This window comes from Equus asinus, chromosome 7, assembly GCF_041296235.1.
Source record: "Equus asinus isolate D_3611 breed Donkey chromosome 7, EquAss-T2T_v2, whole genome shotgun sequence".
Lineage (NCBI taxonomy): Eukaryota > Metazoa > Chordata > Mammalia > Perissodactyla > Equidae > Equus > Equus asinus.
Window position 1 is genome coordinate 24,943,182 of NC_091796.1, and position 72,089 is coordinate 25,015,270.

Sequence of the window (72,089 nt, forward strand, 5' to 3'; positions counted from 1 at the left end):
GGAAAGTTCAGTCTGGCTACAGGGAGAGAGAAGGGAGGGCTATGGCAATCTTCTGGTTGAAAGTTAAGCACAGCTTGGGCTTGGGGGCCAGTAGAGATGGGGAGAAGTGGACAGATATGGGAAATGTATAGAAGGGAGAAACTATAGGGCCTGGTGATTGGCTATTGGCAGTGAGGGTGAGGTAGAAAGAACCTCATAGGAGAAGCTGCTTTTACAAGAAGGTAGAGGAACAATGGTAGAGAAGTCCTGGGATGTTGGGTGGGGGCAGTGGTATGTGGTCAGGCAGCAGGAATGGGCCATTAGGGAGTCCAGTGGTGGCTGTGGCTATGACCATTGTGATGGAGCAGCCTGGAGACCAGTAGCTGGGAGGTTGGAGATACTGCTCTGTGTGCCTCGCCACTTGTCTTACCTCATGTCTGGACTATCTTTTACTGGAGTGTTGGGGAAGATTTTTGAGGGAAAGTGTCTGGCCTGAGTATTAAAGGAAGAGTAGGGTTAGCTCAGACGGGTATGGAGGAGAAAGGTTTTCCAGGCAGAGGGAACAGAATGTGAGAAATAGCATAGTCAGACAATTCAGAGTTGCTGGAGCAGCGGACAGGATAGGGAGGGGCAAGAGATGATACTGGAGAAGAGGCAGGGCCAAATGAGGGAAGGATGACAGGGAGCCACTGAAGGGTTTTAAGCAAAGAAGAGACATGGCCATTTTTGGATTTTGAAGAGATCACTTGGGCAGCTATGTAACTTTAAGGGGGGCAAGAAAAAAAATCCCAGTGGAACACGGGCGTGTGAAAGCACCCAGGTGTATAACTAGAAATATAAGTGCTCAATAGAAATCAGTGGAATCTGAATATGATTCTTCCTTCATCCCCTATAATGAATTTATCACCAAGACCCAATTCCTGCTCTTTTTGTCACCTTCCCCAGCCCTTATGAATTACCACACCTCCTACAGGTCGTATTTCTGTCTGCCTGCTCTCTTGGTACCTGTCCATCTTACAGATGACTGTTTTTCGAAAATAACTCTTTTTTCATATCATGCCCCCGTGTCAGGGTAGTGGAAACAAGCAGTGAACTTCAAGTCAGAGGTCTAGCAAACATTTTATTTCTATCATTTTAGGTTCTTCATCTTTCTGGCATCTGGGGAGGCACAGTGCAAGCTCGGCACTAGTGAGAAGCCGGTACAAATGACAGGAGCCTGATAGTCCAGAAGGGGTCCTGGAATCTATCCTTTAAGATTTGTAGCCCATGTCATTGTTGAGGGTCCTGAAATATTTTATTCACCTGCAGATGAACCTGTTCATTGTCCCCATATCTCACACAACTCTTCGGGTGCTGTGAGGCCCAGATGAGATAAGGGAGGTTTTACAGATGTCTGAAGTCCAGCGTTCTCTGCCCTCTTCCCCTCTCCTCTTACCCCTCTCCTATATCGAGGTCAGATTTCACAGCCCAACTCTCCACGAGGTGGCCTCATTTTATTCCTTCCCTCTTCTATTCCCCACTTAGTTCATTTTTTTTTCAGGTGTGTTAGTTTTGCTCTCCCCAGTTGGGCTCTAGACTCTTCTGTACTTCCCAGGGGTGCAACAAAGATGCTCACTGAGAATGTCTACTGATGGAATTATTGCCTCCAGATCACAGCGTTAGAGCTTGAAGGGGGGCCTTACCATTCCCCAAGTCCCATGTCATTGTCATGCTCTGAATGTGCAGTGAAGCTTCCCCAGGTGACTGAGTAACTCCCCTGAGGACCCGGCTAAAACCCAGCTCCCCTGACTGCCTGGGGAGTCTCATTGTTTATTAATCTGCACCATGATTGATGAGTGGTCAACTGCTCAGAGAACCAGCTCCCCAGGAATCTCAGCACAAAACCGCGCCTCGATCTCACAACTTCAAAATCTAATCTCTGCCCTCATTTGCTGGGGACCTTGAATATATTCCTTCCCTATCTGGTTTCCTTTCCTCCCCTGACTCAAGGGAATACAAAAAGTTGGCTCTTGTGTCAAGTGCCAGGTAAGCACTGCTCAGTTATCTGGAATAGAACTCATGGATTTATAACCAAAGCTCATCCTTGTATAGATTGGCCTCTGGACTGAGAGTACGATTATATGAGAAATGATTAACATAATTTCCTGGCAAAATGTACCCAAATTCGAAAAGTTTGTAGGTTGGAGTTGAAGCTATTTACCTATAAACAAAAATTGTTGACTAGGGACTGGCCCGGTGGCATAATGGTTAAGTTTGCAAGCTCCGCTTCTGCCACCCAGGGATCTCAGGTTTGGACCCCAGGTGCAGACCAAGCATCACTTGTCAAGCCACACTGTGTCAGCATCCCACATAAAATGGAGGAAGATAGGTATAGATGTTAGCTCAGAGCCAATCTTCCTCACCAAAAAAAAAAAAAAAAAAACCTTGACTAAACTCACCACTAGTGTAGTAATAGATTTAACAGATATTTTATTAAGTAATTTTAGGTAAGGGAATGTGCTAGGCATCGAAAGTTTATAAAAGTCAATGATACTTTCCTTGACATTATGGAGTTTGCAGTCTGGAAGAGGAACTAGGATGTGTACACAAGTCACTGTAATACCAAGTGTCAATGTAGGTTTATCAATTGTAACAAATGTACCACACTGGTGGGGGATGTTGATAATGGGGGAGGCTCTGCCTGTGTAGGGACAGAGTATAAGGGAACTTGCTGTATCTTCCTCTCAATTTTGCTGTGAATCTAAAGCTTCTCTAAAAAATAGTCTATTTAAAAGAACAAAACAAAAACCCTAGCTATCCTTCAAGGCTCAGATAAAATGACACCTGCTCCAAAAGCCTTCCTTGATTTCCCCAACCTGAAATGACTTCTCCCTCCTCTGGGTGTTTGTGGCACCTCCTCTGGAGCACCAAAATTGAGAGGAGGATGCAGAGAGTTCCCATACATCATCACCACTCAAGGTCACGGTTTACCTTAGAGTTGTGGAAATTAATAAACAGAAACCTCTTTAGACTGAGGTGGGGAAGACGAAAGGGGGAGCTCTCATGCCCTACCTGGATAGCAGAGCCCAACAGGGAGAAGAAAGACCTCCTCTTCTTGACAGCAAGAAGCTCAGCCACTGACAGACTGTCACAATTCAGACAATGAAAAGCCACTACACCTCAAATTCTCAATTCCTCCGATGGACTCTTTGGTTTACAATAGCCCTCCCAACTTCCTTTTCCCCTCAATAAAAGAAATTTTCCCCTTTTGCCGCAGGAGGACTTGCAGGTGACTCCCCATGGTTGCAGAACCCAAATTGCAGTTCTTTGCTGATCCTGAATAAACCCATTTTTGCTGGAGAAATAACTGGCTATTTGTTTAAGGTCAACAGGGGTCTCTCTCGGTGTTGTACATTCTATGGGTTTGGACAAACGTATAACGTGTATCCACCATTATGGTGCCATACAGAGTAGTTTCGCTGCCCTGGAAATCCTCTGTGCTCTGCCCATGCATCCCTCACTGCCCCAGCCTCTGGGAACAACTGATCTCTTTACAGTTTCCATAGTTTCACCCTTTCCAGGATGTCATATAGTTGGAATTGTACAGCATGTAGCCTTTTCAGACTGGCTTCTTTCACTTAATAATATGCACTTAAGTTTCTTCCATGTCTTTTCATGGCTTGATAGCTCATTTCTTTTTAGCGCTGAATAATATTCCCTTGTCTGGATGGACCACAATTTATTTATCCATTCACCTACTGAAGGACATCTCGGTTGCTTCCAAGTTTTTGGCAATTATGAATAAAACTGCTGTCAACATCCGTGTGCAGGTTTTTGTGTGGATAACAGTTAGGGTTGTGACAGGTAGAAATTCATTCCAGATAGAGGTGGATGTGAAATCTTAGAGCTTGCTTCTTTAGCAGGAATTTCAAGTATGAGAATGTAAGACTAGACTGGCAGGTTGGGCCCTTGACTCTCATGCTGAGCAATCTCGTCCTTGTTCTGCAAGCAATGGAGACTTACTTAAAGTTTTTCGGGAGTCATAAGGGGGTGGGGTGACAATAGGGACATGATCAAACTGTGCTTTAGAAGTCTCCTTCTTTAAACCTATCCAGTGCTCTATGTCAATTATATCTCAATAGAACAGAGGGAAATAAAAAGTATTATTCTGGAGTCATATCAGAAATCAGGTGACCAGCTAGGACAGCAGACCAATAGCCTGTACTAGTCAAACCATTAAGGGTGTCTCAACCGGAACAATGGAGCTGGGAATGGAAAGGAAGGGACAAAGGATAGACCCCAGCAGTTTTGAGAGAAAGAGGGAGAGTTACTCTAAAGTTTTAAGACTAGTTCATTAAAAGAAAAAAAAGATGGAAAAGTGAAAGAATGGAAAGTGACCATTTTTTAGGCAGAGCCCCAGAAACAGCAGTCAGAAATGTACACCACCCACTCGATAGAGGGCAGCTCAGCAGCTGAGCCAGCACCGCACACTCCTGGGCTGCAGGTCAGGCCGGAAGGAGGGGAGTGTGAGGTTTGGTGAGCTTTGCCATAGGAAGCAGAGGCTGGAAGCCCCTCAGACTTTGAGAATTTGAACGCTATAAATGATGTGTTGTTTATTTATAGTAAACTGATGTTTCCCATGCCATGGGAGTGACTGTAAAACCCTTCCTGGGAAAGTGACTAAGTCTTCTTTGACTTAATTTCGGCTTTGGTGGCAACCCTTGGATGAGGAGGGGAACTCTGGCTTCATCCCTGGAGTTTGCAGCAAAGATGGGAGGAGATCCGGGCATCTGAGTTGGCCCAGGAAAGAACGAGCCTTTGGGGGTAGGTAGTAGAAAAGTCTCTGAGGTCCTGACCTGGGAGATAGATATGTTTATCAAGGATTAAGAAACCAGAAAGAAAGAAAGAAAAGCTTTTTCGGAAAGAAAAGCAAGCTTGGTGTGTGGAAAGTGAAGGGTTCTGTTTTGAACAACTTGAGTTTGAGGTGCTGGCTCCATGAAGACAGTCTAGTCTTGGGAAGCCAGACCTCAGCTGATGGGGCTCAATGGTTGAAACCAACCTAGTATCAAATGAAAATAAGATCTAATTTGGGAAGGATGTCTTTATAGGCAGTATGTGGGTGATATGACCTTTCATCCAATCAGAGACAGAGGGTTTCCCCAATGCCTCTGCTGACTCAGGCTAAGTTGATTTGTCAAGACAGTGTCCTGGGTCAGGGAAGAACGGCCTGGCATCATGAGCACTGGCACAGGTTTCCTTGAATAAGAAATAATTTGGCTGAACAAGATGTTCCAGCGATTTAGTTGTAGGAACAAATCTGCTCATTTGCAGTAGAGAAAAGTTTCTAACTGAGACAGCCAGCTGATTGCTTTTGGAGAGATAGTGCTTACATTCCAGTGAAGGATTAACTTGGCTTCTTAGAGTTTAAGCTGGCCTGTGGTAATTGCATGACCAGCTCTGACTTCTTTAAGGGTAGCAAGGAAACCCACGCAGCAAGTGGATTTGAAAAAGCAACAGATGAGAGAGGAAGGAAAGTCAGCCTATGAAGTGAAATATCACCCATAAAGAGAACGTGTTTGCATGCCCATGCTCTGCCTCCTCTCTCTGCTCCTTACTCGTTTCGGCATAATCCCTTAATCGGTCGGCTTTTAACCCAGCTCACTTTTTTTTTTTTTTTTTTTGAGGAAGATTAGCCCTGGGCTAACTACTACCAATCCTCTTCTTTTTGATGAGGAAGCCTGGCCCTGAGCTAACATCCATGCCCATTTTCCTCTGCTTCATACGTGGGATGCCTAACACAGTATAGCTTTTGCCAAGTGGTGCCATATCCTCACCCGGGATCCGAACCGGCAAACGCTGGGCCGCCAAGAAGCGCAACGTGTGAACTTAACCGCTGTGCCACCAGGCCAGCCTAACCCAGCTCACTTTTCTCTTCTGCTTCCTCACTTTCTCTTGACTACTCCCTTACAGGACTTTTCCAGGTAGGAAGGGCTCTCCTTTATGTAACAAACTTCTTTCTTCTTCTTTTCTGTCTTCATTCTTCCCTCAATTTACTGAGAATCTATTTTCTGTAGGGTACTCTGCTAATTGTGTCTGGCTATGCATGATGTCCAAAGACATAATTCCTGACACCAAGGACTTTAGAATCGAGTAGAGGAAATAAGATTTTTACATATTTTACCATAACACAAAGGTGGAAGAAACTGGAGGGGCCAGCCAAGTGGTGTAGTGGTTAAGTTTGCATGGTCCACTTCAGAGGCCCAGGGTTTGTGGGTTCAGATCCCAGGCATGGATGTACGCACAACTCATCAAGCCATGCTGTGGTAGGTGTACCACAGATAAAGTAGAGGAAGACTGGCATGGATGTTAGCTCAGGGCCAATCTTCCTCACCAAAAAAGAAAGAAAGAAAGAAAAAGAAAAAAAAGGTGCCATATGATAGTGCCATATGATAGATTCAAGCAATATCTAAGGAAACACTATCTAAGGAAAGTTCAGAAGAGGACACATTGCTTCTAGCTGGAGAGGTGAAGACTTCCTGGAGGAGAGGACATTTGCATTGAGCCTTCAATAATGGAAACAATTTAAACATGTAGAAATGGAGCATTTTGTCTATGTTACATTAGATGTATACACTTAACCACGTTGGTGTTTCAGTCTCATTTCGGAGTACACAAGTCACTGACATGTGATTTATAAAAGGGAAGCTAGTGGTAAAAGGGCATTTTTAAGCATAGCCAGCAACCCCACCTTCAGAATCAGAGAACTTCCCAATGGTCGGTTGTCAGTTCAGATAACTGTCTGGTGGTGGTGTAGTAGAAAAAACGCAAACATCTTTCTGATGGGTGCATGGACGCAATTACCCTTACTTCTATTTAATATACCTTCCAAAGCTGAAATTTTAGATTTTACAATATTTATGGATGATAAAATGGTGGATTTACTCATATCCCTATGCTGCACATGGGGAAGCTGGATTTTCTACATCCTTGGTCACACACAGAGAAAAAAGTGATAAGTCAGTATGATGACAGACAGCTGTCAGTCTGTGACAAAGTTTTCACTAGTCTGGGGTGGAATGAGAAAAATAAGGAGACTGCAATGAATTCCTCTTTTTTTTTTTTTGAAGATTGGCGCCTGAGCTAACATCTGTTGCCAATCTTTTTCTTCTTCTTCTTCTTTTTCTTTTCCTGAAAACCCCCAGTATATAGTTGTATATTCTAGTTGTAGGTCCTTCTGATTGTGCTGTGTGGGATGCTGCCTCAGCATGGCTTGATGAGCAGTGCTAGGTCCAAGCCCAGGATCCGAAACGGTGAAACCCTGGGAAGCTGAAATGGAGTGCACAAACTTAACCACTCGGCCATCGGGCCAGCCCCTGCAATGAATTTCTTTTTAAATAAACTAAATGTGTTAAACACAAGGATTAAGTTTTATCCAGAGATTATATTTCTGATCTTAACATGGCTTGTTTAAATGACATGATGGGAATGGTTGGTAGAACGGTGGATTTAAAAATAAAAAACCTCTTTCTTTACAAAATAAAAAGCTTATAACCTTATGAAGAGCCTACAGAAAAACACTGGAAGAAAGGGAAATTAACTGGCCTATGAAACTCAAACTAATAAACCCGCTGATTTAAGGAGCAGAGGGTGGTTTTTTGCGTATAGAATAAAATAATGTCAGAATCGAGGGGAACACAGAGATCACCTGGTTTTTGCAACCTCCTCATTTTACAGATGAGAGATCTGAGGCCCAGAAATGTCAAGTGACTTGCCAAAAGTCACTTGCCATTTTATTTATATGTTTTCAAGTGGCCCTATTAATAGTGTTTCTGATTTATGTGTAAGCACACATGATCAAAAAAAAGCTCAATGAGCTCTTATCAAACAGGGTATTTATCATAGCCTCAAATTATGTGTAGTAAACTTTAAGAAATTTTTGACATCACTTCCTCTGAGCCTGTGCTACTATTTATAAGTAGTCACGAAATAATTGTGTTTTATTGTTCTGCACTCAAGAGGGATCTCAAGAGTTTACAAGACCAGGCAAAGCAGTGACCTGTCAATACGCCCTTCCTGTGCTTTCTCACCTGTACTAAAGGGAAACATCCACACCACTCATTAACTACTCTGCTCCAGGAATTATAAACAAATTGGTGACACGACCTGTTCCATGGGCTTCGAGGTTTGCTGGTTCAATTGGTTGGAACTTACTCCCTGTTACGCTGTTACACACTATGCCCAATTAAGACGGGGGATCAGCAAGACTAGCCTTGTTATCCTGGAGGTGAAAGTTTAGTGGGGGAATCTCAGTTATGGAAGGACCTCGAAGACCTGGTAGTGGGTTATAGACCGATGTTGGAGGTGCCAGAGGGCTGCCGTTCTATATGTTTGCGCTGAGGAACGATGCAATGCAGATGGCATTTCAGGGTTATCGGGCAAGGAGGTGCCATGAAGAAGGGAAGGAGAGGAGCCTAGAGTAAGAGTGGTAATAATCAGCATGTGGTTACTGAGGACCTGCCCTGGCTGAGAGCAGGAGGGAGGATCTGAGACTTCTCAAGGAAATAATGCCTGAAAATTGATGGCTAGTGGGATGACGGACAAAAAAGAAGAGTGAGTTAATGATGCTCCAAGTTTTGGAATTTTGAGTGATTGAGACATTGGTGATGGTCTTAGACAAAGCTAAGGGAGCTGAGGAGGAAGCCTCTACCCTAGATCGAGGAGAAGAAACTGTTTGAGTCCTGGTGCTTCTTGCTTTTCCTTGATATGAATCTGTCTGTACTTTCAGAACTCTGTATTTCAATGAGTTCTTCTGAAAGCCAGTTAATGCTGTTAATGGTAGCTTTTAATTTTACTATGAATAGGTAATTGCATCATAGAGAAGCAAAAAAAATAATCTGTATGTAAATTCTGGATTATCCTTTTTGACTGCCTACGTCAGGGATAGACGAGGTCTGCATCTGTTTTGACTGGCAGGAGAGGCATATGACCCAGGCGGAGGCACGTACATTTGTTACATCCCTGTCTTTTTCTAGAATGAGGGTGTTTCACATCTCTGGTTCTATTCTTGGACCTGAAGAGCTAAAAATTTGGGTGTGAACTGGCTTGTCAAGCTAGCCAGGGCATGAATTGCAACAGGTCTCTAACAACAACCTTGACCGTGCTTTGACTTTTGACTCAAGAAGGATTGGACCTGTTCCCAGATTTTAGACCTGAAATATCCTCTCACCACAAAGTAAAGCCAGAGTGTGGCTATACGCCAGTCTCACTGGTGTGTACTTGGCACTGGTAATGAGGCAACACTCAGCCTTCAAACCACAGGGGATTCTGGGTTAACTATGTAATTCTAACCCTTTGATGTGTCTTAAATGTTCTGATACGGTTAAAGAGAGGACAAACAATGCGTTTATAACGATGCAGAATATATTGTTCCCAATTTTTTGAGCCCTTAAATCTAGTAAACTAGGTAGGTTCCACAAATTATACACTAGCCTACTTCAAAGGTGCCCGCTTTCCCTTTCACCAGCATCTACCCACCACCCCAACCTGTGAACAGTGTTTTCCATCTCTCGTAACTTTTGTTCTCCTTCAGTGCTTTCTTTTATGGGAAACCCAACCACCCCAGAAGAATTTTACTCATTTGTTTAATAAAACAGTAGTATACCGGTCGGCATCTTCAAACTACACAGTGACAATGCTTGAAATGTATAGGGCTAGAAGTTTGAGAGTGGCTGCTGAACGCTGTGCTTGAAGTCACTTTAGTAAGTAGAAGTGGCTAAAAGTCAAAAGTAACCAGCAGCTTTGGGACACACGTACCTAGAAAGGAAATCCCCCCACAAGGTGTTTTGTTTTGTTTTTCAACCCAAGAAGTACATAAACCAGGACATAATTTATCCTGGCTTTTCATGCTGTCCTTTCTACATGATGTAAATAAAACCAATTCGTTTGTCTCTTCCAAATGGCGATGTTGTGAAAGTATTTCTGAACAATTAACGTCATGGTTCTTTGCTGACATTCACGTTACAAGCCAGATCTTAGGTGTATGGATAAAAAGCTAATGCATTTGGCTTGGATAGCTCTTCAGACCCTGAGAAGGGTGCTTTGTACCTACTGTTGAGGGGTAATGCACAGGATGCTTCATGATAAGGCTTAACACGCTGATGAACCAGAGCAGAAGCAGCAAATATCTAGCAGCACAAGCATACAGTCGAGATAGCTGTGAAACTTCTTGACAGACGGAAACAGTCCTCGGGGATATTAATTCTTATTTTGACACTTAAAAAACTAGTATAACTGAGCAAGTGACTGTCTAGTAGCGGCTCAAATTCCTCCCTGGAGGAAGCCCTGTGTTTTTTCTCAGCTGGATTCTAGCCCTGGATGAATCTCTGGGCCTCAGTTTCCTCGATTATGAATAGAGATTTAGCAGAGATTTCCCTCTGCTGTGGGGACAGGGAGTGGGGGTTGGGGAGTGACCGTTAATGGGTATGGGATTTCTTTGGGGAAGGATGAAAATGTTCTAAATTTGATTTTTGTGATGGTCGCACAAGTCTGTGAACGTGTTACAGAATGGAATTCGACACTTTAAATGGGTGAACTGCATGGCATGTGTTAAAGGCTGGTTCTTCAAGCCTTTAAGCCGCCCAGCGTGTGGCGCTTTGTTACAGCAGCCTGCAAGGGTTACTTTTATTTTTCAACTTGGCTGGACCACGGTGCCCAGATATTTGGTCAAACATTACTTTGGAGTTTCTGTGAAGTGTTATTTAGATGAGATTAACATTTACCTCTGTGGACTTTGAGTAAAGCAGCTTACACTCCCTGATGTGGGTGGGTTTCGTCCTATGAATGGAAGGCCTGAATAGAACGAACATTGGCCTGCCCTGAGCAAGAAGGATTTCTGCCGGGAGACTGCCTTTGGGCTGCAATTCTTCCCTGGATCTCCAGCCTGCTTGCCTACCCTGCAGATTTTGGACTTGCACCTCCACAGTCCTGTGAGCTAATTACTTAAAATTAATCGATGGGTCTCTCTCTCCTCTCTCTCTCTCTCTCTGTATATACACACACATACCAACACACACACACATGCACACGCACACACACACATCCTGTTGGTTCTGTTTCTCTGGAGAACCCTAACTAATATATTGCCCTAGCAAACTAAGACAATATGTGAATTATATCTTAATAAGGCTGCTAAAAAAAAACAAACAACTAAGAAGGCTGCATCCCAAATATTAGCAATAATTATTTGGTGGTAGGATTTGGAGTGTTTGGGGTTTATTTTTAGTTTAGCTTATGCAGACTTGTGATTTTTTTGTGACCATGTGTTGTTTGTATAATGATAATTTAAGAAAAGTTTTCCATTCAGAGGGATGTGTTGAAGCAAGGTTAGATAACACAGAACACACAGGAATAGGAATATGGTGGCTTGCATTGTGATACCGCTTAGAACAATGATTTGGATGGAACACAAGTCAAATTCCAGCTTCTATAATGAGAAAATCCCAGCATACACCAGTTAGCTTATGATATAGCTGCTAAGGTTGCTCCCTGGAATATGTGTAATTAAGGAATTTCATTTTTCCTACCAACTCTATTTTTCTGCAATTTTCAGTTATTCTTTCAATCTGCTAGCAAGCTTTTTACTGAGCGCCAGCTCTGTCCAAGGACTGCACTAAATACCAGAGATTGAAAGATAAAAAAATACACTGACGTCAACCAAGACGTTTAGACTATAGTGGGGAAGACAACACGCCACAATCAGGTAAGGGCACCCATAGGGTAAGCCAAGATAGTTATTCGGGCACATGGGAGGGGCCAGAGAGGACGAAGGAGAACCAGCCGGCAGCCAAGGGTTTGCTTGGGAACAAGGCTGGGAAATACCTGCAAATCTGCTCTCCTTTAGGGTACTGTAGATCTGGTTCAGGAGAGAGGAAAAGAAGACTGCAGAAGGCTTTGCCTGTTCGCCAGGGCGTTCAGAAAGCTCAGGAGGAACGCAGCTGAGGCAGTCCAGAGCCTAACTGACCAGGTTGGACTTTCACAAGGGTCAGCCGAGCTTGGGAGCTCAGATGATATGAACATGCCCTTCAGGGGCAGGGACGGAGACGTGATAAGCCTCCTCTCCAGGAAGCAATGGCACGCACGCTGTGGCTGAGGCTGTGAACTCTTAGAGCCCTGGTCCCTGATAATGGGGCATGGGCGTGTATTCTTTGGATTAGGGAGGGTGGGAAAAGAGGGGGGCCTCTGAGAGTCTTGCCCAACCCCCTGGTTGCTCACTTATCTGTGGATCACAGATATGTGGATCACATATCTGTGTGCCATACCCTCCACCAGGCTGCGAACAGGTCAGAGGCTGTCTTAGTTGTGATTGCAATCTTTACCTGATGCCCCTGCCACAACTTGGCCCCGCTGTCCAAGGCAGGCAGAGAACTCAGGAATTTGTAGGAGGATTGACCCCTGCAGGCTGAGAGATGGAAGAGCAGATGGTGCAGGCAACTTTGGATTTGGCCCAGATCTCGTAAGCTGTAGTCTCCTGAGATAGCATGGGATGCTCGGGGGCACATCTTGGGCATTGAGAACTCTGATGGCTCTGGACAGTAGGGAACGCTGCCCACTGAGGGACAATGACAGTGTACATAGATCCTGGGAATGGCAAAGCCTCTCTGCTGGCAGTGCTGGTGGGATTGGGGTGTCATTGTAGCAAGAAAAGATTAGTGCTCAGCACCCAAGTCCTGAAAAAGGAACACTAGGGACAGAGACCTGTGACATCATTTATGCTGGAGGCAAGGACACTGTGTAGACCTGCTCTGACTGACTGTGGGGGAGAGGTTTGGACCAGACTAGAACCGATAAGGATCTGAAGGCTCTGTTTGCTGACGACCCACTGTACCTCATGCTTTCCTAAGATCTTTTTCTGGACATTATTTAGAGACCTTAGGGTCTATTTTATACAGCAGGAAGGAGTTAAGCCAGATTAAAGACTATGAAGCAATCCCAGTAAATGGAATGACTTATCCCTAAAAAAAGAGCATTTACTGCATCTGATTAACCTTTGAAAGCTTGCCGGTGTCCTACATTTTCAGAAAATTTAAATGAGGAGTTGCAATGGTTAATGTAGTGTACACAGTTAGATTTAGTAAGTGTTTGTTAAGTAAACCAACAAGCACACATACAAATCAGTTCAATTCAACAAATGTTTGCTAGATGGTTAATAAGTGTCTTTATGGGGATTAGAGTCACGTTCAATGGCTTAACTTTTACTGAGACACAGTGAGAAATATATTTTATGTTGTGACCCAATACACACATACACACTCACACACAACTGCAACAGAAGTTTCACCAAACAATTTTTGTCTTACTAGGTGAAATGCATTCTGATATCTTCTATTCCACGTCTTAACAAAAAAGCTGATTAAGACCCACTGAACTGATTTCATGAGCTGTTAATGAGTCACAAGGCACAATTTGGAAAATAGTAGCTGATACATGAAGTTGTTGAATTTCTAATTTCGTCTTCATTTAGCTTAAAGTTGAAGGAGAGAATTCAAAAGCTGGTGATCACTAGTAGGTGCCTACTCACTTCCTAGTGTCATGAACAAACGTGTGTCAGGGGAGCCGAGTGGCCAAGAGGAAAAAAAGTGAGTGATTTCCCATTGACCCTGAAGGAAGCTGGGAAATCAGTCTTTTCCCTTTGGCTCTCTTCCCACAAGCTAGAGAGCATCATGACAGGCAGTGATAAACAAATCTGTCATCACTGAAGACACAAAGACTTTCCCCTATTAACAAATCTTTAATTAAAGAGTTTATAACATATGCAATTGTTAGCAAAAGGAAAACACCTACGAATGAATTCCTTGAAAATGCAATCAATCCAGAAGATGCTAGTTCTAGAGAAGGTCTCCCAAGTTCATGACTCAGATTCTTAGAGTCCTTGTTACTGAGCAGTCACACAGGTTCGTTCATCCAATACACAGGAGGGCCAATAACTGGAATGCCAGGCTTGCGGCAAGGAAAGAGTTTTATTATCAAAAGGCAGCCAGATTAGGAGATGGGAGTTAAAACTCAAAACCACCTCCTCAAAGGGAGAAAGGTAGGGGTTTTTCTCTGGGGTTTTAGGTAGGGGAGGGGGAGCATGTGGCTTTGCTGGTTGGTGCCTTCCCACCAGCCTGCGTTTGTTCTTGAGGACCGAATTTCTTTTCCCTTGACTTGTCTGGACTTTTCTGGTTAGTTTTCATCTTCAGCCTGCATTTGGCCTTGTAAGGCTGAATCTTGAAGTCTGGACCTTAATTTCCTGGGAAAAACAGCTCACTCCTATACTAAGGAGGGACAGAAAGAGGTGGTTAGTTTTAAACAACAGTTGGTTGTGCTGAGTATGCACAGGGGCAGTTAGCAAAGCTCATCTCAAAGTTTTCGCCCAAGGAAGATTTTAACTTCTTCATTCTCAGTTTCGTTCTGTCTCTACCCCATTAAGAACTGGCCACTCTTGCCTTTCTCTCCCCTTCTCCTTTATTATTTCTCTCATAACACCTATGACAAACTATTCCTTATACATTATTGGCTTACAATCTTTCTCCCAGATTACGAGCTTCTTATAGACAAAAAATGGTTTTGTCTCCATCTTTATATTCCCAGAGTGAGGCACAAAATAAGTGCTTTGAAAATGTTTGTAGAATGATTGAATGATATTGATTCAAACTGGTTAGGAAGATATCAATAGGGAAAAGCAGAGATTTGTTAACTTATTGAGGAAAAATAAGCTGCAAAAAGAAAGAGTAGACTTTCTGAAAAAGATCTTGAAATTCTAACTGATCACGACTTGAATAAGGTGCAGATAAGGGCATAGTAGGAGATATTCTTACACAAGAAGTGCATAGAGTGGGGCTGGCCCAGTGGCGCAGCGGTTAAGTTTGCATGTTCCGCTTCTCGGTGGCCCGGGGTTCGCCGGTTCAGATCCTGGGTGCGGACATGGCACCGCTTGTCAAAAGCCATGCTGTGGTAGGCGTCCCATGTATAAAAGTAGAGGAAGATGGGCATGGATGTTAGCTCAGGGCCAGTCTTCCTCAGCAAAAAGAAGAGGATTGGCAGCAGTTAGCTCAGGGCTAATCTTCCTCAAAAAAAAAGAAAAAAAGAACTGTACACAGTACCCTTATGGTTCTTATATTGAATTTTGAATCATAGATCTCAGATCTGTGAGAAATCTCCTCATCCAGCTTTCTACCTTTAAAGAGTTTTTTTTAATAGATAAAGCAAACATAACAAAATTTGAGATTTATATGAATTTAATCTTAACTGTTGGGTTGTATCTGAGAGTTTTGTAACTGATGAGAGATGTGAGTGACGAAGGGCAGAGAGCAGTGCTTCACAACCCTACAGACTACTTTCATGGGATAGAAGGTCCGTACATGCAGACCCTGTTACCAATGTCGTATCCACCCCCTACACTTCTTTCTTGCTAAAACAGTCTTGATTTTGTTCTGGGTAGTAATGTGACTTAGTCCAGTTGATGAATTGTTATTAGTCTAAGAAAATTATGGAAATCCATCTTTCCTTTGCCAGATACTGGTTTTCTTGCCTCTCTTGCAATTGGAAAGAAGTGTCCACGTGGCTAGTTCTGGTCAAAAATGCGTAAGAGGAAGTATGCTGAGAGACTTCTGGTAAGGATTTTTTATGCTGAGAAAGATGTGGCTGGTGCTATTCTTCCCCATTCATTCCACCTCGAATGTGGAAAGATGCACTGGAGATGTGGTAACAACCTCAGACAAGCAGGAGGGTGAAGCACTGGTGTAATGACAATAGCTAGAGCAAGTAAAAAGATGAAAAGAACTGAGGTCCTTGAAGGCACCGCTGAGCAGGTGAGCCAATGCTAATAGCTCCTATCTCTGGATTTTTGTGTTATGTAATAAAACAAAACAAAATAAAAACAACTCTTTATTTTTCAGACACTATGGATTGGATATTCTGTTACTTGCATCTGAAACTATTCCTGATTGATATGGGGTACATCACTGACTGGATCTTCTCAGTTTTATCAGAAACACTTACTAGCATTACTGCAAAACAATTGGACTATTTTAGTAAAATGCCAATAGGGGGATTTTGGTTTTACAAAAAGAATTAATTCATACCCAAAATAAAAACACAGTACCAAAAGATCAATCTAAAGATATATACAGGCTATCGTTTTTTTTTTTTTTTAAAGATTGGCACCTAAGCTAACAACTGTTGCCAATCTTCTATTTTTTTTTTATTGCTTTTTCTCCCCAAATACCCCTAGTACGTACTTGTATATTTTAGTAATGGGTCCTTCTAGTTGTGGCATGTGGGATGCCGCCTCAACATGGCCTGACGAGAGGTGCCATGTCAGTGCCCAGGATCCGAACCAGAGAAACCCTAGGCCACCTAAGCAGAGCGAGCGAACTTAACCACTGGGCCACGGGCCGGCCCCAAGCCTATCTTTTAAGAATCAGTAAGAAAGAAGGTAAGGAAAAACTGATGTTTATTGAGTGTCTACCACTGGCCTGGCTCTACACCGGATGTCTTCCCAATTAATCCTCACGAATCTCACAAGAGGTTCCATTTTTTCCCGCCTTATATATGACGTACCTGAGCCTTATAGATGTTAAAATGACCTGCCCAAGGTCACACAGTAAACCCTAGAGACAGGAGGTAGGCATAGAGAATTATTTTAATGATCTCCAAACGAATAAAGTTTTCTAATGAATAATGTTTTATTCATTTGCACTAAATTGAAGCAGATCTCAATTAGAGAAAAAGTTAAATTATATAATATGTAAAGGAAATGGATTTTGATTACTTTGAATTGTTACAGCACCCAATTAAGTTAATAAAAATCTTAGTAGATTACCTTATGGATCTTGCTTTAATAAATATATAAGATTTCTTTCTAATTAGTACATCCTTTTTTTTTCTTTTTGGTAAAAGGTGTTTCTAAAATACTTGAAAGTGCTAAAAAAATTTTTATCTTTTACGATATCTAAACCTTCCTCCCATCAAACTTGCTCATATATTAAGTGCTGCTAATTGTCAGTTGTAAAAGTCAAACTTCAAATTAACCCTTGTCTGCATAAGTTCCAAATTATGAGGCTCAATTAAGTTTTACTACACATAAAAGGTTATTATTTGGATAAAGGTGAGCAGCAGATCTAACGTGAAGAAATGGAAGCTAATTAGCTCAGGCCACCAAAAAAGATCTTTCAAATAGGCTTTCATTCTCTAGAACCATCTCTTACATAAAGCCTTTGTTGACTAGTGCCATTGTGGCAATCTTTTATGAGTAGTGACAGGGAGAGTGAACCAAACAAACAATATTGGAGAGACAGGGAGACCCCTCGGCTGCCCGGAGCTGGAGTGGGTCTGGAGATGGAAGGTGTGCAGATAACAGGTGAGGGGAGATAACGTTGGAGAAGTAAAATGGGGCAGAGCCTGGAAAGCTTTGAGAATCAGTATGAGGAGCCTGAACTTGATCTTGAAAAGTTCTTGAAGGTTCTAGAAGATTAGTTGTATGTTATGTTGAGGGATCCTGCAAAGTGCACAGAGAATGAGGTCAGGGAAATTCATTTCGATTCTTTAATTCATCTATAAACTTCTTAAGGGCTGAGGTTTTATCTCTCATCTGTTTGCTGTCCTTGTATGTATAAGCCACATTGTGTCCAAGATATGAATCCAAGAAATACTCCATAAACAATTATGATTGTGTTGACTGAAATAAAGAGTCTAGGTAAAAGTTAAGGGAAGGAGTTTATTCAGTAATCAAAGTGAGGAACTCCGGTCCTGAGAAACAGGCCAACAGAGTGTTCTGAGGAACTGCTCTGAGGTCCACAGACCTGAGTGCAGTTTTTATACCTTTTAACAAAGCAGTGTAGGCGCAGGAAAGGCCTTACATGTCTAATAGTCTCAGCCTTCAAAGAGAGAAAGAACTTTTTGGTTATATGTCAAACGAGGCTTGGACTATTGGTGTTATCTCTGTGTGGAGGGAGGCAAGGACCAGTGTTGTTACTTTTCCCCTCAATCTCTAAGAAATGAGGTGGGAAATGTGAGGGCGAGGTACCCTTTATCTCTTCCTGTTGCTGATTCATCCTGCTGCCGTCTTCAGTCATGAGATGAGGGGTTGCAAGGTCATCTAAACACAAGCTTAGGAGGCCTGCATGGGGCTTCACAGCGCAGCATGGATTTTTATTGTACTGACTTTAAGCCTATGCAGCTTGCTTGCTAGATTCACCTATCAGACCATGGAGAGGGGTCCCAGTTTCATTCACGATTGTTTACCCAACCCCAGACCAATGAAGTGACAATGTTAGCAAGAAACACAAGCTCGAGGTTGAAGTAATGAAACTCTGGAATTTTTGCAAATCTTCTTTCTGGGAGGTCTCTAAGAACGAGTGAGCAACAGTTGGGGTGAGTTACTTGGTGGTAGTTTATTTGTGCCCGGCAGTCAATCAACCTGGTGGTTACAGGAGAACCCTAAATTTGGGTTCTGAATCCACTGAAGCAAAGAGAATGGAACATGTGGTGGCAGAGACAACACCTAAGACAGAGGTCAAGACATTCTTCCTTTCCCTCATTCCCAATTCTATTGAACTGTGTGATCCCAGAGTACTCGGTACTGAGTGACATCTCTGTGGATTGCCCTTCATCACTTTCTCTGCAGTTCAGGTCTGTAGTCATGGACCCTAAGTCTCAAACAACTGGATGGCTACTTTTTATAATTAATTAATTAATTTGTATTCCAATTAAACTTTATTTATGGACACTGAAATTTCAATTTCATGTAATTTCCATGAGTCATGAAATATTTTTCTTCTTTTTTTTTTTTGCTATCTTCCCCCATTTCCCCCACCCCCTACTCCCTCCCTGGGAAATCACCAATCTGTTCTCTGTTTCTTGAGTTCAGTTTTTTTAGATTCCACATGTAAGTGAGATCATACAGTATTTATCTTTCTCTGTCTGACTTATTTTGCTTAGCATAATGGCCTCAAGGGCATCATGTTGTTGCAAATGGCAGGATTTATTTCTTTTTTATGGCTGAATAATATTCTATATATATATTTACAGCATGTCTTCTTTATCCATTCACTTGTTGATGGACACTTAAGTTATTTCCATGTTTTGGCTGCTGGGAGTAATGCTGCAATGAACATGGGGGTTCAGAAACCTCTTTGAGAGAGCGATTTCGTTTCCTTTGAATATGTACCCAGAAGTGGAATTGCTTGATCATCAGGTCGTTCTATTTTTAATTTTTGGAGGAACCTGCGTACTTTTAGAAAGCCCTAAACTCACAACTTGGAAGCAGGTAAAATTGATGAGTCTTCATTCATATTTCCTCTAAAACAACCAACTCCCAATTAACTGATTTTAAAAACTCATTGATTTTACAGCATTTCAGTCTTTATACAGCTTTCTAGAAGCACATCTACTGAACAGTGTGAGCTTCTCTTTATTTACCCCTGGCTGCAACCTTGCTACATTTCAAGGCACATCTCCTGAACGTGCTCCAGGACTTCTGAGTCTGGAAACTTTCCTGGTTGACAATGCATGTTTTGATTGCAGTAGTAAAGTCACTGTGGACTAGAAAAACCTGTTCTGTTCCACATTTAGCATGTAGTGTTCATTTTGACTTTAATTATTACATATTTTAGATGGAAGAGGAGTGGTGTCTGGATGTGGAATGAGGAAGGAGGAAAAACACATCACAAAGGGCTTTGGCTAAGGTCTTCCTAGAAAGATAAGGGTTTTCCATTCAGCGTTTTGAATTTGCTTGCATAAATATGTTACAAAATTGCTATAACTCTAAGCTGTATTATCAAGTTACACCATGAAGACGGACGTCCCATACAGCAGGTCCTTGCAAGGAAAGAGCAAGAAGAGGGGATGGCCACTCCCTAGTTCCAATGATTGGACAAATTCAACCTTTGGCCATTAAGTTAATTCCAGGATGGATTTCACAAATGCTCAGAGTGGGGCTGATATTAGGATAGCTGTGATAGATCAACCCGGTGTGGCATTGTATAGAGCAAATGCCATCAGTAAAATTATGCTAAGAGTCCCAGGCTACTAACTCCTCCAGGACACCATCTTGAGAAGCATCCTAACTGCACACTTAGATGACCATTTGTGGCGAGTATGTGGGAGGAGGGGTTGCAATTTCCCACACTGACGAAGTGGTGTGCCTTAGTAATATATAGGGAATGCTGCTTACTTAAATTGGCTGTATCTAATTCTATCCCACGCCACATTATCATCATCAGTAAAGAGAAGATCCTGTTATTGCTGTGTTGTCCAATTTGAAGAAAGTCACCCGTGTAATTCTTTATTAAAAGTCATTTAATAGTCGTGTTACCCTGAGAAATGGCTGTGGAGACCTTCAGCCAGTGACCATCTTTTATACAACAAAGAGAAAGCCTATCGTCATAAACAATTTACCACCCCCACACACAAATGAAATTAGTGCTAAACAAACGCCCCTTTGCTTAAGCTACTATTGCATTTATTAGCCACTGGGAAATAAGAAAATGCGTTTTTTAGCAAGCTGACTCCTTATAATTCCTGTTATATTTCTGTAGAATTAGAGTGTTGTGACACCTCAAACCAATGTTTGCTTTTGTTGAAGTGAAAAGCAACACTAAAAATGTGCTGAAGATTGTAAAGATTCAGACAAATGGAGCAATCATTTGCTAAAAGTCCACTCCATGGACTGAAGGTTTGTGTCCCCCTAAAATTCTTATGTTGAAACCTAGTCGCCAGTAGGATGGTGGTGTTTGGAGGTGGAGCCTTTGGGAGGTGATTAGGTCATGAGAGAGGAGACCTCAGGAATGGGATTAGCACCCTCACAGGACGAGACAGGAGAGAGCTTGCTTCCTCTATCTGCTCTCTGCCATGTGAGGACACAGCCAGGAGACGGCCATCTGCAAACAGGAAGCCAGCCCTCACCAGACACCACATCTGCTGGCACCTTGATCATGGACTTCCCAGCCTCCGGAACTGGGAGAAATAGCTGTTTGTTGTCAAGCCACCCAGTCTGTGGTACTTTGTTATAGCAGCTGGAGTGGGCTAAGACACCCACCAGGTGTAAGGCACTGTGCTGGGTGATGCAGGTTTGGAGCGAGGTCCCACAAAGACGGGAATACAAGCCTCGCTTCCTACAGGCGCACGACCCAGGATGGGGAGCTGGGTTCCCAGGCAGTAGTTTGAATACACATTGGCTCGTGCTGGCCGCTGCTACAGGAGGGCAGGTGCCTGGGGAGAAACTGAGCAGGCTGTTAGGGCTGGGGAGGACTTGCAGCGTGCGGTTCAAACGAGGCCTGGAAGAAGCGGGTAAATGAGGGCTGGGTGCAGGGAGGGCTGCATACTCCCAGGCATGAAAAATAGACACTGAGTGTAGACGTTTTTGGGGAAGTGAAGGAGCTGAGAGGAGAGTGAGTGTGTCAGTGACTTGGGAGAAGGGCAGCAGAAGGGAAGAGGTGAGGTGGGAGGTCAGGCAGCCAGGTGGCCGGGTTAGGAGACTGGCAGGCCAGGGCAAGGGTGAAGCCAGGAGCCCGGGAGCTCAAAATTTACTGAGACCCTCACTCTCAGGTACCCATCTGCATTTGCACAGCCCTGAGGGCCTGTGTCTCCTAAAATTTTGTCCTAGGTGTCTCTTTCGCTTTCTTCAGTCCCAGCCCTGATTGGATGGGACAAACATCATAATGGACACTGGACGGAAGAACCATGGGCTGCCTGCTTGCGACCTGTCTGAGGGCAGGGATCGTATCGTCTTCATCTGTATATTTTTCATTCCCTATGCGCTAGTGTTGGCACCCAGAGAGCCCGGCACCCAGGAGACTCTCAATGAATGGTTATTTAATGAATAAATATTTGTTTAATGACATAGTCAGGGCAACCAAGGCAAATGCAGTCAGCAAATCGATCCTGGGGCTCTACATACTCAGTCTCCAAACAGAAGCAGCACAGTGTAAAGGCGTAGTTGTTACACTTGTGTCTGAGAAGACCTTGCCCTGGAGTGAGTTCAGCGTTTAAACTCTACCACCCGATGTATAGAAGAACGCAGTGTGTGTGACTTATAAACAAAATGTGTGTAAGTTGTGATCAAAATCAAGGTCTGATGCCCTTGACACTGGAACAAATGATTCAAAATACAAAACCCCAAAGTAGAAAAACGTTCTGTAAAATTCTAACACTCAGAGTGCTTTCCTCCTACATCCGTTCCCAAAGGGAATTTTTAAAAAGAAATACAAATAGTTCTTTTTTTTCTTTTTTTAAGAGATAAATGTCACTCTATTGTTAGATTTGGGGTTGCTATGTTACTTAATTATATTAAACGTCATTTCTGCTCATCCAAGAAAAATCTTTTCCTTTTCATCCTCTTTTTTGGGAACACTGTATGTGTAGCCTAAATAAATATTCATTCGGGGGAGTGAATTCTTAGCATAAAATTTATAATAATGAATTCAACTTTATTTTTATTCTAATAGGGGCTTAAATTCAGGAGCAGATAGAAAGCTAGGCTTCTCTTTTCTCTAGGGACCAAAATCAAAATGAGAAGCCGGCCAACCTCCTTCTTCTACACCCACTTAGCAGTGTAAAATGAGGGAAGCACGCCACCAGTAGCTTTCTCACAGGTTCCCCAGAATTTAAGAGATGGCAACTCTGGAAGCTTTGAGTTCACGCTTGACTAGAACTGAATTAATAAAAGAAAGAGAGATTAATGATATTCTTGTTCTATGATTAAATATGTTAGTTGTTTAATAGAGAAATGAATTTAGTATTTGTTTGTCTTCAGAAGCAAGAACTGAGATGTGAAAATGGCCTAAGAGCAGAGGTACAGAGAGCTGTCTGCCTTCCTGCCTCCCCTCAGCCTCTTCCCACTTCCCCTCCTTGGACCTATTGCTATTAAAAAAAAAACCCTGCAGTTTATTTTTTAATGTAGGCTGTTGGGGGATGTGCACAGCCATTAAAAAATAATGCTTAAAAGTCCAGGGGCCGGCCCTGTGGCCGTGTGGTTGGGTTTGCATGCTCCACTTCAGTGGCCCAGGGTTTCCCCAGTTTGGATCCTGGGTGTGGACATGGCACCACTCATCAGGCCATGCTGAGGTGGCGTCCCACATGCCACAACTGGAAGGACCCACAACTAAAAATACACAGCTTTGTACCGGGGGGCTTTGGGGAGAAGAAGTGCAAGAAAAAAAAAGAGCTGTAACTTTCTATTCTGAGAATCCCTATTGATTTTTTAAATTGAAAGCAATAAATTCTTTGGGTAAAAAAATTCAAACAATACAGAAAAGTACACATTTGAACTAAAAGCTTCCTTCCCTACCCAATTACTCTCCTCCCAGGAGACTCCTGGTAATGATTCTTTGTGTGTCTTTTGAGGAAAAAAGTTGGCCATGTCAGTATACATTTTTTTTTTTTTGAGGAAGATTAGCCCTGAGATAACATCTCCCACCAATCCTCTTCTTTTTGCTGAGGAAGACTGGCCCTGAGCTAACATCCATGCCCATCTTCCTCTACTTTATATGTGGGATGCCTGCCACAGCATGGCTTGACAAGCAGTGCATATGTCCGCATCCAGGATCCGAACCAGCGAACCCCAGGCCGCCAAAGCGGAGTGTGCAAACTTAACGGCCGCGCTGCTGGGCCGGCCCCTCATCCATTGCCTTTTAAAAATTTATGTGCATTGAATTATAATGTATTCTTCTCTGCACCTTGCTTTTTTCACTTAATAATATATCTTGAAAATCTCTTTGTTTCCGCACAACTACAGTATTCCATTGTATAAAGCTACCCTAATTTATTTATTTAACCTGTCTCCTGCTGATGGACATTTGCAAAAATTTTTTGCTATTACAAATAATGTTTCAACGAACACCTTTTCACATGTATCTTGACATCATCTTTCATATGTATTCATAAGGTAACTGGGCCAATGCATACAGTTGCATAGATTGTACACTGCGCAAAGTGCCTCATCTGCGTGGGCACCAGTCACTTGGTAGACAGAATAACTAAATTTAAATACTTATTATGATAATTTTCTGGCAAATAGACATAAAACATCTTGAGGAAGGGGTTCCTTTTTCTAATTTGCAGAAAATCACCACAGCCCTAGGTAAATGATCATTGGCACACTGAGTCAAAGGACACATGTACACAGACTTTTGATAATATTGTCAACTTCCCCTCCAAAATGATTGTACCAAGAGACATTCATTTTGACAGGTAATAGTGGTTGATTCTAAGATCTGAAATTTTCTCTATGTTCAACTGTGGTCAACTTTCATTTACCAGAAGTTACGAGAAAGAGTAAGAACAAGAATACTTAAAGCTACAAAAAAATTCCCAGTGGGTAAAACTGAGTGATCTGCTTGTCTTACTTTCCCTTCCTTTCTGGGGATGATCTCACGTGTAGTCTCTTGAGGGAACAGAGGCCAACAGGAGGGAGAGGAAGCTGCTGCAGGCCCGGGGCACCTACGGCCTGCAGAGTTGATTCCTGAACACATGGGTGTTAATGAAATGGTCTTTTGTTCTTTTCCGGAGGAATTAAATGAATAACATGGGGAAAGGTGCTGTAAGGATGCGATGGAGCTATGGTGGGAGGCTGGCATTATGAGATCAAAGATGGGATTGTTGAAATACATCTGTTGTGGCTGCACAGTCGTGCGTCACTTAACATCGGGGATGCATTCTGAGAAATGCTGCATTAGGCGATTTCATCGTTGTGCAAACATCACAGTGTACTTACACAAACCTAGATGCTCTAGCTTACTACACACCTAGGCTCTATGGTACTGATCTTAAGGGACCACCATCATATACGCGGTCTGTTGTTGACTGAAACATCGTTACCGGCGCATGACCCTTTAAAAGAATATCCTACTACTATAGTCTTCTCCAGTCTCTCAAAGAAGAGTCAGCTGTCCTAATAATAGACTGGATTTTTCATGACGGCAGCACACATTGTAAAATTGTGGACATGGGTCTATTGTTCCGTTGGTCAAATTGTGCCTGACATTGTTCTCTTTGTCATATAAGCCTAGACACTTGTCACTCAGTGGGATTCTACTGCATTCTCCTGTAAACGTAAAACCAAAAGGAAGGTAAACGCAACCCTGAGACTAATGGTTAGATCAAGAGGAAGGAGCATATTGAACAATGTCCACAACAAACTGAAAATGGAGACAAGGAAGGTGGAGGAGAGGGCGGAGAGGAAAACAGGTGGGAAGAGGTGGAAAGGATGGGAGAGAGGAAGGCTGTTGAGAATAAGAACGACCTTCAGAGGTGAGTGACAGGGTCCACACAACTCCGGCTGGTCAAAGCAGGAGAGGAAGCCAGACACATAGACCCCAGTGCCGTCAACAAGCTTTGAGGGGGCTGGCCCCGTGGCCGAGTGGTTAAGTTCGCACGCTCCGCTGCAGGTGGCCCAGTGTTTCGTTGGTTCAAATCCTGGGCGCGGACATGGCACTGCTCATCAGACCACGCTGAGGCAGCGTCCCACATGCCACAACTAGAAGGACCCACAACGAATATACAACTATGAACTGGAGGGCTTTGGGGAGAAAAAGGAAAAATTTAAAAAAAAGTCTTTAAAAAAAAAAAAACAAGCTTTGAGGCTTTGGGCAAGTCCCCCACCCAGTCTGCCTGCCCCTCAGTTTCCCTACTTGTCAACAAGGGATGAGAATGGCCTCCTCCTAGGACTGGAAGGACAGAATGATGACTAGCATGAGGATGCTTTAGAACATTAAGAGCAGGCACGAAATGACACGTGGTCATGTCTGTGGGGTTGATCTGGCCTCTCACAGTGCTGTCTATTGATCCTATTCTCTTCCACAGTAAAGCACGTGTAGCTTTCTCACTGGGCCCTTGCAGAAATAGAAACTAATATGAGAATCTTCAAAGTTTGCCAAACAGCATGGCCTGAAATGTATCTCTAGCAATTATCAGGGGCAGATAGCCTGAAAAGGTCTTATTATGTATTTCTCTCTGGTGGTAAAACTCTAATCTGTTCTATGTTTCATCTTCAAGGACAAAATGTGGCTTACAGTCAGCCCCAAGCTTGCTTAAAGAACAGCGATGTTCCCAGGATTAGTTACGTCTGCCTTTCCTCAGAATGAACTGGAAGCCAGTTGCACATGGTTCCTCATTCCCTTGCTCAGGTAAGACAGCACAGAACATTTTCCGGATTCTACTGGTTCTATTAAACATTGCAGTTCAGCACAGTTTATTGGTTGCTATAGATTGAACCAGTTGGTTATGTAAAAATGTTTCTGTAAGTTTATGATTACTTTTTGGAAGAAGGGGTATTGGTGATTGTGTGGGAGTAATTAATGTCTCAGAAAAGATGTTTAAACTTGAACTGTTTTTTAAAAATTTTATTTGCATTCATCTTATGCTGAATTGATTCCCGAGCCCTAAGTTTTTGTCTCTTCTGCGATATTTTTTCTTCTGTGCAACAATCCTCTCTTTCTCAGTAAAGATCATCTCAGTGTGGCAGGAGGAGCTCACGGAGGGGTTAAGCGGACCAGGAGCTCTGGACATCCAGAGACGCATCCTGGGGGCTTTGTTCTTAAATGAACTCTATGCCCAGAGAGGCAACATCTAAACTGTTAAGTTCAGCATTCCTCTGCATTTTCAAGCACATAAGGCAAAAACTCAGTACTCTTTCGGGGCCCCTGGCCCTGTGTCCAGCCCCACTCTTTGGCCTGGGCACTCCACCATTGTTAGATGGAGTGGCATGCATTGCTTCTGCAAAGTGTCATCTTTCAGAGACTTGGTGGCTTTTCAGATATGTGTACCTTTGATGGTCTGGGCAGTTTCACAGATGTTCTTAACGTGAACATGGAGATACGAAGCTCTTGATTTGCATGATTTTGCAGGGTTTTCTGGGTCAAGTGAATAGTGAACCGTTTTCAGAGATCATCTCCAGTTACCTATGGAAGAACTTGAACTTATGCTTTCATTCCAGTAGTGATAATGACTGCCAAGTAATAAAGTCAGGAAAACAGAAGGCAGGACAGACAGACCAGACAGTGGGTTGGACAAGGAAATGGCTGAGAGCAGCTTTCCGTTCACAGAGTCGGTAGAACTGGAGAGCCTTCGCTTCGCTTCCCGTCTGGGCATCGGGAGGCGGCTGCTTCCCTGGGCCAGAGGGTATGGGAAGCCGAGGGATAAATCTGGTGCTTCTCCCTATGGCATCCACTTTCCTCAAGATTTGGGACAAAAAGACCATTGCTTTTACATTAGAACAAACCAGGTATGTGGCGGAGAGGGAAGCAAATGGGGGCTGAAGTTTGAGAAGAGACTCCCAAGGCTCTGGGCTTGGTGCAAGTGGCTTGTGGAAGAGTTTGGGATGCATGAGGTACCCCGGCTCATGCGGCGGCATCCAGCTGGGCCCCCATGCCTGTGCCACACCTGCCTCCTACAATGCCTTCCTTCTCTGTCTCTCCCTGCTCAACTCTGTTCCTGGGAAGCCCAGGTGCCGACATTCCTTCTTTTATGAAGGATATCCTGGTGGACTGCCCCTGACTCCATGCTCTTCGTCAGCTCCTCTCTATGGCACTTACTGATTCCCATAGACACGTAAGACCATGTCTCAGGTCCTCTCCTGGTCCGTTCTCCTGGAGGGCACAGTCTGAGCATTGTGCCACCTGACGAGCTCTCTGCCTTGTTGAAAGTAGGATCTCAATAAACATTTGAAGAATGAATGAAAGAGAAGTTGGTATTCCCAATTTGTGGCTGAGCAGGCAGCTCATTTTCTTTCTCGAAGTGAAACTCAAGAGAGGGTTTGGCTTGACCTGGGAGTATTTCCAGAAAGAAGATGGAAGAGAGGAAACTAAAAACCATCCCTTTTAGACAAGTTTCCGTATTAGACCATGTACCATCACAGAAAGAGGGTCTTCTGAAAATCCTGACACTAGAGAGAAACCATTTTGATCAGTGACTGTCATTTCTCACCATTTCCCAAGCCTAAATCAAAAGTGAATTGTTGATTGATTTCATTCTGCCTGTTGCCCTTCTCATCAGTAATGTAGACTAAATAATCACCCTCTTTGATTTCCCCCATTGCATCAGCCCCAGTGTACTTCTGACAATAAGGAAATCTTAATTGAGAATGAAAATAGAGCCATTAAACAATAAAATTAAATCATTACGGCGTGCAAAGGACATCATGTCATCAGTAAGTGAAAATATTGCAATCAAATTATCAACGTTCCCCTCAAATTCTCAGAAGAACCGTGCTGTCCTAAGGCCATGTTAGGAGGATCTTAGTTCTCTCGGGGCATCATGACCTGGTTTGGATGCTTGCCAAGTTTGTGCTGTGTCTGGGACTCTCTGGGGCCATTAGCTGTGTCCACACCCTTTGTGGGAAGTGTTTAATAAAGCTCAAGTTGGATCAGTAAGATTCCTGGGTACCAATTCTGATTCTGCCCCTGATTTTCTTTGTGGCTTGAAGCCAAACAGGAAAACTTGTCTGCATTTTAGTTTTCTTATTTGGCAAATGAGGAAGACATTACTTCTCTAACAAATCTCTTAAAACCTGAATACTGCATAAGGAAACTTTAGACATAAGGGGTCATTAATAGCATACCTCTTGTGTTTCTGTCCATGCAGTGGGGGTGAATTTCAGTCCTGGTTCCCCAGTGAGATTTGGCTGAGCATCCTTAAACTGCAGTGCAGAGTTCCCTTCTCCAGCAGCCTCTGTCTTCTGGGTTATTTTAATTTTTTTTACTTTTTCTTTTTTGAGGAAGATTAGCCCTGAGCTAACATCCACTGCCAATCCTCCTGTTTTTTTTGCTGAGGAAGATTGGCTGTGAGCTAACATCCATGCCCACCTTCCTCTACTTTCTATGTGGGACGCCTGCCACAGCATGACTTGATAAGGGGTGCTTATGTCCGCACCTGGGATCCAAACTGTTGAACCCCGGGCCTCCGAAGTGGAGCATGCAAGCTTACCCGCTGGGCCACCAGGCTGGCCCTGTGTGGTTTAATTTGATCTGCTTTTTGGTCATTCTAAGCACTACATGGATTAGTTCAGTATAAGAATATGTCCTCTCAAGTCCTATCCCACTCCTAGGGGATAACCCACCTCTGGATTTACTGACAAGATTAAGGCTGACTTGGAAGAACTGAACTCGCGCATCCTTCTCATTTTCATGATGACGTATCTCCATCTCTATGGTTGCCTTCCAGTTTCAGACAAAGGGGGGCATCTCTCCTCCTTTCTACAACTGACACTTTCCCCTGCGCCCTCGGCCCCTCCCTTCACCTCTTCCTAGTCCACTTTTCGCTACTCGCACCAGCACATCTTAGGTCTCCCTTGCAACTGCTTTCAAACATGCCCAGGCTTGATTCTGTTTTTAAAAGTTTACAAGAAAACCAAAATGCCTTTACTTGGCCTGGCTGTCGCTTCAGTCTATTTATTGCCTTCCTTTTGCAGAAAGATAGCTCAATTTCCTCTTTCCACATAGCCCCTTAACTTTGCAGTCTAGCTTCCTTTCTTTTTTTTTTAAAGATTGGCACCTGAGCCAACATCTGTTGCCAATCTTCTGTTTTTCTTCTTCTTCTTCTCCCCAAAGCCCCCCAGCACATAGTTGTGTATTCTAACTGTAGGTCCTTCTGGTTGTGCTAGGTTCCTTTCTCCTTCATGGTTGACACTGCACATTCAGAGGTCACCAGTGGTGCATTGTGGACGGAATCCAAAGATGGTTTTGTTTTAGCCTCATTCTTCTTGTTTTCTCAAGAACATCAGTCTTCTTTCCCTTCCCTTTTCGCCTTCAACCTTCCACTCTGACATAGTTCTCTGGTTTACATTGTCCACTTATCTCCTAGTTAGATTTCACAAACTTGCCCACTGCATAGCATTGTGGTGAAGCATCTAAGTTCGGGAATTAGACCGCCTGTGGTTGAATTCTAACTCTGCCACTAACAAACTGCATGACTTTTGGCAAGGTCATCTCTTGGTGCTTCAGTTTCCCCTTCCTTACAATGGGGATCATAATGAGTACTTGCCTCAGGTTTGCTGTAAGAATCAAACGAGACGGTCTGTGTGACATTTACCCCAATGTTTGGCACATAGAAAAATTCAATAAATGTTATCTGTTAGCATAAAAATAAGCTCCGAGGTCTTTGAAAATGTAATTTTTTTAAATTTTAGGACATCGCCCACATTACCCAACATAGGGCCAGACAATAAATAATTATTGATAAATAGATTTATGCACGTGGTTGGAGAATCCAGGGAAGGAGGAGTGATGGGGTGAGGGAGGCTCCCCTATTCTGCAACTACTGTTATACTTAGGTTTTTTTGGTTATTGTTTTATCAATAAATCATTTAAATTCGCGAGAATTGAAATCGGTTCTTTCAGGACCTGTGGTGTTTGTTGAGCAGGAAGGGGCATGCACGGTTAAAGCTCGAGTTGTTGGTGCACCAGTCACTCACAATGAGCCCGCGTGGCCTGGAACACAGTGTCCCATCCTTGGATTAAATGCTGCTCCAACAGGATTATGGCAGGAAGCGCTGCAGCTGCGGCTGTGCCGAGGCTCCTGGAACCCGTCCATTGGGTGATGGCGCCATCTAGTGGCGGCAAAGGGCAGGAGGAGCGCCAATCCTCACGGGAAAACACGGCAACCCGGAGGAGGGGGAACTATCAGCAGAGTTTGGGGAAGTAACGCATCGCTTGTGCGGCACCTAGAACAACCTTGTCTGTTTCAGAGGGAGATTCCCTCCTCCACCCCAATACCATATAAACCTTTTTTTCCCCCTCATATGATTCTCACTTTCCAGCACGGTGCTGACCCATTATCCTGAACAGACCCTGCTTCACCTTCTCATTTCCCTTCTGTGCTAGGAATTCAGGATTGGGAAAATTGAGCCGAGTCATCTCATCTGGCTACCACGCCGGGAACCTCCGCGTTGCCCTGGAACAGCGCTCCAGCCCTCCCGCCGCCCGTCCCACGTGACCGCCGCAGGTAAGGGCCAGCTACGGGCGGGCGGGAGCAGCCCTGGCTGCAGCGGGAGGAGGACACGGTCCCCTTGAGCTCCCCAGCCCTTTCTGGAATGTCACTCGGGTCATTGGTATCACAGGGCGTAGACATTCTCTTAGTAAAGCTGAAGTGGGCAATGTTGACCACGAAGCCTTTTTTTCTTCCCCCCACAAAGTGTGTCAATCCATCTATGATCAACAGATGGATTATGGATCATTATATTAAGCCAGCAAAGATCTTTAGGATGGGAAGGGACTGAAGGGAAGATATTGATGCTTCAAACTGAAATGCCTACACAGTGTGTCCTTATCTGCTCAGCGTGCAGGACACTGTCTGGGAGCTGGATACAGACTTAGAACATGATGATGGAAAGGTTAGAGTTTGCAGTCTGGAACTCCACTCTGCCGCTACTAACGATTTGACTTGGGTGAATTTTTACATTACTCTAAGCTCCAATTCCCCTTCTCTAAAATGGGCATAATGAAACCTACCTCTCAAGATTACTGTGAAGATTAAATGAAATACAGAAAAGCCCTCTTATTTGCGAGATTGGGACTGGATTTAAAAAATTAATGGGAGAAGTTGGTTAAAGCAGAATTATAAAAGATGATACATACTTCAAATATTTTATTTTATCTTAAAATATAGAATTTATCAATCTTTATATAGGGCTATGGCCTTTTCTTTGAATATGGACCCACTAGTTGATGTTTTTTGAGTTGTCTTTTTTGCATCAGCCACACGCATGATGCTTCATCTATGAGTTCTAGTTTTGGTTTTTTTCAATATAGTGAGAACTTAAAGACATCCGGGAAGACACTTTAAAGTCACTTTCTGCAGAATCCTTCAGTCCCAATCATCATTCCAGATTGTTAAGACTTTCCAAATTTTTACTGTCCATTCTAATTCTAACTAGATAGCAGGTTTTTGCTAGATTCCCATGGTCAAATCTTTCCGAAATATTCAAACTTACTTTCATAGAACCAACTTCCTTCCTTTGTGTACTCATATTTCATCAGTTTATGTAGTATTTAGTTAAATTTCACAGTTACAATAAGCGTAGGTGTCATGTAAGCTTTTTTGTTTTTTCTCTCCCAGAAGCCCCAGTATGTAGTTGTATACCCTCGTTGTAAGTTATTCTAATTCTTCCATGTGGGGTGCCGCCATAGCATGGCTTGATGAGCGGCGTGTAGGTCTGTGCCCAGGATTCTAACCTGTGAACCCCAGGCCACTGAAGCGGAGTGCACAAACTTCACCACCTGCCCATGGGGTTGACCCCTAAGCCTTGAAGTGCAGCAGTAGTCAAGAGCAGGCACTATAGACACAAGCATTGGTCGGTACAGTCCACAGAGCGCCTGGGGAGTCACTGTTAACCTGGCAGGTTGGTTAAGCAGATATCAGCTAGAGCAGCTTCTGCCGTGTATAGAAAGGACTTCATATAGAGCCTGGCACGCACGTGTCCAGGGAATGGTAGCTATTAATTTTATTATCATCATCATTAATAAGTTCAGTGTTGGAAAGATTGTTAAAAATCTAACAGTTTCTTCCCCTCATTTTACAGATGAGGAGAGAAGATCAGTGTTTTGTAATTTTGGCCTTCGTAGTATACCTCTTGGGTTCAAGCAGTAAAAGGATTATTGACCATAAACCTAATATTTTGAATCAGAAGGATTTACATTTGCAAAGGCATCTGGAGTCAGCGTAAAGTTTTCTAAGTCAGCCCAGACCTACGTATGTCAGGAGGACTGGGTAGAAGCACAACGCGGCCATGAAGCCAAACTCTAGGGTCTGGGGGATGGTGAACCCCAGGGAACAGGGCATTATTCGCACACACGGGAAGCGCTTCCCAGAGGAAGAAGAATGTGTTGAAGAATGTGCACAGGGATGAATGAAACTGCAATCAGAGCCATGCCTTTGGCTTCACGGTGGCCAGGTGGCCTCCTGGTCTCAGTCACACTAGACTAGGCACCTGTGATGACCAGAGAAACCCATCAGAAAAACCTGACTCTCCTTGCCAAGGGCTGTTTGGGTGTGAGCAGGCTGGTGGGTGGAGTTAGAACACCTAAGAGATCTCTGAATCTGTGTCCTACGTTTATTTGTAATTTGTTTGAAATGTTCCTCTCTGAGATCCTGTATTGCAGCAGATGGAAGTTATCCTTTGGTTTGATTGGATTGGGTCCAAAGGACTGACTTTGTCGGAAAGGAGGAGGAGGACACTGCGGGCAGGAAGAGGGCATGCCGGTGGTGGCAGTCCTTTACGAAGCTGCAAGCGCAAGAGGTGCAGAGCCCAGCTGAGGGGCTTTGCGACCCCAAATTAACTTTTGGTTTGTTTCATTCTTTAGGGAAACTTTTAATCTAAGGATAGCATCTAAGAAAGGTGCACAAATCCTAGCCTCTACAGCTCGAAGCAGTTTTAATTTTATTTTGAAGGTGAAATTCAGTGTGCCTCATGAACATGTACCATCAATGCTTTGTTCTCTGCAAAGACACTGACATTTCCCCTGTCTGCCCTCTCGGCCCCAGTGGCTCCTCTGACTTCTGGGGTCTCTCCTGATGCGTGGCCTCAGGTTAGTGGAGTATCCCAATTCTAGAGTTACTTAATTTCCAGTGCGGAGTTCTTATATACCTGCATGTGTGTGGCATCACCAGGTGCCTTGTAAAAAAATGCAGTGCTCAGGACTTCTGCTCCCTCAATTCAGATCCAATAATTATGGGGTAGGCCTGGAGCTTATAACAAGTACTCTGGGAGATTCTGAGGTAGGCAGCCCAGCCAACACCATGAGAAATGCTCTGCTTTCCCTGCACCAAAGATCGAGATCAGCCATGACAACTTGTGAGGTTGAACTGGACCAGTTTTCATCTTGTGATGGGGAGGTGGAGAGGGGTCTGCTGGCAGAGGTGGAGCTGTGTGTGTGTCTCTCTAACCACGTGCTGAATCTTCCACGCAGAATGCTCAGCTCTCATTTACTCTGCCCTGTTTGACGGCCTTCCATGACCTTAAATTCTAGATGTGCCTGTTAAGAAGTGACAAGGCTGGATGCTTGGGGTCTGAAGCCTTGGGGAAGCTGCCTTGGCTGACTAAAGCCCTTAGCTGCTATGCTAATCCTGCAAGAGAGATCCAGTGTAAAGACCAGGGGACCAGTTTTACTTTTCTCAAGCTTCAAGCATGGCTTTCTTATGCCTTGGCACAGAGACGCCAGCTGTTTCATAATGAGGCCTGTGCCCTCCTCAGTGAGTGGCCCTAAGCTTGAGGGAACTTTGCTTCCTTTTTCTTTTTCCGAGGAAGATACGCCCCAAGCTAACATCTGTGCCACTCTTCCTGTTTTGTATGTGGGTCACCACCACAGCATGGCTACTGGCAAGTGGTATAGGTCCATGTCCGGGAACTCAACCCAGGCCGCCAAAGTGGAGTGTGCTGAACTTAACCACTAGGCCACGGGACTGGTGCTTCTTTTAAGCTCCTCAGACCCATTGACAGGCACCTGTCAGCTCTGATCCAGAGCGCTCCACCTGAGGAGTGGCAGGTTCTGTTGAAACTGAAGGCTGTGTGCAGAAAACCCCCAGGAAGAAACCACCAAGCATGTTTTTTCCTCAGTGTGAATTTTTAAATCCCCTTATTCTGGAGAGGAATGGAATAGTAATACTGTGGCTTCTTTTATTAATGCAGTGGTTCTCGAAGTGTGGTCCCCAGATCAGCAGCATCCCAGCATCACCTGGGAGCTTGTTAGAAATGCAAATTATTGAGTCCTGCTTCAGATGTACAGAATCAGAAACTCTAAGGATTGGGTCTGGGAATCTGTGTTTTAACAAGTCCTCCAGGTGATTACGATACACACTCAGGTGTGAGAAGCCTGTGAGAATAACTTTACTCAAACAAGGAAAATCTTGCTAGTTGGCGGGGGTGCAGTTTTCTGGGTTTTTATTTGGGTCCCTCATTGCAGTGATGAGGGGAGGTCTGCTGGCCAGAGATGAAGTGAAATAGAGACTAGGAGGTGAAGGATGTTTTCATGGACCACTCCAGTGTCTTCTGGACCAAGAGAGCATTACTGAAACCAGCTGGGGGGCAAAGATGGCAGAGAAACCAAATCCCCATGCACCTCCAGGTCAAATAGAGTCAAATGGTCCCAAGCACAGCTGTTTAGCAGGGCTGGGTCCTATCAGCTGCCTGCATTTAAGTAATTTTGAGACTCAATAAGAATCAATGGGGTGGCCTGCTTGTCCCAGTTTGCCCATGACTTTCCCAGTTTTAGTGCTGAAAGTCCCATGTCCCAGGAAACCACTCAGCCTGGCCAAACCAACGTGGTTGTTCACTAGTCACCCTAGTTCAGTGACTGCCCATTGGAATTACTTGGTGAGCTTTAAAAATTACTGCTCCCTGGGCCCCCCTCTGGAGATGATGACAGACTTGGTCTGGGGCGTGGCCAGGGAATTGGGGATTTAGAATTTTCTCAGGGATTCCGATGCAGCCTGGGTTGAGAACCCCTGCAGCCACTTGCCTGCCATTTCTCCTCCTAAAAAAACGTTGAAAACGCAAACAAACAAAAGACAATGGTTCTGATAAAGTTGGACCCCAACCACACACCATATACTAAAATTGACTCAAAATGGATCAGTTACCCAAATAAGAGCTAAAAGTATAAAACTCTTAGAAGAAAACGTAGGGGTAAATCTTCATGACCTTGGATTTGTGATGGATTCTTAGATATAACACTAAGCATGAGCAACAACAACAATGAAAATAGATAAATTAGATTGTGTCTAAATTAAAAACTATTGTGGATCAAAAGACCTTATCATAAAGTGAAAAGGTAACCTACAGAATGGGAAAAAATATTTGTAAATCACGTATCTGATAAGGGTCTAGTATCCAGATAATATAAATAACTGTATGACTCAAAAACAAAAAGACAAACAACCCAATGAAAAATGGGTAAAGGATTTGAATAGACATTTCTCCAAAAAAGATACAGAAATCACCAACAAGTACACAAAAAGATACATTAGTCATTAGGGAAATGCAAATCAAAACCACAGTGACATACCACTCCATGCCCACCAGGATGGATATAATAATGATAAATTTAAAAAAAATGGAAAATAACAAACGTTGGTGATGTGGATAAATTGGAACACTTGCATATTGCTGATGGAAATGTAAAATCATGCAGCCACTGTGGAAAACAGTTGGGCCTTTCCTCAAAAAGTTAAGCATAGAGTCACCATATGACCCAGCAATTCCACTCCTAGATATATACCCAAAAGAACTGAAAGCAGATACTCAAACGCATACCTGTGCATCAGTGTTCATAGCAGCATCATTCACAGTTACCAGAAGACGAAAACAACCAAAAGTGTCTATGAGTAGATGAATGGATAAACAAACGTGATCTATCCATATAATGGAATATTATCCAGTCACAAAGAGGAATGAAGGACCAATACAGGCTGCAGTGTGGATGAACCTTGAGAACATTATGCCAAGAGAAAGAATCCAGACACAAAAGATAACAACATTCTATGATTCCATTTCTATAAAATATCTAGAACAGGTAAATCCATGGAGACAGAAAGCAGATTCATGGTTACCAGGGGTGGGAGGGCAGAATGGGGAGTGACCTCTTCATGGGTATGGGATTTACGAGATTTTCCTTCAGGGTGTTGAAGAAGTTTTGGGACTAGATAGAGGTGATGGTTGCCCAGCATTGTTAAAATAGTTAATTGTGTGTAATGTAGCTTTCACCTCAAAAACAAAACCAATTGTAACTAAACTCTTTAGCAGTCAAAGTCCTACACCACTGGCCTTTAACAGTTCCTGTAGCCTTATCTTTTACCACTCTTACAATTTTCATTGCTATTACTACCAGACCATGATGCTGCCTACGTGGAGTCACATTGGAACCCCAACGTGTCAAATATACCTCTGTCTCTCCTTTAGAGCAGGTCTCTACAGCTGTCCCAGCCACAGTCCTCTCCTGACTTCTGTAGCACTTAACTCGATACCCTCACCCTCGAAGTGTCGTCCTTGGATTGGCTGCCTTGGTGCCCTGGGAGCTTACAGGAAAGGCAGAATCTGGAGCCCCCACCCCAGCCCCTCTGAGTCCAAACCTGCATTTTAACAAGATCCTCCGATGATTCAAGTGCACATTGAAGTCTTGGAAACCCTAGTTTACACTAGTGGGTCTCAAACCAGGCCGTAGGTCAGAATCACTGTGTGAGCTATAATTTATTTATAATATATATTTTAAGTAATATACACATGTGGCAAAATTACAAACTGTATATCTATAAAAAAAGAGTGAAGAAAGTAAGTCTCCCTCCCACCTCAGTTGCTCAGATTCTACCCGAAGAGGCAATCTTTGTTAAAGTTTTTCGGGTATTCTTCCCTGTTCTATGTATGTGCAGGCATGTATGTACATATAGAGCCCCTCCCTAGTTTTGTTTGTATACAAATGGTAGCATCCTTACACACTGATTTGTACTTTTCAGCCAACAGTATATTTTGGAGATCATTTCAGCATATGTAGAACTACCCAACATTCTTTTTTTTTCCTGTGAGGAAGATCTACCCTGAGCTGACATCGGTTGCCACTTTTCCTCTTTTTGCTTGAGGAGGATCCGCCCTGAGCTAGCATCTGTGCCAGCCTTCCTCTGTTGTGTATGTGGGTCATCACCACAGCACGGCTGCTGACGAGTGGTGTATGTCCACACTCAGGAACCAAACCCGGGCCACTGAAGTCCACTACTTAACCACGAGGCCACAGGGCTGGCCCCCCAATATTCTTTTTAATGGCTGCATAGTAGTCACCCTATGGTTGTGTGGTTGTCACATATAATGTGTAATTTATTTGTATTACATCTATTAGAGGACATCACATTGTTCCTTAAAAGCTGTGGTGCCTATCCTTTATGTATGTTTTTGAGCATATGATGTACCAATGTATCTGTAGGATGAAAGCTTTGCTGAAAGATATGTGCTTTTTAAAATTGTAAGAAATGATATAAAAAAATCCCCTCTAAGATGCAGTACCAATTTACATTATTGGGGAGCTTTAAAAAACACAAAATTTCAGGCTACTTTTTACTTCAACTCATGAGAATCTCTGTGGTTGGTGCCCAGAATCTCTTTCTTTGGTGATTCTGATACAAGAAGGCTGTAGGACGGGATGGGAACCAGGGGCAGACCATCTTGACCCCAGTGGTTCCTCTCAGGCTGCCTTGAACTGCTCTTCATCTTTTGATGCAACTCTTCCGTCTCCTCACCCAGGTGACAGGTTCCTGAGGGCAGGCCTCAGGGATGTCATCTCTTTATAGCCTCACCAGCTCAGTGTTTTGTATGATGATGCACCTTGACAATGAGGCTTCAAAAGAGTGTTTGTGGCTCACATGATGATTTTTGTTTTTTTAGGTCTATGGATCAAGCACAGAGGAGAATCCTGGGCCAGTCCCTTTCCGTCCCCACCGCCCAGCCCAAGAGGAAAAGGACATCAGTGATGTCTTTATTTTCCAAGGTCTCACACAAAATATTATGAACAAGTGTCCCTCCCCAGCAGCTGCTTTGTGACATGTGTGCTTGCCTGGTCTGCGTTATTTAGCCTCGCTCCACTGAGGTTCCTTTTTCTGAAAAAAGTTTGATGACAGTTCTTTAAACATGGATAGAATGTTTCTAGGATAACAAGAAGATGAGTTGAGAATTTAACTTGCTGTTAACTTAATAATAAAATATAGAATGGACTGTGATGAATAATAATAATGAGGTTTGGTAATCACCAAAACACCAAAGAGGGCTGTGGATCCTGTGTCCAGCACTGCCACAGCTAAGGAGGGTGGGGTGGTGGCTTTTTCTCGGATCTTGTTTGGATCTTGCATCGTCTTGGTTCTGATTCTTGCCATGTCCTGTGAAGCGCAGAACCCCAGGGCCTCTCTAGTTTCCGGGCTCCTATGCTCACTGCAGAGGGTAACCCCTCTCTTGCTCTGCTCTTACTTAGAGCTTAGTCTTTGAAGTACAGCTTTCTGCATTAGCCACTACAGTGTTTTCCAGTTTGTGTTATTTAGGCATTTCTTTTTCTAACCTTAATTGCTCAGATGCGTGCATTCTGGGGTGGGATATCCTTCAGGTGTCCTGAAATGTTCGTAGATGTGCTTTAATAACATGGCAAATGCTCTTGAGAGGTTGAGTAAGATGACTACTGAGAATTGCCCCCTGGATTTAGCCACACTGGGCAGGGGGTGGGGGCGCAGGGCAGGCATCAACCTGATTGCAGAGGCTTCAAGAGAGAATGGCAGAGAGGAATTGGAGCAAGCAAGTATAGGCATGTCTTTCAAGATGTTTAGCTACAAAGTTAGGCAGAAAAATGAGGAAGAGCTGCAGAAGGAAGGAGGGTCAAGACATTCTTCTTTGAAATGGAAGGAACACAGTGTCCCTTGTCCTGTGAAAGGGATCCCTATTCTCAACTCACCCCAACACTTCTGCAGCCCCCTTTCTTCTCAGCTCCATCACAGCTGCAGCTGCCCCAGAGCACTCTCTCCATAATTCCCCCAAACCTACCTCAACACCAGCCCTAGATTATTTTTCCTTTCCCCTCCCCCATTCCTCCATCAATTTCTTCAGTATGTAGATCAAACTAATATATTTCCAGCAAAAATCAGGTGTCTTTAGATAGAGAAAGAAGGGGTAGAATTGAGCAGGCAACACAGGATTTTCTTTAGGGGGAGGGGTTGGGTTTGAGATTGGGGTTGGTTGTGACTCTGAACACTCCCAAATTAATACATTTTTGACTCACCATGCAGGTGTCTTGGAAATTGAGGTTCCAGAAGCAGGAGCCTCTGAAGAATGTGTTTTTCATCTTGGCAGAAAAAGCCTATGACCCCAGTGCTAAAAAGCGTCACATGGCAATCAGAGGCCTGGGGACCATGGCCTGTGAGACCCCGGACAAGGTAGGAAGGGAAGGTGGTGCTCAGTCAACCCTCAGGCCTGGAGTCCCCAGGACTGGATATGGTACCTCATATACTAGTTATCTATTGCTGTGTAACAGATCACCATAGATTTAGGAGCTTAAAGCAACACGCCTTTATTGTCTTACAGTTTCCTTGGGTCAGGAGTCTAGGTACGGCTTAGCTGCGTCTTCTGCTCAGCATCTTGCAAGGCAGCACTCAAGGTGTGGGCCAGATAGATTGTATTCCATTCTGAAGCTCAGGGTCCTCTTCCAAGCTTATGTGGCAGTTGGAAGAATTCAGTTCCTTCCAGTTGTAGGACTAAGGGACCCTGTTTTCTTGCTGTCTAGCCACTCTTGGCTCCTAGAAGCACCATCTCACAACATGGCAGCTTACTTCTTCAAGGCCCACGGGAGAGTGTCTCCCACTCCTGTCTGCTAAGATAGAGTCTTATATAATGTAAAGTGACCATGGGAATGACATCCCATCACTGTTGTCATATTTGATAGGCTGGAAGCATGCCACTGGCTCCTCCCACACTCGAGGGAAGGAGATTGTCCAAAGGCATGACCATTTGAGGTCATCTTAGGGTCATCACACCTCAGTATTATCAGCCTTGGGGAAAAGAGCTGCAGGCAGAATTAACACACAGCTGGACATCACCCTCTTTGGTGAATTTAGTTTATTTTCTAATAATTTGTGCTCGTTTAGTAAAAGATGTTTTTCCCATCTCCTTCAGCATCTGTCAACTTCAGTGACCATTTCTTCTTCTCCCCTATAAAGGTACCAGTGTGCCCTTGATCCCTAGATCATCCAGGTCCGCCGCCCTCCTTGATACCCTGCCCAGCCTCATCTACCCATAGGCCACGCTCCAGATTGCTCTTTCCGTTCTCCTTCCAAGACTGTGCTGGGCTCTTGGCTCAGGTTAATGGAAGCATTTGTATTTTGATGAGAGCTGTTACGGCAGATCCTGAAGAAGGTCATGGTCTCTCAGTCCAAGTCCTAGGTTATTGGAAGATTAGAAGTGGAGTTGCTTTTCAACTCATGGGGAGCAATTCCTGTACCACTAATGCTTTTCAAACCTTGACGACAGGTGAGAAAGTATAAGAAAATTGTCCTAGACCTGCTGGTGCATGGATTGTATGACCCTGTGAGTTTTGAAGTCATCCATGAGAGTATGAAGACTCTGACCATCATCCTGGGCAAGATCCAGGGGAAAGGTTTGGGCTCCTTCTTCGTAGACATCACTCTTCAGACCAGGACTTTGTTAGATGACGTAAGTGAGACAACTTGGAAAAATTTTGGGTTATTAAAATCAAAGTAGGATTAGAAATGTGAGCCCTGGGTAGTGTGTTTCTCAGGGAACAAAGTCTCCATTATTTACTTATTTATTAGTAAATCTTATTGAGAGCTAGTACTGTGCTGGGGTTTTTGAAGACATAAAGAAGTGTAGGATTCCATCATTACCCCTCAAGGAGTTTTCATTGTAATAGAGAAGTGAATATATGTACACTGATGATGATGATAATGACGGTGATGGTGACGGTGATGATGATGACGGTGGTGATGATGATGATGATGATGGCGACAATACCAACATGTATTCACCGCTCTCTCATAAATGTAACAATAACAATAGTTAGCATCTAGTGAGCCCTTACTGAGTGCCAGGCATGGTGCTAGGCAATTTACATGGATTATCTCATACAATCTTCACAATAACCCTGTGAGATAGGCACTATTATTATTTTTACTTTATGAGTGAGGAAACACAGGCACAGAAACGTTAGATAATTTGCCCAAGGTTCTCAGAACCAGTTAGCGGATATGGAGCCAGGCCCTCTGACAACAGGGCCTGCACTCTTAGCTGCCAGGCGACAAGGCAGACTGTGCAAAAAGTGCACTGATACATTGTTTAGTCTGAAACTGAGGACTCTGAGATGGCTTCCTTGAAAGCTAACTGATTACACACACAGTTACACACAAACACACACACTAACGGAAAAACAAGACTTACAGAACAGAGAACAGACCTTTTATTTACTCATAGAGCTTCTTACATGAGTTCCTCACACCTAATTCCCCATGGAGTAACACAGTGAGTGCCAGATGTGCTTGCACCACACAGGAGAAAGAGAAACCTTGAAATGATGAAACCAGGAGCTTATATAGGTGCTGCTGGCACGTTTGCCTCTCCTCCCTCTCAGAGAGACAGAGACCTTTGCTCTGGAATGTAAACCAGTCCTCTCTGGGGAGCGGGGAGGAAGGTCTCTACTTAGCCTCCCTGGAATGTAAGTAGATGTCCCAGAGGAGATGTCTCTAAGTCTCTCTGAAGGTGCTATCCTAATTTCCAGTGCTTGTTTGCCATGCAGTCATTTCTTAAACCTAGGTTGGCTGTGAGTTTTGGTCAGAAAGCCCTGGTTGTATAGAAACCTGGAAATAGTCATGGAGAGTTGTTTCCTGCCAGTCTGTATCTCTAGGATAGTGCTCTTCACTCCCTGCCTTATGCCATGCTCGCTTGTGCACCTGTCCCCCACTAGATGACTGTCAGGGGGTCAGGCGCCCGTCTTACACATCCCTGTCATCTCATAGCATCAGGGTAGAACTTTGGATAGAGTCAGGTCTCAGTGAATGTTAGTTGAATTACATACACACACACACACACACACATTGGTAGAACAGTAAAGGAAGTATAACACGAAAGCAATTGTTCTATGTGTCACAAGTGCTAAAACAGTATTTTAAAATACTTCACAAAATGATCATGGTCTTTAGTCTTGCTGAGTGTCTGTGGCCTACAATTCTAGGTGCTCCTTGCCCCTGAGGAGGTGTGTCATGGCCCTGTTCCCTCTAGTTCACCTGGAGCTGGACAGGACCAGGAAACATTGATATAAAAGTTCCCGCACCAAGAGTCAGGAGGCGGGGTTACTAGCCTGGTTCTCTGTTACCTGATGGTGTGACTCTGGGCAAGTCACTGATGTACCTTGGGCCTTGGTCTCCTCGCCTGGAAAGGGAGATACTTGGACTAGACAGCTCACCTTGGAGAAGAAGAAAGGGCTGAACTCGTGACATGCCCTCAGGGGCAAACCAGCCATTCAGACTACAAGCTGGCAGGGTGTCAGGGAAGAAACATAATTGTTGTATCTACTAAAGATGGGAGAAATGCAGACCGAAAGTAAAGAGAGATGATCTGGCAAAAATGCTGGGAGTAACAAAAAGGGGCCGAATGGTGCAGCCAAAAAAGAAAGAGTCTTTATGTATTGACATGGAAAGAGGAGTTCCCAGATAGATTGATGGAAAAATCAATCTGTGTAAGAGCGATAGAGTATGCTTCCATTTGTGTAAAAACATAGGAAAGATGATGTTTATTGGTTTTTTCTTTTTTCTTCTTAATTTTCTGGAGGGATACACACAAAACATAACTTTGCTCACTTGTGGGGAGGGAAGTTTGGTGGCAGGTGGAGTGTGCTAGGAAGGAGAATAATTTTTTAAATAAACGTTTTTGGTTATTTTGAACCATATAAATATATGTGATTTTAAAAACGTTAAGTAATGAAGAAAAAGCTGGGAAGCTGGGAGTATCAGCAGTGATCCCCCAGTCTAACCCTCTTGTCTGCCGGAGAAGAGGTTCCTTGAAGACAGCCCCTTTCCACTCTGTCCCCCACCCCAGCCGGCTAAGTGCTTGAGACGGGATCTGATGGCCCGCCGTGTAACGTGCCGCAAAGTACGGGTGGCTGTGATGGTCTCTGATGCAGTTGCCTCTTGGTAATGACCTGGGTTTTGTTTTTTTGTTCATGGGGCGTTCACAGGACAATGACAATCTCAGATACTCGGCCTTTGTCTTGTTTGGGCAATTGGCTGCCTTCGCTGGGCGGAAATGGAAGAAATTTTTCGCCAGCCAGGTCAAGCAGACGCAAGATTCCCTCCTGGTCCATTTGCAGGATAGGAATCCCCAGGTTGCCAGGGTAAGTCCACAACTGTCTACCCCCTGCGTGAAAACCTGTGCCATTCATAAAGGGACTGGTGACGGGGCCCTGTTGAGCTGAGATGCCAGACCCTCAGCTCCTGCCAGTTCAGTTGTGGACACTTAGCTGTGTATCCATGTGAAACCTGGAAAAGGTACCTCCTCAGTGTGTAATCTGTCTCTGAGCAAGAGTGTTCTTTTCTGTTTGTTCCTGCCCAACCTGCCCCATCCCAGCGCCTGTCCATGCTAGGCACGCTCTGGTTAATGGGGGAAGAGAGGCACAGGTTTATTCCGTGGGGCGGCAGCCCACATCATGAGGATATTTATTCATGCCAATTAGCTTCTGTCACTGTGCCTGCTATACATGTCGCACCCCTGGCTTCTCAATTCCTTATAGAGCTTTTGTTTTATTCTTGGAGAAAATATGTCCTAACAGGGTTGGATCAACCTCAGGCCTGCTTTTGAGGGGGTGTTTCAAAAGCACCGGGGGTGGAGGGTCCCATCAAATCACTTGTCTTCTTTAAGTTCCCGCACATGAGGGAGAGAGAGGGATTGAATTTAGGAATCCACTACTACTTTGACGGGACAATGACAAGGGCTGTGCTAAACTATATAGCTATGTTCTCCCCACCAGCCCCAAACTATACACACGTCCATTTTATAAACATAAATCCTTTAAGGTTAAAGTTCTCAAACTTCCTGGAAGTGATTTTCACACTCTCAGTGGCCCCCAGACCACAGATTGGGTTCAATTGTCTTCCTTGCTTGGGATTATAGAACTCTCTGATATCATTGACGGTAAGACGGTGACATTATTTTTCTCAGGCTTGCAAAACAGCTTTTCGAGCCTGTTCTCCATTCCTGAGACAAAGGAAGGAATACAGCTTCCAGAATGAAGAAGATCAAAGGAACTCTAAACTCTGCCGGCAGTTGGTGAGTGAGCGAGAATAGGAGAGAATTCTCCCAGAGGTCCCCGCCCTCCTGGTGGTAACGCAGAAGGTGGAGGGCACACCATGGAGTGACCCCCCCATAAAATGACTCAGGCCAATTATCTCTCAATTGTAATTGACCCATAATGCAATGTAAATGGCAAAATGCCTGGAGGATGGTGCACAAAACATTTTGGCAGTTGTGTTCAGATCATTAGATGAACACAGGCAAGGATGCCTCCGCCTCTGAGATCTGCAGATGGCTTGTCCTCATGCTCCGCATTTGACACTGTCTACTTGTTCTATAGTCAACCAGGTTTACTGAATCCTCCCTCATGTATACCTTTGCTAATTTTTTTCAGAGCCACTATCATCCAGAGCTCCTGCAGTTCTTGTACGCAAATAAAATTCTGTAAACAGAGCAGCAGGGAAATGATTCCCTGGGAGCACATTGCTGGGGGGCTGATATTCCCCCTCTTTTACCTCTTCCGATGCTTCTGCTTGCCTCCTGTGATTGTAATAGAAAAGGGGATGTTGGGAGAGCAATTGATGGCAAAAATAATACCATGGAATTGTATAATTATATCTCAAGTAAAATTCTAAATTGCTTTCACATATCTAGTTTCCTCCCCACAGAAATTTGATGGGAAGGTACATGCTTCCTTTAAAACGTTTAAAGTATATATAGATTCAGTGCTTATTTCTCAGCCTTTTCCTTCTTAAGTTCGTCTCTGTCACCTGTCTTTTATTTTTAGTTTTATTTTTAATTTCTGAGGCTTAGGAGAATAGCTCCCACGCTAAGTGCTCAGGGTGCAGAGATGCAGAAAACATGGTCCCTGCTTTCAGGCTGCTCGTGAGATCTGTCTTTCTTAAAAGGAGGGGAGAGAGGAGAGGAAAAGACAAGGAAGGAAGCTGAGAATCTAACAGGTGTGACCAGTACTGATAATCAGTGTGAACAGAATCCTGCAGAATTCCAGTCAATAGAGTAATAATTGAGGGAATGCTTCATACGTTATAATAAACACTGGAGAGTGTTTTGTAAAGAGAGAAACAGCAGCTGTGTAGGATAGCTAGCAGATAGGGTTGTAAATAATGTAGACACATATTTGTGCTTTTCTGTGTTTTCCAAGTTTTCTGCACTAAGCATGTATTACTTTTATAATCATAAAGCAATGCAAAAATGCTCTTTTAAAATAAAAATGAATGCCTTGTGTAATTAAATGCAGTCTCTAAAGTGAGATGCTTTGGAAAGCCTGGGATGGTTGTTGTTCACGCTCGGTAGGTGTATGTATATGTCTGTGCGTATGTTTGTGTGTATGTGTATTCGTATGTGTGTGTGTGCCCGTGTCCTTTTGTGACATTTTTGTTTTAATCTGTTGATGACACAACTTATTGATGACAAATAAAATGGCTTACAGTTGGTTTTCAGTTTATTTATGTTAGTAAATTTCCATTCGTTTCCGTCTGGCCATAGTAGAGAAAGTCTTTTGCTCCTGTGTTTATTTATGTGTTAAATGTTCTCAGAAAAACCTTGGGTTCTAGTTAAACCCAATGCATCCCAATTTACTGAGGAGAGATGGTTTGATATGCAAAGGCCTCTATTACTTATCAAGTTAAGCACAGACTCCCAAGCCCACACATAAGATTCTTCATAGTAGACACCAACCTATAATTTCCCTTGGCTCTTCCTAAATTCTTACTGCCTGGAATGCTTCGCCCTCCATTTCCTTGTTTCTGTCCATTCCCTGGGCTGATTCCAAATGCCCTTTTCCTTCAGAGCAATTGGGAGGATGGGGCCTGGAATCAGGCCCTGCTATGTGTGAATCTGGCTCTGCCACTTACCGTTGTGACCTGGGTAAGTTAGCCCATAAAGCCTCAGTTTTCTCACCTGTGAAATGGCTATAATAACCCAACTCATTGAGTTGTTGCGTTACAAAAGATGCAGTTAAATACCAATGAACACTTGGCACAGTGCTTCGTACATAGAAGGTGCTCAGGAAATGTTAGTTAATTTGCTCCTCATTCCTAGTCAGCTCTCCAGATATTCTTTCTTCTTTTCTTGAAGCTGCCCAGGTCTTCAGAGAGGAGCATTCTGACATGCAGTATGGGGATTTGAGGGTCATGTTGATCCTCCCCAATGAATGATCATAGTCCTAGGGACAGCTCTGCATGCTGCTCCTCACCAGGTCCCCAAGAGGCTTTGAGCCTTGCCCACCATGAGTGTTCAATAAAGAATGGTTGAATTTATTGAATGGCAAATGTTGGTGCCTTGGCCAAGCATGAAACTGGTACCTTACAGGCTTTAGAGTGCCTCAATACCTTTTAATAAGAGTGAGTGTCATAACAAAATGAGAATAGCAAGTTGTTCTTTCCCTCTGGGCTCTTGTGGGGGTGTTGGGAATGCTCAGGGCAAAAGGAGTGCTTTTTTATACTCCCGAGATGGCTTAAATGGGCTCTGTTCATTCTGCCCTAACAGTCCCAAAAGCTCTGTTAGTAATTCTGTGTTGTATCTTTTGGGTGATCTCTTGTTAATAATTAACGCCCCACCTTCTGTTTCCAAGTGTAATGGCTGTAATCATGTTCCTTTCAAGCTAATGAATTTCCTGCAGCAATTTGCAAATGTTAACCAGGTAATGGGCCAAATGTCTCCCTGCAAGAAGAAAAAATGTTTTTCAGGAATGTAGATCAGAGAGTTAAAATGTCATTTCTCCTCTGGGACAACATCAAACACACTAACATCCATATTATAGGTATCCCAGAAGGAGAAGAGAGAGCCAAAGGGGCAGAGAATCTATTTGAAGAAATAATAGCTGAAAAATTTCCTAATCTAAGGAAGGAAACAGACATCCAGGTACAGGAGGCACAGAAAGCACCAAACAAGATAAACCCAAAGGGGCCCACACCAAGACACATTATAATTAAAATGTCAAGAATTAAAGATAAAGAGAGAATCCTAAAAGCTGCAAGAGAAAGGCAACAAGTTACATACAAAGGAAACCCCATAAGGCTATCATCTGACTTCTCAGCAGAAACCTTACAGACTAGAAGGGAGTGGCACAATATATTTAAAGTGCTAAAAGGAAAAAGCCTACAGCTAAGAATATGCCACCTGGCAAGGTTATCATTCAGAATGGAAGGAGACATAAAGAGTTTGCCAGACAAGCAAAAACTAAAGGAGTTTATCACCAAATAACCAGCCTTACAAGAAGTGCTAAAAGGACTTAAAGTGGAAAAGAGAAGACCACAAATAGTAACAAGAAAATTATCAAAACAACAACAACAACGAACAAACAGTAAAATCACTGGAAAGGCAAATATACAGTAAAAGTAGATTAACCACCTATGAAGCTAAGATGAAGGTCAAAAGACAAAAGTACTAAAACTATGTATTTCCATGATAGAAGGGTAACAGATACACATGCACAAAAAAGAGGTTAGGAGAGTGACATAAGCGTCATGTTGGAGTGAGTCTTTCCAGTAATCTTTCGCCTCCAATATACAATGAAAAGGTCATTTGTACTCCAACAGAGGATATCCAAACACAACACAAAAAATGTTGGAGGGACCCATGCAGCCATATGATGGAGGGCAGAGAGGCTGGAACCCCCCTCTGAGGAGGTGGAACAGGGTAAGAAAAATCTTCACTCCTTCCCCTAAAGGCTGCAATCTGGGACCATGGGCAGCCTCCAAGCGGGAAGGAATGGGGGAGGGGATGTTCATTTGTGGGAGCATCAAGGACTCCCAAGGGCCCTTGCAGCCTAGAGGGAAGCCCACTACTGGGGTGAAAGCTTTCGCAGGGAGTGACCTCATCAAGCCAACACCCCAGGAGAGCAGATAGTGAGAGCAGAGGGAGAAAACTCTGAGAGCACGGAGGAGAAAGTGCCCCTACTCCCACCCCTCAGTGCAGCTCCAGCCCCTAGGATTGTGGCTGAAGGCAGAGGGCTCAGAATACGTGACTCTTGACCCCCACCCAGTGGTGATAGGTGATAACTGCAACCAAATAATGCCAGGATGCGAAAAAACAGAGCCACATTCCCTTTAGCAATATCAAACATTATATTAGAGCTCCAGACCAGAGAGAAAATGACAATTACCCAGAAATCAGTCCTGAGGATGCAGAAATATGTAATCTAAATGACAAAGAATTCAAAACAGCTATCATCAAGAAACTTAATGAGGTAAAACAGAATGTAGAGAAACAATTCAATGAATTCAGGGGCTACTTCACAAGAGATTGAAACTATAAAGAAGACTCAATCAGAAATATTAGAGATGAAAGACACAATGGAAGAAATAAAACAAAATATGGATTCTCTAAATGCTTGAGTGGACACCATAAAGGAGCATATCAGCATAATTGAAGATAGACATGTTGAAATGCTCCAGACAGAGGAGAAGAGAGAACTAAGACTAAAAAGAAATGAAGAAAGTCTCCAAGAAATATCCGACTCAATTAGGAAATGCAACATAAGAATTACAGGTATTCAAGAAGGAGAAGAGAAGGAGAATGGAGTAGAAAGCTTGTTCAAAGAAATAATAGCAGAGAACTTCCCAAACCTAGGGAAAGAGATCCATGTGGAAGAGGCTGCCAGATCTCCTAAATATGTCAATGTAAAAAGACCTACTTGGAAGGCTTATAGCAGTGAAACTGGCAAAACTGAATGAAATACTAAGAATACTAAATACAAAAGAAAGAATACTAAAGGCAGCAAGGCAGAAGAAAATAACCTACAAAGGAACCCCCATCAGGCTTTCAGTGAATTTCTCTGCAGAAACCTCACAGGCTAGGAGAGACTGGAATGACATATTCAAACGTTTGAAGGACAAAAATTTTCAGCCAAGAATACTCTATCCAGTGAAAATATCCTTCGGATATGATGGGGAATAAAAACTTTCCCAGATAAACATAAGCTAAGGGAGTTTGTAGCCATGAGACCCCCTACTACAAGAAATCCTCAAAAAGGCCTTCATACCTGAAAAAGAAAAAGGGAGAAAGGGGTTACAAGGCATGGAGTAAGGAGATAAATAGGTAGACAGAATCAGAGCAGGATAGCAAATATTCAAGTATAGCATTAAAGACAAAGGGAAGGAAAACACAAAAAACAAAGATTATCTTGTCCTTTTAACCACAAACTCATAACACAAGATGGAGTAAGATGTGAGAAAAACAACTTAGCAGTGGACGAGAAAAGGGACTGAATCAGTTTAGTCTAAGGAAATTAGAGGCCATCAGAAAATGGACTATCTTATCAATGAGATTTTGAATACAAACCTCAGGGTAACCACTAAACAAAAAAGCAGAACAGAGACACAAGTAATAAAAAAAAGAAAACAAAGAAACACAGCATAAGAAACTACATAACTCGATTGGAAGACCAAAATACACAGGACAAGGAACAAAGGAAATGCAGGGGGACCGGAAAATGAGTGATAAAATGGCAGCATTAAGCCCTCATATATTGATAATCACCCTAAGTGTAAATGAATTGAATTCTCCAATAAAAAGACACAGAGTGGTGAGATGGATTAAAGAACAAGACCCAACAATATGCTGCCTCCAGGAAACACATCTCAGCTCCAATGACAAACACAGGCTCAGAGTGAAGGGGTGGAAGATGATACTCCAAGCCAATGGCAAACAAAAGACATCAGGTGTTGCCATACTTATATCAGACAAAGTAGACTTCAAGATAAGACAGGTAAAGAGAGACAAAGAGGGGCAGTATATAGTGATCAAAGGGACATTTCATCAAGAAGAAATAACACTTATAAATATCTATGCACCCAACACAGGAGCACCAAAGTACATAAAGCAACTATTAACAAACCTAAAAGAAGACATTAATAATACCACAGTAATAGTAGGGGATCTCAACACTCCAGTCACATCAATGGATAGACCATTCAGACAGAAAGTCAACAAGGAAACAGTGGAATTAATTGAAAAGCTAGCCCAGTTGGACTTAACAGACATATATAGAACACTCCATCCAAAAACAGCAGAATACACATTCTTCTTACATGTGCATGGATCATTCTTAAGAATAGACCATATGTTGAGAAACAAGGCAAGCCTCAATAAATTTAAGAAGATTTAAATAATAACAAGCATCTTTTCTGATCACAATGCCATAAAGCTAGAAATTAATTACAAGAAAAAAGCTGAGAAAAGGACAAAGATGTGGAGACTAAACAACATGCTATTGAACTTTGCAAATCATATATCTGATAAGGGGTCAATCTCCACAATATATAAGGAACTCACACAACTGAACAACAAAAAAACAAACAGCCTGATCAAAAAATGGGCAGAGGATTTGAACAGATGTTTTGCCAAAGAAGATAGACAGATGGCCAATAAAGACATGAAAAGATGTTCAACATCACTAATCATCAGGGAAATGCAAATGAAAACTACACAAAGATACCACCTTATGCCTGTTAAAATGGCTAGCATCACTAAGACTAACAATAACAAATGTTGGAGAGGGTGTGGAAAGAAGGGAACCCTTATACTCTGCTGGTGGGAATACAATGCTGCTGGGTTAACTGTGGCCCATAGCCTGGTACAGCTGGTTTGAAGGTTGCCTGAAGAATTCCAAGTACCTCATGCTGCCCTGCCCTTACTAGAACTATTTAATAGCATGAGTTATATTAACATAGGTCCAGAATCTGCAAGGAAGACAAGCATGGTCAGTTAGGATTGCTGTACACGCCCTCTTGCCACCAGACTGTCATTTTTACCAAATTTAATCATATTTCTTTGATTGACTTCTTCAACACTTCAACACTGTTGACGGCCACTGATTCCAAACATTCTTGGCATGTGTGTGTGTGTGTGTGTGTGTGTGTGTGTGTGTGTGTGTGTTTCTGTGTGCACAAGGTATACTTGGGTAACTGCGGAGAAACTCTTCCAAATGTACACTACTTCTCAAGGAACCGGTACTTCAAAGAGGCTGGAAAATTCAATGGAGTTGCTTTTAAGCCACCTGCGTTCCACCACAACAAATAGCCCAATCTTGCCAGGGTTTCTTTCCTTCTCTCTCGCTCTCTCTCTCTCTCTCTCTCTGTTTTTTTCTGAGACACTTACAATTTGACAGCTAACTTTCGGGCTCTGAGGATAAATCCCTTCTCTGATCCATTATTGCATTCTTAAGAATTCACGGCCCTTAGAGACCAACCAGGGTCGTCACATTCTTTTGATTTCTTCGAGAAGGTGTTCTATATTAAGAACTGCTGATTTTTTCAGCATTGTATTCCCACCAGCAGAGTATAAGGGTTCCCTTCTTTCCACACCCTCTCCAACATTTGTTATTGTTAGTCTTAGTGATGCTAGCCATTTGAAACTCCTGGTCACGAGGAGCCCTCTGCCCTTGCTGTGGATGTCCCTTGCAGCCCCTTAGCCTGCTGTCTCAGACCATGGATCCAGGCAGAGAGCATCTAGTGTGGGACCCCTGCTCAGAGTCAAGTGGTGGCAGCAGCTGCATGTGAATTTTCTTGGCCTGGCCTTGACTTTTTTCTGCTACAATCTATAAACACTCATTCTATATCCTATTTCTTAAGGGTACTGCTCCCTCTGGCCTCCCAGGAGACAGAGCTGTTGGGTCATAATACATGAGCAGTGGTTATACAGCAGTATCCTTCTCAGGGACATTTGCATCGTAGCCTGGGCCTCTAGTGGGTGCTGTCCAGTATGGTAGCCACCATCCGCATGTGACCATCGAATACTTCGAATATGGCTAGTCTGAGTTAAGATGTGTAAAATACGCACTGGATTTTGAACACCTGGTATGAAAAAAAGGAATGTAAAAGATCTCATCTAAATACTGTTTTACATGGATTACATTCTGAAATGACAATATTTTAGATATATTGGGTTAAATAAAAGATACTATTCAAAATAAATTTCATCTGCCTCTTTTTACTGCTTCTTAATATGCCTTCCAGGAAATTTAAAATGATACACGTGGCCTGCATTTGTGGCTCACATCCTATTTTTCCCAGACAGTGCTGATCTAGTATGAGCTTAAAAAGCCAGGCAGGTGGGGAGAGCTTTTGAGCCAGGAATTCCTCAGAAAGCACATTTTTTTTTTTGCGATGCTCACTTCTCCCTCTAAGAATGAGGGTGGCTCTGATGGGTATTGAGTGGGTTTGAGCTGACTCAGCAGTCTGCTGCATTGAGGCGAGGGAGGAGGAAGGAGGGAGGAATTAAGACAAAGCTAGCCAGTGGCAAAGTCCCCTGAACCTGGAGGAGACAGTTGTAGTCCTGGTCATGGTGGGAGCTGGGGCTCATCATCGCCTGGGAGCTGGGGCTGGTAGGGCAAGAAGAGGCCTAACAGCTCGGTTACTTTGTCCGTCTGCCTCTGGGGAAATACCACCTTGGCATCTGGGAAGATAGAACCAGGCTGGGGCATTAGTGCTGCTGACAATAGCTCTGTGACCTTGGATGTGTCTCTGGGCCTCATTTTCCTGATCTTAAATTGAGAGAGTGTATTAGATACAGGACCCCCTCTGATTCTGCATCCAGTATTCTCTTGCCTCTCACAAAGTTTAACACTTCTTGATGGTGTTGCCTTCCAGGAAGAATGACCATCACCCCAGTTTGCCTGGAACTAAGCAGTTCCTGGGTCACAGGACTTTCAGGGCTAAACTGGGAGAGTCTGGAGAAAACTGGGATGGTTGGTCACCCTGCCTCCAGGGGGCAGAACTGGGACTAGAAACTGAGTAGCCACTGAATGTTGTGTGTGTATGCATTTGCGTGTGCGTGTGTGTGTGTGTGTGTGTGAGAAGTGAGGAAGGAGGGCTTTCATGGGAGAGGATTAGTGGGAGAGCTGAGGGATGAGACCACCCCCTTTTGTCATCCCTCAGCCTCCCCTGGAGCAGCAGCTCTCCCTGGAATGACTGAGGGCACAGGAGCGGGGAGAGAGTGTCCAGGTCAGAGCTCTAGGCAATGTGTTTATTCCTGCGGCTCTCTTAGCCATCAGCTGCTGTGTGGAGCCCAGTCGGGGGAAGGCCCTCACCAGGGCCGCTTAGAGCGCCGGAGGTTCCCACAGCTGTCCGCCTCATTCCGTGTGAGGAGATGACAAGAAACAGAAACAGAATGTCTGCTCCTGCAACCTCCCTCTCTAAATGGGATCATCCTAGAATCTGGGCTATCATAGTTAGGTGTGAAAATGGTCATTATTACGATATATATATTATATATATAAAAGAATAATATATAATATATATATTATATATATTATATAATATATATATATAAAAGAAACTTCTTCTCTCATCTCTCTCTCCTTAAATAGGAAATTTTTCCTACACTGTTTCCACACTACCCAGTGGGGACAGCTCCCCAGGCCTATCAACTACGGTGGCTAGGTACAGGCTGCACGCTGAGTTCCCAGCATCCAGGCCAGAGTGTGATCCGTACAACGCTTCCCAGAGGCTTCTCAGGGCCAGCCTGGCTGCATAGGAGTCACGCAGAGTGCTGGGTAAAATGGCGTATTCCTGAAAATTCTGAATGAGTAGGTCAGAGGCAGGACACGGGAGTCTGGGAGCTCCCCAGGTGAGTCTGATGTGCAGCCTGGTTTGGGAGTGTGCTCAGCTGACGGAACATTAGAGTTCCCAGAGGCTCTTAAAGACCCAGGTGCCAGCTGCACCACAGACCTATGAAATCAGACTTTCTAGGGGTAAGACCCAGGCGGCAGCATTTTTGAAAAAGCTCCTCCGGTGCTTTTAAAGATATAAAAAGGCATTGATGAAAGCGTTATGAAGCCAGAAACAGAAGGACAAATGCTGTACGATTCCATTTGTATGAGGTACCCAGAGTAGTCAAATTCATAGTGGTTGCCCCGGTCTGAGAAGAGAGGGAAATGGGAACTAGTGTTTAATGAGTATAGAGTTTCAGTGGGAAGATAAAAAAAGTCCTAGAGATGGGCTGTGGTGTTGGTTACTCAACAACGTGAATGTACTTAATGCCAATGGACCGTACTCTTAAAAATGATTAAAATGGTAAATTTTATGTTACGTATATTTTATCACAATAAAGGAGTTATTGAGCAAAATGTGCTGTTTTCTTCCTTATCCCCTACTTCTCCTTCCCATAAAAATCATATTACCAGTTTATTTAGTATCCTTCCAGACACATTCTATGCATTTACAAACACATATGAATATATGTATTTTTTCCACTCAAATGGAAACATTAAACCATTCTGCATGCTATATTTTTTACTTAATAAACCTTGGAGACATTTTCCTGTTAGAACGTACAAAACAATTTTTTTCCTCATAAAAAAAATAAATTCATCTTGTTCCATTGTGTGGTTCTACTCTGATTTACTTAACTAGTCTCCTCTTGGATATTTAGGATTTCCCCCGTCTTTTGTTATTACAAACCATGTTGCAATAAACATCCTTGACATTTCATCCACTTGGAAGTATATCTGTAGGATAAACAGAAGTTGAATTGTTGGGTGCAAGCATCTGTGCATTTAAAATGTTGACAGGTATTGCCAAGGTGCTCTCCGGAGAGGCTGCACCAATTTGCACCCCCATGTGCAATGAATAGAAAAGTACCTGTGTTTGCTCACTTGCTCACCAACATGGCGAATTATCGGACTTTTTGATCTCTGCCAATCTGGTAGTAAAGAATAGCATCTCGTTGCAGTTTTATTTTGCATTTCTCTTGTCAGTTGTGAGACTGGGCATCTTTCTGATGGTTTACGGATACATCAAGGTAAAGGGATCAGCTGGTAAGGGAAATACCTTTGGGAGGGCAAGCTATTCAAGATCTCTCCAGCCACCCTGAGCAGGCAGCTCTTTATCTACATAAAGGTCCAGGCCGTCTCCAATCCAGCAGGTAGAGAGGTAGTTCTGGTGAACTAGGCAGCAACCCTTTAAGTCTTCACAAGTGAGATTAGACCACTTGAGACAAAGGGGACACCTGTTACCCCCTCAAGTCTGACCTTTATCACTGGCCTGGGAAGAGGAATCTTCTTGGTGAGGAGTCCATCCGGCCCTCACTATGTCTGGGAAGATTGTAGGAGAGGATGTTGCAGAGTTGTGGCCTCAGGAATGAGAGCTGGGGTAGAAGCCCAATTTATCACCAAAAGGAGGAAGTCTGGCAGTATAAATGGGAGCATTATATCTCTGTAATTTCTCCAGGTTCTTGGTAGCGATTAGCAATTAACCTTGTACATGGAAAGGGTGTGAACTTGTCTTTCAAGCAGTAAGCAAAAGGATATGGGTGTCTGCAGGGTCGTATGGGAGAGGAGGGCAGGCTGAGACCCAGGAGCCTGCTGCGTTGGAGGATGGAGTGTGCAGGACACCAGTGTGTGTGTGAAGAGGGGAGGGGACAGCAGAGGGTGTGCTCCCTTCGTGACTCCTGTACCCAGCTCCCGGAACATCTCAAGACCCTGGTCCTGCACACACAGCAAGCAGACTAGCGCTGTACTGGCCTTAGCCAGAGGGAGAAAATCAAAGCTGCTCAGTGACCAGAGGAGGGCAACAACATCCCGCCTTTCACCTTGTAAGAGCTGTTCTTTGGGTCTGGGCAAAGAATGGTTTAGGATTTCCAGGCCACACTTGGAATTCTCATGGAACGAAAGGCTTTGTTCTTTTGCTGTGGGGTTGGCACGGGTGTGGGGGTTGGAGGGGGGTGGAGGAAGGTATCACTCTTCACAGCAAAGGCAGGGAATTTCTCTCATTCACAGCCTTTCAATAGGAATTTGTGGAAGCCTTTTTATGGGCTTAGGTGGTAATTGCCTAAGGGCCACCTGCCTTGTCATGTGGGAGCTGCAGGTGCACCTCTGGACTGTTGAGTTGCCCCTGTTGTGTGGCTCACCTTGGCCTGGCCTGCCCCAAGGGAAGTGCCTCCTCTTCCTGTTTCCTGGGGCTGACTAGTTCCCTCTTACTCCACGCCAAGCTCCTTTCCCTTTGTTTTTTGGTGGTAATATTCATATAACATGAAAGTCACCATTTAAATCATTTTAAAGTGTACGATTCAGTGGCATTTAGTACATTCACAATGTTATACAACCATCACCACTATCTAGTTCTGGAACTTGTTCATCACCCCAAAGGGAAACTCTACTCTCCCATTTCCCATTCCCCCTCCCCTCGGTCCTTGGCAACCACTAATGTATGTTCTGTCTCTATGAATTCACCTAGTCTGGATATTTCGTGTAAATGGAAGCATACAATATATGGTCTTGTATCTTTCTTCTTGGTAACTGGCTCCTTTTGTTTAGCATGATGTTTCTAATGTTCATCCATGTTGTAGTGTTGTTATGACTTTGCGGAATTAATATTTGTTAGGTGGAGCGCAGGGTGCCGAAAGACTGTGAGGTCTCTTCAACAGACCATAGGAGAAATTGAAATAGAGAAGTTCGTTACTCACAGGTCCTGGAGGGAGTACACAGCGTGGCTTGAGGGGCCGTGCGGGGAGGTCAGGGCAGAGTGCAGGCAGAGAGAGAGGCAGGACCTGGGGCACATGCCTTTATTAGGGTCTATAGGTGGAGTGCTTTGGGGTGCCTGGGCTAGGGCCAAATCGGTCAGTTCAAACGAAAAGAGCATGGTTTTGGTAAGCCCCAAAAGGTCTTATCTAAGGAGCACATAAGGCATAGAGGCACTGGGGGGCAGGAGAGAATGTTGAGCATAAGGGCTGTTGGGGAAGTCATATCAGGAACGTACATTTGCTTGTGACTCTGTGGCTGCCATCTAGGTCATGCACTTGCATCAGGGGGCTAGTGTCAGTTTGAGGTCCCTGTAGGCCACTTAGCCAAACAAAATGGATGCAGAGGAAGCCATATCATGGAGTAGCTTAGCTAAATTCTTGATAAGCATGCATCAGAACGTCATTGCTTTTTATGGCTGGATAGTATTCCGTTGCATGGATATACCACACTGGTTTATCCATTCATCTGTTAATGAATATTTAGGTTGTTTCCATCTTTTGGCTACTGTGAATAATGCTGCTATGAATGTTGGTTTACAAATTGAAAGTTTGAGTCCCTGCTTTCAATTCTTTGGGCTATATACCTAGGAGTGGAATTGCTAGTCATATGGTAATTCTCTGTTCAACTCTTTGAGGAATGGTCCAACTGTTTTCCACAGTGGCTGTACCATTTTACATTTCCACCAATAAGGTATGAGAGTTCTAAATTCTCCACATCTTCACCAACATTTGTTCTTTTCATATTCTTATTATATCCATCCTAGTGGGTGTGAAGTGGTATGTTATTGTGATTTTGATTTACATTTCCCTAATGTTTAATGATGTTGAGCATTATTTCATGTGCTTGGTTGGCCATTTGTATATCTTCTTTAGAGAATTGTCTGTTTAAATCCTTTGACTATTTTTTAAAAATTGAGTTGTTTGGGTTTTTGTTGTTGAATCTTAAGAGTTCTTTATATATTCTAGATACTAGAACCTTTATCAGATATACGATTTGCAAATATGTTCTCCTGTTCTGTAGGTTGTCTTTTCACTTTCTTGATAATGTCTTTTGGTGCATAGAATTTTTTTAATTTTGATGATATCCAACTTACCTACCTTTTTTTCCTTTTCTTACTTGTGCTTTTGGTGTCATATCTAAGAAACCATTGTTAAATTCAAGGTGACATTAATCCCTATGTTTTCTTCTTAGAGTTTGATAGTTTTAGTAATTATATTCAGGGCTTTGATCCATTGTTTAAAATGTTATCTCCATAGTTTTTTTTAAATTGAAGTATAATTGACACATAACATTATATTAATTTCAGATTTACAACATAATGATTCAAAGTTTGTACCTTTGATCCATTTTAAGTTAATTTTTGTATATGGCATGAGGTAATGGTCTGACTTTATTCTTTTGTAAGTGTATATCCAGTTGTCCCAACACCATTTGTTGAAGAAACTATTCTTTCCTTCATTGAATGGTTTTGTCCCCTTGGTGAAAATCAGTTGACCAAAGATGTATGGTTTCTGGACTCTCCATTCTATTCCATTCCCTTTGGTCATTTTATTTTTTCTGAGGAAGTCTCACCCTGAGCTAACATCTGTTGCCAATCTTCCTCTTTTTGCTTGATGTGGGTCACTGCCACAGCATGGCTGCTGACGAGTGGTGTAGATCCATGCCTGGGAACCGAACCCCGGCCACTGAAGTGGAGCATGCTGAAATTAACCACTAGGCCACAGAGCTGGACCCAATTCCATTGTCTTCATTTTTAAACTCTCCTAGACTGTTTGAGAATAGTGTGCTTTCCTTCTATTTTCCAACTCTTTGTCACTCTTCTTAGTTACTATTCTTGGTGCTTTCTGTTCATTCACATGTGCTACCCTCCAAACCTTAACTTAAGATTCTGCAATGTCAATGTCCACGTGGACAATTTTACTTCTGACCTGATTGCTCAGTTCTTGAGCCTCCTCTGCTCCGGTAATCTTCCCCCACCCCACCACAGCCACCATCTCCCACTGATATTCCCTTCACTTTGCCACAAAGAACTCCACTCTCCATATTCATCATTTCAGAAATCCCAGGCTCCAACTACCACCTCATATTTATTAGAGAATTGCAAATTAAAACAATGAGCTACCACTACACACCTATTAGCATGGTTAAAATACAAAACACTGACTGCATCAAACGCCAGTGAGGACGTGGAGCAACAGGAACTCTCATTCATTGCTGGTGGGAATGCAAAATGGTACCGCCACTTTGGAAGACAGTTTGGAAGTTTTTTTTTTGCAAAGTTAACCATAGTCTTGCCATATGATCCAGCAATCATACTCCTGGATATTTATCCAACTGAGTTGAAAACTTATGTCCACACAAAAACCTGCAAACAAATGTTTATAGTAGCTTTATTCATAATTGCCAAAAATTGGAAGCAGCCAAGATATCCTTCAATAGGTGAATAAACAACCTAGAGTCCATCCAGACAATGGAATGGTATTCAGCAGTAAAAAGAAATGAGCTATCAAGTTACAATAAGACACAAAGGAAACTCAAGTGCATATTACTAAGTAAAAGAAGCCAATCTGAAAAGCCACATACTGTATGATTCTATATGGCATTCTGGAAATGGCAAAACTATGGAGACAGTAAAAATATCAGGGGCTTGATGGGAGGGAGGAAGAGATAAATAGGCAGAGCACAGAGGATTTTTAGGGCAGTGAAGCTATTCTGTATGATACTAAATGGTGGATGCATATCTCTATACATTTGTGAAAACCCAGAGAACTGTATAAACCAAAGAGCAAATCTGATATAAACTATGGTTATCAATAATATATCAATTATTAGTTAATAATAATGTATCAAACATTAGTTAATAATAGTGTATCAATATTGATTCATCAATCGTAACAAATGTGCCGTGCCAATGCAAGATGTTAATAATAAGGGAAACTGGAGAGGAGAGAGGGAGCATATGGGAACTTCACTTCTTCTCTGTGCTTAAAACTGCTCTAAGAAGTACTCTATTAGTCAAAAAAATTTTAAAACCTCAACAGCACAAAAAAGAAAAAGAAAAAGACTAGTGAAAGCTTCTGTGCCATAGTTCCTTTTACTTTTCTTAGAATGCTGTTTACTTGTGAGTAGAATGCTGAGAACTACTGTATCCATCTTGATTCATGAAGGCATAAGGCTGAAAACAACATTCAACACCCTGAAGTGAACAGAATAAAAAAAAATAAAATCCTGTCTTGGAAGATATTGAAGGGTAGGGTTAACTAACCTTGAAACTGCTCCATCTCTAGATTTCTTATTCTAAGAAAATAAATCTGATTGTTTATTACTTTTAATTGATCTTCATTTACCTGTGGTTGAAAACATTCTAATTCATGTCTGAGTATAATTAGCCCATTTTATATATAAGTAAACTGAGATTAGGAGAGATTCAACTACTTGTCCAAGAACACACGGCGAGAAAGTAGCATGCCCGGGATTCAAACCTAGTTTTCCTAACTCCAAATGCTCCACAGTCTTTCAATCTAATGTGTAGTTTCTTGAGTGTGGACAGGATATGTGACTTGCTTTCAACCAATAGAACGTGGCAAAGATGTTAGAGAGACTCTCATTCCTGGCTTGATGAAGTAAGCGGCCCTGTTGGAGAGGCAAAAACTGCCTCTAGGACCTGAGGGTGGCCTCCTGAGGATAGCAAGCAAAACTCCAGGCACTCCCATCATTTAGCTCAAGGAAATGAGTTCTGCCAACAACCAAAAGAGCTTGGAAACACATTCTTCCCCAGGGAAGCCTCTATGCGAATGCAACCCAGTTAATGCATTGATTACAACCTTGAGACCCTAAGCAGAGGACCCAGCTAAGCTGTGCCAGGACTCTTGACCCATAAAATTTATGAGATAATAAATGGTGATGTCTTAAGCTATTAAGTTTGTGGTAATTTGTTATGCGAAACTTAATACACTGTCCCCTATGTGAGCCATATTTTGATTCTCCACAATTATCTAAAGTGTGTTTTACAAATCTTGACATTGATACAAATATTAGACTTACATTTCAGATGGGTAAACAATGATTCCGGAACAAAAGAATTTGCTAGCAAGAGTTCTTATCTCTTTGTTTTGAATTGCAAGGAAACACAAAAGAAATGTGTGTTGTTTGAACAGAGTGTAATTAAATTGTCTTTCTTGAGACCTTGTGTCAATCTGATTAGCAAGCAAATTGTTTTTCTTTTAGTTCCCTGGGTTGTAAATATTCTCTATCTTCTGATTCCTTTTTCCAGAAGGGATTTATGACACAAAGTAACAAAAAGCACTTTAGGTCTAAATGATTTGTTTCATAGTTTCTCTTTTAATGAAAAGCTTATCCTATTTTAAAGAGACCCACTCATCTGATTTTATATTTCTCTTTCCAAAATAAGGACTTATATACTCTAACTACACAGACCTCACGCAAGCCATTCCTGTTAATGGCCCTCCACCAGACAAAGGGTAAAGTCTCGTTTGTCGTGGAGATGTAGCTGAGATGCAGCCTGGAGGGTAGAATCATCATTTCCCAGCCTGGTCACCACAGCTTACAGGTGTGGCTTAAAAAATTGGAATACCATTAAACTGAGGGCCAGGGGGTGGACAGAATTCTAAGGCCAAATCCAGGCTCAATTCTAGACCATAATATTAAAACTAGCCGAGAACTCTTGTTTTGAGTTAGTAGCATGTGGGATTGACTAGAAATAGACTAGAAGTCTATTAAATTTTAAGGAAGCTTTATTTGCCAAAGAAATCCCAGAGCTAGCAGACAATCCCTAGGTCAATCCTCAAGTTGCTCACAGAGAATGGGCTGCTAAACCTGTAGGATCCCCAGAAAGAACATTCTTTTCAATGCCCACCTGAGAAGTGGCCGTGAAAGACAAGCTTCAAGGGAAATCCCTTCAGGGAGCAGGACCATGGGCAGCCAGACTGGGCTGACACCAGAGTAGGGAGTCCTTGCTATTTCTACTCCAGTGACCCCCGCGTGTGGTTCAACTTTCTCCCTTTTTCCAAATGGGAGTTCATATTACAGTTACCCTGTTCTCTTCACCACTGGATGTTGGGCATGCTGGGGTAGATTGCTTATTCTTTAGCCTTTGGCCATTGACCTACTCCACCAAGGTCACTCGGAGTATTGTTCATCTCTCAGAGATCCTGGATTTGGAGGTGGATGAAACAACTAGCTCCACTTTGAGGTCCTCTCATTTGGGGAGGGGCTGAGCATGTAGTATATGGCCTGAGCTTTTTGGAAAATGTTCTTAGAGGAAGGACATAATGGAGGTCAGTTAGCCAAAGGGTGAGCTGTACTAGATACTTTCTGGTTGTCTCTCTAGCCTCCATTTCCTCCTTCACTCTGAGTCCCAAATTCCACTGAGGATCCAGATGGTTTTGGGCTAAGCTCTTCTGAATGCTCTTCCCTGGCCAGATGAGTTGGTTTTGAGTGGCTAAGCTACTCCAATTAGAATGCTTCTCAGGACTTTTGTGGAGAGTCTGGACATAGGTGATTTTTTTTTTTTTTTTTTTTTTTTTGCTTTCCACAATATGGCATTCAGATGTGAAGCCCCAAATGGCGGCTGCCATCTTGTTTTCATGAAAGAAGCTAGCCTGCAATGAAACTGATGTATTAAGAAGAATATGGCTGAGAGAATCAAAGACAATTGAAGCCCAATCATGATCAAACCATGCCTGAAATCTCTCTACTTTAGGATTTTCTGGTTATACAAGTTTATAAATTCTCCTAGAGTTTAAGAGATTTTGCATTGCATTTTCCTTTATTTGGAACAGAAAGCACTCTGACTGATACAAGGGTTCTGGCTGGTACCACAGATCTGGGAGGAAAGTTTAGATTTCAGAAGACCAACAATGCTGGAAGGGCAATGTAAGTAGTTTTATAGGCAAGAGGTCAATTCTAAGGAAGTCAGCTGAGGTAGGCAGGGCCACACAGGGTCCAAGAGGTCAGGGGATTGGTCAGAACTCCATTACAGAGAAGCTATCAAAGGTGGGATTTGCTCTTTCCAGAGACATAGCCAGGTTCTACTTTCAGTGGGAACACTGGTGGGGGTCTGGGGAAGGCTGGTGGGGGTCTTATTGAGGGCGCTGGGCTGAGGGGTGTAACCCTCACTTTGGTTGTCAGAGGTAAGTGAGAAAAGGTGTCCCCTGTCTCTAAATGTCTCATGGCTTTGTTTCCACAATGGCTCCCTCTAAATACCTTACAATCTAGTCTCTGTGAAGGCTGTGTCAAGGCACTACCTTAAATGTCTGCTCCCCTTCTCTTCCCGCATCATCCCCCTGGTCGTCTGAGGTTATCCCTTTGACTGGGAGGTGACTTAAAGCGAGTCATAAGGAAGTCTTTTGTATCACCTTTTGAGGGCTGAATGTGTTCATGATGATTCTAACTAGAAGTGGGTTCTTTCCAGTAGCAGATAATTTGGCACGGCCTTCCAGACACTGGAGCATGTCACTGGGCTTACAGATCCGCTGTGTGACCTTGAATGCTTAACACACTGCCGCCTCGGGCCTTTTGTACTCGCTGTTCCCTCAGCCTGGAACACTCTTCCCCACCTATCCTCAGGGCTTGTGCCCTCTCTTCCTCAAGGTGGCATCTGAGCAGAGACCTGCTCAGGAAGACCATTTAAAATAAAACAGCATCCCCATCTCCAGTTGCCAGCACTTTCCAGCCTCGCTGCCTTCTTTGATTTTGTCTAGTATTTACTGCCTCCTGCATGTGACATTCTGTTTCTTGTTTGTCTCCCCTCATTAGGATGTAGAGCAGAGACTTTGTCACTTTTTTCATGGCTGTATTATCGGTACCTACATGGCCTGATGTTCAGTAAATACTCAAATGACGTAATCTACAATCAGGAACATTGAATTTTCTCAAGACATGCAAAGAAAGAAAAAGAAAATGTGTCTTTTAAAGAGTTGGAGTTATAAAATAATTAATTAATCAATTATTTTTGCCTCTTTCTGTTCTCCTCACAGTGATCAGGAATGTTGGCTGATTGGGGTTCTGGCTCCAATTCTCTTGAATGTGGAACAGCCTCAAAGCCTGGAATAATGAGATGTGGGAGATGTGAGAAGTTCCACTGGAACTTCATCTTAATCAGAAAAAGCGGAGGTCGGGGTGGGGGGGGGGTGAGGTTAACCAACATCCGGGCACCAGAATCCCCAGGAGCACAATGGGGACATGGCTTTGTCACGAGGTGACATATCAAGACACAGTGGAGGAGGAGTTGGCAGAAAGAAAAGAGAGAGGCTAAGGAAAAGGCTGCATACAGAATGGCACAGAATGCAGCATCACAGGAAGAATCAGTCAAGAAAAAACCCTTGGAAATAAAAATATGTAAGTTATGTAAAATGATAGGATGATAAAGTTGAAAAATGTACTAGAAAAAACAACACCAAAAAGAACAGTAGGAAAGGAAAGATAAGATAAATGGCTATTCCAGGAGGTTGGCATCGAACAGCCACTCCAGAAAGACACACTAGAACAAACATCAAGAGGGAACTTAGCGAATAGCGCAAGAATGTTGACCAGAAAGGAAATAAATGTCAGATTAAAAGTGCCCACCAAGGGCCCAGCATGATAAATGGGGGGGAAAAGTCCATATCAGAGCATGTCATTGTAAAATATCCTAACAGCAGGGATAAAAAGAAAATCCTAAAAGCTACCAGGGAAAGAAAGAGAAAACACAGCAACGGCAGGTCAGATCTGAGGCACCAGCAAAGAGACTAGAATGCGACGCTCTCCAGCAACGCGGGAAGCTGAGGGACACGGGTGACTTTCTCCCCAAAGTTCTGAGAGAAAATTGTTTCCAACTTTGAGTTCTATTCCCAGACTTTATTAATTGAGTACGAGATACAATAAAGACTTTTTGGACATGCAAATTGTTTTTAAAAATTAACCTCCTGCAGTAAGTCATTAATGCTATTCAACAAGAATTTCCCTTCTCCCTTTGAGAACTTCTCTTTTTCCTTCAAGTTGGTGTGATCTTATGAAATGTTACACCTTTTGTAGGTGTCCCACAGTCCTGGGATATTCTGTTCCGTTTTTTTCAGTCTTTGGTCTCTTTGCTTTCCCATTTTGGAGGTTTCTATTGAGATTTCCTCAAGCTCCGAGATTCTGTCCTCAGCCATGTGCAGTCCGCTAACAAGTCCATCAAAGGCGTTCTTCATTTCTGTCACAGTGTTTTTGATCTCTAGCCTTTCTTTGTGGGTTCTTTCTTAGGGTTTCCATCTCTCTGCTTTCATTGCCCATTTGTTTTTGTGTGCCGTTTCTTTGATCTATTAGAGCCCTTCGCATACTAATCATAGTTATTTTAAATTCCTGGACTGATAAATCCAGCATCCCTGCCATGTCTGGGGATCCAACTCAAGAGAGAGGAGAAGGGAGATGTGTGAGGAGGATGGCTGTGCAGCGGGTCTAGAGAGTTGGGGATGGTACAGAGTGGAGCGGGAGGATGGGGAGCACTCGGAGGGATCCCCAAGGGAAAATGGAACGAACTATCTGATAAGTTTGAAAGTATAGAATTTTTGATTGAGAGGTTTCACAGAGTAGTTGGAGTTTGTGGGAAGACAAACATAGGTTTAAGAAAATTATTGAATTAAAAAAGAGATGATTATTAACTCCAAGAAAAACAAAACATAAGAAAGGAAATATAATTATACAATTCCACTTAGCTCAGCAATGAACACTGTCACAGTCATAAATTCTACGCATAGACTTAATTCAAAGTCATGACTTCATTGGGATGGAAGGAGCAGAAAGGGATGAGAGACAAGATCTCAAATTTTTATTTACTATAATACGAAGTTAATAGACAATGTTTGAAGTTGCTAAACCAAGAGAAAGCAGTGCAACTGTATTAGACATAATAGACAATAAAATGTTGGCTATAATAATTATTATTGGTAGTTCTAATAGCTGTCTTTATTATAAGAGGTTGTAAATGTGTTATCAAGTGGCTCATGACACCCCTGTTGCCACATGACTTCTTTAGTGTTCCTTTACTCTTGGCAGTTGTCCTAGTGGTTGACCTACCAGTTAGTGGTGTATCTGTTATGATTATCTTCCAATTCACTGTGCATGGTTCACAGAAAGGGATCCAGTGGCCCAGGAGGTGAGTAAAAGGTAGGCGAGGGCCCCTCCACGTTGTGGCCACTCCTGAGCATGGTTGGGTTACAGCTTGAGAGTATATGACTTTTTGTGATGTTTCCCAAGGTGAAGGGGTTAAAAACCTAGTCTCCTATTTCAAAAACTTGAGGGTCCCTTTGGGAAGAATGAAAGTCCTTGGGGATCACATTTGTTGAGCAGAACTGAAGCTGAGGGATGAACTGAATGTGTCCCCATTAGAGTGTCCCCATCTGACACTTGTGGGCCACAGGAATGTGCATGAGTTAACCTAGATAGCAGAACAGAAACTGCGACAGTGAGAATCCTGAAAGAAGGCATGAGAACTTGTAACTCCCCCAGTGCTTAGCAAGTTCCTGAATGAGTCCTGAAAGAGGATAATGCATTAGCCTTGAGCCCATGTCCAGTTGTCAACAGTAGTAGATCCGAAACAGCGGGAGAGATTTTCAGTTGTGCTGGAAGGAGCAGAATTAGGATGTGACAGAAAGGGGCAATGATAGTTCTTTTGGGTTCAGAACTGCCACCAGGAGTGGGAAGGGTTGGAAGAAGGGGATCTTGGGTAGCCTGAGAGCTGTGTTCCCCCAATGGGAGGTAAGTCGAGTGCTATTTCACTTGAATGGCTTGGAGGGGCTCTGGTTCTTTTGGAGATGGAGCCTAGGTGCTCTGAGAGCCTCTAGAACCAATCAAATTGGCAGGTGGTCTGTGCCAAACACAAGAAGGTGGTTCCCACTCCCAACCCTGGAGCCACAAAGACCTCTCAGTCCAGCTCTACCTCCAGACAGCCCTTGCAGGGAGGGGCTGTGGGCCCCATGTGTTGAAGGCAGGATGGGAAAAGGTGAGGCAAATGGCTGAACCAGGGGGAGCAAAAACCCTCCAGAGAGGCCTCAGCTCCCCTCAATACCCCTCTGCTTTCTTCACCTGTGTTTGTTTAGACACTGACTAGTTCCAAAGAAATCTAGGAGGATTAGCCATCTTTACTGACCACCTGCTCAGTTCCCACCCCCTCCATCCAGCCATGAGCATCTCCTCTGTCTTAGAAGTGCCCACTTTTCCCCTGCTTGATCTTCTGACTATCTCAGAGTCCTGTCAAACACTAAGAGATACTTTGCTGTTGAAGAAGAAGAGAGAGGCTGGGGGCCTTCTCCACTGGCAGCACTTGGGTCAGAGGGCAGCCCAGATAACTCACGCTAACGTAGTCATCGTTTGCACTGCTCAGCCAGAATCTAACACGCAGCTTCTTTGCTTCATTACTTCCCAAAGACCAGAGACAGGGTCCTTTTGTTCAGAGTAATCTGAGCGTGGAGCGCTCTGATGGTTTTAATAGAATTCATTCTGATATAATTTAATATGTATTCTCCTCTTTATATAAATAAAACTGGAATACACAATGTTTGCCAAAGACCACTGATTTTCTTTAAGGGGTTTTAACTATTCATTGTAAAGATCAGACTTCTTGGTTCATTACTTATTTTTCTGCTGGAAATTTCTTATGGTAACAGTGCAAGTGGGTCCCTATCTGACAATATTTCTTTGTGAAGTTGACCTCTTCCCTGTCATGTGTATGACCTTGGAGGTTATGACTATTAAGGTAGATAAAGTCAAAGAGATCTGCAGAATCCAATCAAACATCATTTTGATGGATTCATGGATTGTAGGGTGACTATGAAAAAAATTCATAATAGAATCCAGTAAAGAGATACTCGGGCGGGCCGGCCCCGTGGCCGAGTGGTTAAGTTCGCGCACTCCACTGTGGCGGCCCGAGGTTTCGCTGGTTTGGATCCTGGGCGTGGACATGGCACCGCTCATCAGGCCACGTTGAGGTGGCATCCCACATGCCACTACTAGAAGGACCTGCAAATAGGATATACAACTATGTACCAGGGGGGATTCGGGGAGATAAAGCATAAAAAAAAAATGAAAGAAAAGATTGGCAGCAGTTGTTGTTAGCTCAGGTGCCAATCTTTAAAGAAAAAAAGAGAGATAGTCGAATTCCATCAAGAGGCTGCCAGCCTGGCTTTGAGTTAGGTACATGATCGTTAGATTTAAGAATGAGGTAATATGCAATTGAATTCAAGCAACTTAATCAGTAAGATCACTCTGTCAAATTGTGGTTAAGGTTAGAACGACTTTAATAGTAAGTGCATACTGCAAGAAGGAATATCCCTTTAGCTATATTCCTAATGTTAAGAAAACCAATTCAATCCTTTTATATGAGTTGAGTTAATCTGAGCCAGACAAGTGATGTCACAGTGAATTAGTCACCAAGATTGTTGGGAAAAATCAACTTCCTGTAACAAATGTAGTTTATAACTCCAAGTAAACAAACGCCATTTTTTACAATAAACATTCTCTTAAACATAGTTACATAAAACAAATATGTTAGTTTTAAGATCAACAAGTCAGGGGCCAGCCCAGTGGCGCCACGGTTAAGTGCGCACGTTCCGCTTTGGCGGCCCGGGGTTCACTGATTCGGATCCCGGGTACGGACATGGCACTGATTGGCACGCCATGCTGTAGTAGGCATCCCACGTATAGAGTAGAGGAAGATGGGCACAGATGCTAGCTCAGGGCCACTCTTCCTCAGCAAAAAGAGGAGGATTGGCAGCAGATGTTAGCTCAGGGTTAATCTCCACCCCCCCGCCCAAAAAGATTAACAAGTCAAATCCTTGGAACTATAAGAATAAAATTTTCAATATTATAGCAAAGCTTCTTGTACTTTTTAGCAAACTAGACAGGATTTCAACTCTGATGACAAGATCCAGAATGTGGGTAGAATTAGCTTACATTATTTGTTCACATGTGTGCAAATATTCATTATTATTTCCTTATCTGCCTCAGCAGATTTAATGACACACCCTCAGGACTTGTTTTTTCAGAACACCTGTATGCATGATCTCTGATTTTTTTCAGGATTCTTCTTTAGCAACGGGCTAACTGGGATCTTGGAGATTCTGCCTCCCCCCACGTTTTCTAGCCAAAGTTGAATGAAAGAATTTGTAGTTTATGATCTCTATTTCCACAATCCACTTCAGAAAGCATGGCATCCCCTTTAGATTCGCATTGGCATCCTGACCACAGAAGATGGCTCTGCTTCTCCCTGTCCTGGAGACCCACAGTTTCTGTTCTCATAACCTGCCAGAATCTCTGCTCAATTTGCAAAATGGCAAGCTGAAAGGAAACCTCAAAGTTTGCTTGGAAACTCTTTGATTGATTAGAATTACTTAATTGTTCCCTTAGTGGGAGTTATGGATTGAATTTTGTCCTCCAAACAAATAAACTGATGTCTTAATCTCCAGGACGTCAGAATGCGACCTTATTTGGAAATAAGGTCTTTGCAGATTTAATCAAGTTAAGATGAGGTCATTAGGGTGGGCCCCAATCCAATCTAAGCAGCATCCTTATAAAAGGGGGAGGTTTGGACACAGAGGGAAGATGATATGAAGACACTCAGGGAGGACGCCATGTGAAAATGGTGGCGGAGACTGGACTGATGCAGACGCTAGCCAAAGACCTCTGAAGATTACTAGCTGCCCCCAGAAGCTAGAAAGAGTCAAGGAAAGAGTCTAGCCAGAGTCTTAGATGGAGCAAGGCCCTGCTGACACCTTGATTTCAGATTTCTAGCCTCCAGAACTGTGAGAGAAGAAATTTCAATTGTTTTAAGCCACCCAGTTTGTGGGACTTTGTTACAGCAGCTCTCGTGGGTCTTTTCAAACTGGGGATGATTTAGAATTGAGAACAGAAATTATGAAGCAAATCAAACTCATGGTATTACCACGGTGTGAAATCTGGGAATAATTAGTGCATATTGGCATTTGTCTCAGCCCACATTCCCCCTAGAAAGCGGGGCTTCAATGATGCCTCTTGGGTAAGTAGTTTATTTTGATAAGGAATCCCAGGGAATAGAAATAAAACAATACAATTGGGTGCATAATTGAGTCGCTCATTGCTATGGCCAATTGAGTCTCCATCCTGCTGGGTATCTCTGAGGAACCTTGTGGAATGTGCCATAAAATTATCTGCCCAAGGCATGGTAGAGAAGAGCACTGCAAGAAGCACTGGCTTCTTTCTCCCACTGGATTTCCCCTATGTGGTGTCAAATCCCTTACCCTTTGGAGTCTCTGCGTGTGTGAATGCAGAGCGGCTCCGCTGACATGGGCCTGAGAAGCAAGACAGCTGTGCGGAGCCAGTGGCTACAGCAGTGGCTAGAGCACAGGCTGAGAGGGGGGCACAAGAGTTATCCAGAAGTATTTGGAGAATTTGGCTTATCACAGTACTGAGTAATTAATTTAGATTTTAAGCTGAAAAGCGCAAGAGAATTTTAGTCTATAAACAGCATTGAAACATTTAGAAGAAATTAACCATCATACTTATAAACTTAATTTATTAGATTTGTAAGAATTATTTGAGTGCTTCAGAAAGTGTTTTGGCTTGCCAACAACTGAACTACTTCAGAATGGAAATTGAGTATGTTGGATTTATCAATACAGTTAAAATATTTAAATGAATTTAATTAAGCTATAAAAGTCTCCTTAAAAATTATGGTGGAAATTTGCAAGATTTATGAATGGGATTTATTTCTAAATTGAACTTAAAAATTTAGGGAAAATGAGGCCTCTGAATGATTTGAATATTAACTTTAAATAGCAAAGTAGTTCCTGAATATTCTTTTCTGTACAAAAAGCCATTCCTAGCGACTGAAAAAAATTTGTAATTATGTCTTCCAATCCTATGGAAATCATCATTCTATACTGTTCATCTGAAAAGTGAGTTTTTCAAAAGTAGGATAAATATAAGATATCCATTTAATTTGCAACTTGAATTTTGTATCAGCTGGGGTTCTTCTTTGGTTGCAAACAACAGAAATCAATTTTGGCAAGCCAAGGGAATTTACTGGAAGAATTCTGGGGAGCTCAGAGAATCAGAGAAAAGGTTGAGATCCAGACTCTGCAGTGGACAGGAGTCAAGTCGGCACTGGAAGTCTGAGAGGGGAGGTGGACTTTGTCCTGGGCAGACGCAGTTGCAGGTATCAGAAGCCGCTCTGGCTCGTGCCTGCAGAAAAGGATATCACACTGGGAGTCGGGTGCTTACAAAATCCACGAAAAGGCTGGAAGAGTGGGCTGCAGAACAGCATTGGAAGACTGACCTGCCGAGGGAGCGCTGACGTTGCCACTGTTAGGAAGTCCGAGGGTCTGGCAAACTGTCCCTCCTCCCCCTTCTCTAGCCTCACCTTTCATGGCACCAGAACATCTTAGTTTCCCCCAGAGCTCAAACCACTTTCTCTTGCCGTGCATCAAAGAGTCTACCTTACCGTGTGGGGCCAGCCCCCCATCCGATCACTTCCCAAAGGCCCCACCTCCTAATACCATCGCATTGGGGGTTAGGATTCCAACATACGAATGTTGGGGACACAGACATCCAGTCTGTAGCATCCACCTTCCCTCCACCCCTCGCCATAGGCTATCCTCAAACCTCTGGGCCACCTACGCCTTTGACCCAGGAGGCCGGATTCCACAGCCCATTGCAGACCTGGACCAGCAGTGAGGTCGTGCACAGGGCACTGAAGCCCCCCTCCTCGGAGTTCTCATCTGGAACTTTCCTACCTCCTTCCTGTTGAGGTCATAAGTGGGATGCCCTCTCTGCAAGCTCAGAAGTCTTCTCAACGGGGGGAGGCACCTGTACCTTTAGTAGTTCCAGGGCTGTCGTATTTATCTATTTCTC

The 72,089-nt window shown here is 43.2% G+C and overlaps 1 protein-coding gene across 4 annotated transcripts; it reads left to right on the top strand.

Annotated features, from left to right (window-relative positions):
• Positions 1-10,788: 10,788 nt before the first annotated feature.
• MRO (maestro) lies at positions 10,789-47,085 on the top strand. 4 transcript variants are annotated; one of them, XM_044774739.2, is made up of 10 exons: positions 10,789-10,943; positions 11,567-11,716; positions 25,990-26,120; positions 30,813-30,933; positions 38,354-38,456; positions 39,736-39,882; positions 40,973-41,155; positions 43,689-43,844; positions 44,669-44,776; positions 45,135-47,085. In XM_044774739.2, exons 5-10 carry the CDS (start codon positions 38,358-38,360, stop codon positions 45,186-45,188), a joined length of 747 nt encoding a protein of 248 aa, XP_044630674.1. In that variant the 5' UTR covers positions 10,789-10,943; positions 11,567-11,716; positions 25,990-26,120; positions 30,813-30,933; positions 38,354-38,357; the 3' UTR covers positions 45,189-47,085. The 4 variants fall into 4 exon arrangements, with proteins under 4 accessions (XP_044630674.1, XP_070369145.1, XP_014702156.1 ...); XM_070513044.1 differs by lacking the exon at positions 11,567-11,716 and having other exon boundaries at positions 10,790-10,943; XM_014846670.3 differs by lacking the exons at positions 10,789-10,943; positions 11,567-11,716 and adding an exon at positions 11,815-11,980.
• The last annotated feature ends 25,004 nt before the right edge of the window (positions 47,086-72,089 follow it).

What these genes read in the sequence shown, in the direction of transcription:
- MRO (XM_044774739.2), top strand. Translation starts at nt 38,358, where the DNA reads ATGGATCAAGCACAGAGGAGAATCCTGGGCCAGTCCCTTTCCGTCCCC. An exon ending in TGATGTCTTTATTTTCCAAG is followed by an intron (nt 38,457 to 39,735) that starts GTCTCACACAAA and finishes CTCACCATGCAG; the next exon opens with GTGTCTTGGAAATTGAGGTT. An exon ending in GGAATCCCCAGGTTGCCAGG is followed by an intron (nt 43,845 to 44,668) that starts GTAAGTCCACAA and finishes TATTTTTCTCAG; the next exon opens with GCTTGCAAAACAGCTTTTCG.